At 42.1% G+C, this 60948-nt stretch overlaps 1 protein-coding gene across 2 annotated transcripts; it reads right to left on the reverse strand.

Moving 5' to 3' along the window:
* Nucleotides 1-5417: 5417 nt before the first annotated feature.
* Nucleotides 5418-52455, reverse strand: vtnb (vitronectin b). 2 transcript variants are annotated; one of them, XM_045716820.1, is made up of 10 exons: nt 52235-52454; nt 51688-51806; nt 51553-51557; nt 51120-51385; nt 21160-21299; nt 20465-20621; nt 6799-6954; nt 6449-6689; nt 6035-6141; nt 5418-5793 (listed from the first exon to the last, which is right to left on the reverse strand). In XM_045716820.1, the coding sequence occupies exons 1-10, from the start codon at nt 52290-52292 to the stop codon at nt 5633-5635; spliced, it is 1410 nt and encodes a 469-aa protein (XP_045572776.1). In that variant the 5' UTR covers nt 52293-52454; the 3' UTR covers nt 5418-5632. The 2 variants fall into 2 exon arrangements, with proteins under 2 accessions (XP_045572776.1, XP_014051256.2); XM_014195781.2 differs by lacking the exon at nt 51553-51557 and having other exon boundaries at nt 51120-51389; nt 51690-51806; nt 52235-52455.
* Between the last annotated feature and the right edge of the window lie 8493 nt (nt 52456-60948).

Below are 60948 nucleotides of genomic sequence, written 5' to 3' on the forward strand. Positions count from 1 at the left end.
TGGAGGGAGGTCTGCGCCCGTGTATTGACTATCAATCCCTAAACCAGATCACTGTGAAGTACAGTTACCTCTTATAGCCACAGCGATTGAGTCAATGCACGGGGCGCGCTTCTTCACCAAACTAGATCTCAGGAGTGCTTACAACCTGGTGCGTATCCGGGAGGGAGACGAATGGAAGAAAGCGTTCAGTACTACTTCAGGGCATTATGAGTACCTCGTCATGCCATACGGGTTGATGAATGCTCCATCAGTCTTCCAAGCCGTTGTAGATGAGATTTTCAGGGACCTGCACGGGCAGGTTGTAGTGGTGTATATTGATGACATTCTGATATACTCCGCTGCACGCGCCGAGCATGTGTCCCTGGTGTGCAGGGTGCTTGGTCAACTGTTGGAGCATGACCTGTACGTCATGGCTGAGAAATGCCTGTTCTTCCAGCAGTCCGTCTCCTTCCTAGGGTACCGCATTTCCACCTCAGGGGTGAAGATGGAGATTGACCGCATTTCAGCCGTGCGTAATTGGCCGACTCCCACCACGGTAAAGGAGGTGCAGCGGTTTCTAGGGTTTGCCAATTACTACTGGAGGTTTATCCGGGGTTTTGGTCAGGTAGCGGCTCCCATTACCTCACTGCTGAAGGAGGGTCCGGTACGTTTGCAGTGGTCGGCTGAGGCGGACAGGGCTTTTGGTCACCTGAGGGCTCTGTTTACCTCGGCTCCCGTGCTGGCCCATCCGGATCCCTCTTTGGCGTTCACAGTGGAGGTGGACACGTCCGAGGCTGGGATAGGAGCCGTGCTCTCTCAGCGCTCGGGCATGCCACCGAAGCTCTACCCCTGTGCCTTCATCCCGAGGAAGCTCAGCCCGGCAGAGAGAAACTATGACGTGGGGGACCGGGAGCTGTTGGCTGTTGTCAAGACTTTGAAGGCGTGGAGACATTGGCTTGAGGGGGCTAAACACCCTTTTCTCATCTGGACTGACCACTGCAATCTGGAGTACATCCGGGCAGCAAGGAGACTGAATACTCGCCAGGCAAGGTGGGCCATGTTTTTCACCCGTTTTGTTTTCACCCTTTCTTAAAGACCAGGCTCCCAGAATGTGAGGGCTGACGCACTGTCCCGGCTGTATTGCACAGAGGAGCGGCCCATGGATCCCACTCCCATACTCCCGGCCTCCTGCCTGGTGGCGCCGGTAGTGTGGGAGCTGGATGCGGACATTGAGCAGGCGTTACGTGCAGAGCCCGCTCCCCTCCAGTGTCCCACTGGGCGTCTGTACGTTCCGTCTGCTGTCCATGACCGGCTGATCTATTGGGCCCACACGTCACCTTCCTCTGGTCATCCAGGCATCGGTCGGACAGTGCGCTGTCTGAGTGGGAAGTACTGGTGGCCCACTTTGGCTAAAGACGTGAGGGTTTATATTTCCTCCTGCTCGGTGTGCGCCCAGTGTAAGACTCCTAGGCACCTGCCCAGAGGTAAGCTACACCCCTTACCTGTCGATCGATTTCCTTACCGATCTCCCCCCATCACAGGGAAACACCACGATCCTGGTCGTTGTGGATCGTTTCTCTAAGTCCTGCTGTCTCCTTCCTCTCCCCGGTCTCCCTACAGCCCTACAGACTGCGGAGGCCTTGTTTACGCAATTCTTCCGGCACTACGGGGTGCCTGAGGATATAGTCTCTGATCGGGGTTCCCAGTTCACTTCGAGGGTCTGGAGGGCGTTCATGGAACATCTGGGGGTCTCGATCAGCCTTACCTCGGGTTTTCACCCCGAGAGGGGGACGCCGCCCATGTTCACCTCCAGCGGGCCGTGCTGCGCCAGAAAACCAGCGCAGACCGTCACCGCAGTGAGGCCCCAGTGTTCGCACCGGGGAACCGGGTCTGGCTCTCGACCCGAAACCTGCCCCTCCGCCTGCCCTGCCGGGAGCTGGGTCCACGGTTTGTGGGGCCATTTTAAAGTCCTGAGGAGACTGAACGAGGTGAGTTACAGGTTACAGCTCCCCCTCGATTACCGTATTAACGCCTCGTTCCATGTGTCTCTCCTCAGGCCAGTGGTTGCTGGCCCGCTCCAGGAGTCTGAGGTGCGGGAGGTTCCTCCGCCCCCTCTGGACATCGAGGGGGTCCCGGCGCACTCTGTTCGCTCCATACTGGATTCGAGGCGTCAGGCGAGGGGCCTTCAATACCTCGTGGACTGGGAGGGGTACGGTCCGGAGGAGAGATGCTGGGTCCCGTTGGAGGACGTGTTGGACCCTTCAATGCTGCGGGAGTTCCACCATCTCCAACCGGATTGCCCTGCACCTCGCCCTCCGGGTCGTCCCCGAGGCCGGTGTCGGCGTGCTGCTGGAGCCGCGTGTCAAGGGGGTGTACTGTCATGACTTCCGCTGAAGTCGGTCCCTCTCCTTGTTCGGGCGGTGTTCGGCGGTCGACGTCACTGGTCTTCTAGCCATCGCCAATCCACCTTTCATTTTCCATTTGTTTTGTCTTGTTTTCCTGCACACCTGGTTTACATCTCCTCATAATTACTATGTGTATTTAGCCCTCTGTTCCCTCAATGTCTGTGTGGGGTATTGTTTATTGTCAAGGTTGGCACGCTTCCGGCTGGTTTGCGCCGGGTTTTGTTTTGTACCTGTGCTTTATAGCAGCTGGTACTTTGTACTTGGTTGTTGCACTTTGTGCTGCCTCACTTGTTCTGTGGGCATTTGTTTTTGTGGCGCGGTTGCGTCTGTTCTAGTGATTGCCTCAGTAAAGTGCTTTGTCCACTCATCTCTGCTCTCCTGCGCCTAACTTCCATGCACCAGCTACACCCACCGTTTGACACTACTCATGCATATACACACACTCTCATTCAAATAAACACATACAAGAACACACACATACACGCAATAGTGCCAGACATGCACACAAACATATACAGTTGGCATTGCTGTTATGATTTTAGTTGTCCTTGATGTCCTTTGTTTTAAATGTATTATTATTTAAAAACAAATTGCATTGTTGTTTGCTGTTTTCTTCTGTCTTTTCCTTTTTTCTCTTTAGTTCATTCTCTTGGTTGTTGGTGCATTGGGGGGGGATTCTTGGGGGTGGGGAATTTAATTTATTGTATTTTTTACTTTTTATTTCTCTTCCTGGGGGGGACTGTGGGAGGGGTCTCGAATGGTTGAGGGTCAGCTATTGGGTAGCTGTGGGGGGATCTTGCAGGGTTCGGGTTCATGTTTTTTGGCCTGGTGGTAGATCGGTCTACATGCCCTTGAGCAGGGCATTGACCCTGGATGCTTCTGTGTGTCGCTCTGAATGGGAATCTGTTGGATGACTGGTATGATGTAGTTGTTGAGCGGCTTCACTGCAGTATATAGTATGTTTCGAATATTCAATAAATACATAAAAAAAAAAAATGTAAAAGACAAAAGGAGATGATTGTGGACTACAGGAATAGGAGGACCGAGCACGCCACCATTCTCATCGACAGGACTGTAGTGGAGCAGGTTGAGAGCTTCAAGTTCCTTGGTGTCCACATCACCAAAAAAACTATCATGTCCATGCACACCAAGACAGTTGTGAAGAGGGCACGACAAAACCTTTTCCCCCTCAGGAGACTGAAAAGATTTGGCATGGGTCCTCAGATCCTCAAACAGCTGCACCATTGAGAGCATACTGACTGGTTGCATCACTGCCTGGTATGGCAACTGCTCGGCCTCCGACCACAGAGGATAGTGCGTATGGCCCAGTACATCACTGGGGCCAAGCTTCCTGCCATCCTGACCTCCTATACCAGGCAGTGTCAGAGGAAGGCCTTAAAAATGGTAAAAGACTCCAGCCACGCTAGTCATAGACTGTTCTTTCTGCTACGGCAAGTGGTACCGGATCGCCAAGTCTAGGTCCAAAAGTCTTCTTAATTTTTTTTAATTTAAAGCTTCTACCCCCAAGCCATAAGGCTCCTGAACAGCTAATCAAAGTGCTACCCAGACCGCTTTTTACGCTGCTGCTACTCTGTTTATTATCTATGCATAGTTACTTTAACTCTAGCTACATGTACATATTACCTCAATTACTTAGACTAAACGGAGGCCCCGCACATTGACTCTGTACCGGTACCCCCTGTATATAGCCTCGCTAATGTTTAATTATTTGTTACTTTTATTTTACATTTTTTTACTTATCTATTTTTTTTACTTACCTAACACTTCTTTTTCTAAAATCTTCTAAAAGCACTGTTGGTTAAGGTCTTGTAAGTAATCATTTCACTGTAAGGTCTACACCTGTTGTATTCGGCGCAGGTGATTTGATTTAACAAACTTTCAAAGGAAAGGATACTTCTTGGCATGGAAAAAAATCATTTGAATAGATGTTGGTTTTGACATGTAGCTGTCTTAACCAGCCATAAAATAATGCAATATATGTCACAACAGGTGTAAATATGTGGGTCATGACAGTGTTATGACATGGTGAAGGATGTCAAATAAAGTTTTACTAAAACTGTATTTAATCCATTTTGAATTCAGGCTGTAATGCAACAAAATGTGGAATAAGTGAAGGAGTATGAATACTTTCTGAAGGCACTCTAGTTCTACCTCGCCCTCCCTGAGTGAGAGAGGTGCACACTGTGACAGACGGTCTAACACTGAGTCAGACAGGTTTAGGTACTTTGACAATTTTCCTAAATTTGCCATTGTTCCACTTTAAGGAGACCAGAGTATTTTCCAGGTATCATAGGCATCTTAGTGCACTTTCCCACAACCACCTATTTAAATGTCTTTACAATGCAGAGGCCCAAACAGAAAACAATTGAGATAAAGCAAATCTACAATCTCTCACATGACCTCTATATTAGGTTCCCTCCTATGCTGCTGTCACCAATCAAGCCCATTCACATGATTTAGGAGATGAGGAAATAGGAGGCAAAGGAAGGACGATATTGAAGAGAATTGGAACGTAGCTGAACTGGTTCTGTGCTGCCACTTTGATACTTTGACCAGGGACCTAAAATAAACAAGTCCAATCTCTCTACTTGAGGTAATTTCTTATAGTGTGTCTGAAATAACACCCTATTCCCTACATAGTGCATTACTTTTGAGCAGAGCCCAATGGGCCCTGGTCAAAAGTAGTTCACTATATAGAGAATAGGCTCCTGAGTGGGGCAGCGGTCTAAGGCACTGCAACTCAGTGCTAGAGGCGTCACTACACAAACCTGGAATCAAACCAGGTTCTATCACAACCGGCCGAGATTCGGAGTCCCATAGGGCGGCGCACAATTGGCCCAGGGTCGTTCGGGTTAAGGTTTGGCCGGAGTAGGCCATCGTTGTAAATAAGAATTTGTTCTTAAGTAACTGACTTACCTAGTTAAAGGTTAAAACATATATTTTTTTAAATAGGGTGCCAAAAACTGATTAACCATCTATTAGAAAAAGAGAGGACACAAGGCAACACAAAGATACAAATCATGAATATTTTATTTAATCATGTCAACCTAAATATACAGTGTAGACTGATGTATCAGGTTGACTATCTTTAGTCAATACAAACAATGCAAGAATAACTACTATAGTATGTTTTTCATTGTGCGCTACCATTATGATTAGATCATCTATATTGAACTTATGTAACTTCGTAATGAAAGTCATCATCAGCTTGTATTGTCTATCGCTTTTCATCTCTTCTCTGCCATTGGCTCGTAATGTCTGTCTATCTCTTCTCTGTACGGGCCAGACTCCTGTTTGCAGCCCAGCCAGTACTTGGCAATGGATCGTGGGTAGGGAGGGCTGGCAAAGTCGATGTGTTTGGTCTGGAGATCCACCCTGTAGTATTTATCTGGTGGCAGAAAACAATCAAATAAACTGATGATCTTATTTCAAAATACTTTCACATTTTAGGCTATTTATAGGAAACTATTTGAAAATACTTTCAAATACTTCCAAAAGAGGTAGTTGATTCGTGCCACATACACATGTATTTGAACCCAGGTCTGGTGTGTGAGTGTGTATGTACGTTTGTGTGTGTGAGTTGGATGCCTATGTTTGTCTGTGTGCATGTGAATTGTGTGTACTGTTACCTTTCTTGAAGAAGTAGACGTTCTGTACAGGCATTGTCTTGTCGTGTGTAGTGTGTGTGGGGGTATAGTCACTGTAGTCAGAGTCATAGGTGAAGCCTCCTATCATCCTGCCACACACACACAACCACTGTCGTCAGCTCAAAATCTCCCTTAAGGTCCATATCTTTACCCCTCGCTAACGTGTGAACAACCAAACATCATCAAATCACATATAGATAAATTAAGATAATTGGCCTTACAAAAGCCTTTGTAAAAAGCACTGGGTTGGGCAGGCTTTTATTCCAGCCCAGGTCTAACACACCAGATCAGGTGGACACAGTTGCTGCTGTGTGATACGAGTTAGTACAGTACCAGTCATCAGTGCTGGGATGGCACAAAAGCCTGCACTGCATTAGGCTAAAGTACTATACCTACCAGTCGTGGTCATCTAAAAAGAAATCCTCAAAGTACGCTGAGCGACTCTGTCTGGCCCTGCCTCTCTGACCCCGCCTCCTGTCCTTCCTCCACCTATTGGCTCGTCTCCTGGGGGTGGGGGATGGGGAGGGAGTGGGTTTAGGGCTGATGTAAAGACGGCCCACCATGGCAGCGTCTATGGGGGACTTGATCCCCACCCAGTCTTTATTGATGAACCGTGGGCCCTTTTTGTGGCCCTGCACTGCGAAAAGAGATGGTAGGAGTTACTTTAAGTGAGGCAGAGTTAAAGACACGCACGGAGACACGCACGGAGACACGCACGGAGACACACACACACAGCTGGGTCTTACGGCCTTGGAAAAGCATGGTGAATAGGTTCTCCCAGGTATCGTCACAGTACAGGTTGGTGTAGTGCGTGAAGAGCACAGAGGGGGAAGACTTAGTCAAGCGCACACACTCTTCGTGAGACGGCTGGTGCTTAAACTCATACTGGTAGTACTGGTCCCCTGAATAGGGAGAAAATAACGGTTATATCAATTCAAGTCTATTAAAGCAATTCAATTAATTTAGTTAAATAAAGGTTAAATAATAAATAAATAAAATATATTTTCTTAAATTGCAACCCAGGGAACATTCCCAGTTCTGTAAATATAACATTATACAATGTTTCTTTTACAGTGCCAAAAACATTCACCTGATGTTACAAGAACATTCCAAGAAAATAACTTTTAAAGAATATAAAAAAGTTTAACACATTTATTTAGGTTGTGGTAACATTATGGGTACATGACAAGAGATAGGTTCCCCAAACACAAAATATGCTCAGTTGTGGTGACATTTATACAATGTTTAAAGTAGGTTGCACAGGAAATTCCTTTAATGCCTGGTCTACATTATTTAAAGGTTCACAGAACATCATGACAGAAATATGCAGCATGACGGAAATATGGTGGCAAGTTTTTGAACTACCAGTAGTTTTTTTGAGAAGATATAATTTATAAAGTGTTCTATGCATTTGAACAACAGCATAAATACACCTATTTCTGCTGCATATGCTGCCATTGTTTTGAACAGATTAGATTATACTATTTAGAATGAGCAGCCATCGCACGAACGAAGGAGTGCACCAGGGAGAACTCAACAGGCATGCAGATGCAATAAGTGAAAATCCAATCTAAATGAGATAGCTAATATTCACATTTACATTTTAGTAATTTAGCAGATGCTCTTATCCAGAGCGACTTACAGTAGAATGCATACATCTCAATTCATTTCATACATTCTTTTTTTTTTCTCCCATACTGGCCCCCCGTGGGAATCGAACCCACAACCCTGGCGTTGCAAACACCATTGCAAACACCATGCTCTACCAACTGAGCCACAGGTAAGCTATGGCAAATCATGTTGCGCTAACCAGTTAACTTTCATTATGAAATGTCTTCATATTTCTGAGTTAGTTTAGATAGACTTGAAACTGGCACTGGAACTAACTAGCTAGCAAGCTACCAGGTAGATAACTGGTTAATTTGACCTGAAAAAGTTTCCACATTATTTCTCAATGTTTCTCAAAATAGCTGGCTAATTCATTTGATCATGATTTTTGATATACCTGGTTTTATGCTTTTTTTTATCCTGGTTGGCAGGAAGTGATTTACTGGGCTGTTCGCACTACCCTCTGTAGTGCCTTCTGGTCGGCGGCTGAGCAGTTGCCATACCAGGCAGTGATGCAACCAGTCAGGATGCTCTCGATGGTGCAGCTGTATAACCTTTTGAGGATCTGAGGACCCATGCCAAATCTTTTCAGTCTCCTGAGGGGGAATAGGTGTTGTCGTGCCCTCTTCACAACTGTCTTGGTGTGCTTGGATCATGTTCGTTTGTTGGTGATGTGAACGCCAAGGAACTTGAAGCTCTCAACCTGCTCCACTGCAGCAATGTCGATGAGAATGGGGGCATGATCGGTCCTCTTTTTCCTATAGTCCACAATCATCTCTTTTGTCTTGATCACGTTGAGGGAGAGGTTGTTGTCCTTCCACCACATGGTCAGGTTTTTGACCTCCTCCTTATAGGCTGTCTCGTCGTTGTCAGTGATCAGGCCTACCACTTGTGTCATCGGCAAATTTAATGATGGTGTTGGAGTCGTGCCTGGCAGGACAGGAGTGGACTGAGCACACACCCCTGAGGGACCCCTGTGTTGAGGATCAGCGTGGCAGATGTGTGGTTACCTACCCTTACCACCTGGGGGCGGCCCATGAGGAAGTCCAGGATCCAGTTGCAGATGGAGGTGTTTAGTCCCAGGGTCCTTAGCTTATTGATGAGCTTTGAGGGCACTATGGTGTTGAACGCTGAGCTGTAGTCAGTGAATAGCATTCTCACATAGGTGTTCCTTTTGTCCAGGTGGGAAAGGGCAGTGTGGAGTGCAATAGAGATTGCATCATCTGTGGATCTTTTGGGGTGGTATGCAAATTGGAGTGGGTCTAGGGTGTCTGGGATGATTGTGTTGATGTGAGCCATGACCAGCCTTTCAAAGCACTTCATGGCTACAGACGTACTACGGGTCGGTGGTCATTTAAGCGGGTTCCTTAGTGTTCTTGGGCACAGGGACCATGGTGGTCAACTTAACCTCTTGACGGTCGCCTAGGATAGGGGGCGCCACAGCGCATTTTGAAAAAAATGAGTGCCCATTTTAAACGGCCTGCTACTCAAACTCAGAAGCTAGGATATGCATATAATTAATACTTGTGGATAGAAAACACCCTAAAGTTTCTAAAACTGTTTGAATGGTGTCTGTGAGTATAACAGAACTCATTTGGCAGGCCAAAACCTGAGAAGATTCTGCACAGGAAGTACCCTGTCTGACCATTTCTTGGCCTTCTTGAATATCTCTATCCAAAACGGGATCTCTGCTGTTACGTGACACTTCCTACGGCTCCCATGGGCTCTCAGAAGGCAGCAAAAAGCTGAATCGTGGCTTTGCAGGCTCTGGCTGAAAAACATTAGCGCGTTTGGATAGTGGCCGGTCACAGTACTATGAAACTGAGGCGCGTGCACGAGTCGACTCCATGTTTACTTTCTTTTTCTTTGAACGAAAACCACCACTCCCGGTCGGAATATTATCGCTTTTTTACGAGAAAAATTGTATAAAAATAGATTTTAAACAGCGGTTGACATGCTTCGAAGTACGGTAATGGAATATTTAGAATTTCTTTGTCACGAAACACGTCGGGCGCGTAACCCTTCGTCACCCTTGGATAGTGTCTTGAATGCACTAACAAAACGCCGCTATTTGGATACAACTATGGATTATTTTGAACCAAACCAACATTTGTTATTGAAGTAGCAGTCCTGGGAGTGCATACTGACGAAGAACACCAAAGGTAATCAAACTTTTCTAATAGTAAATCGGAGTTTGGTGAAGGCTAAACTTGCTGGGTGTCTAAATAGCTAGACCTGTGATGCCGGGCTATGTACTCAGAATATTGCAAAATGTGCTTTCACCGAAAAGCTATTTTAAAATCGGACACCTCGATTGCACAAAGGAGTTCTGTATCTATAATTCTTCAAATAATTGTTATGTTTTTTGTGAACGTTTATCGTGAGTAATTTAGTAAATTCACCGCAAGTGTTCGGTGGGAATGCTAGTTCTGAACGTCACATGCTAATGTAAAAAGCTGGTTTTTGATATAAATATGAACTTGATTGAACAAAACATGCATGTATTGTATAACATAATGTCCTAGGCGTGTCATCTGATGAAGATCATCAAAGGTTAGTGCTGCATTTAGCTGTGGTTTTGTTTTTTGTGACATTATATGCTAGCTTGAAAAATGGGTGTCTGATTATTTCTGGCTGGGTACTCTGCTGACATAATCTAATGTTTTGCTTTCGTTGTAAAGCCTTTTTGAAATCGGACAGTGTGGTTAGATTAACGAGAGTCTTGTCTTTAAAATGCTGTAAAATAGTCATATGTTTGAAAAATTGAAGTTTTTGTATTTTTGAGGAATTTGTAATTCGCGCCACGGCTATCATTGGATATTGGAGCTGGTGTTCCGCTAACGGAACGTCTAGATGTAAGAGGTTAATCACACCGTGAGCTATGGTTCATTGAGCACTTCCTATTGCTTCCACTAGATGTCCCCAGTCTTTACAAAGTGGTTTGAGTCTCCTACTGTTAAAACTGAATGAATGAGACGCTGTGGAACGTGGTCACACGGAGAGGGCCATCACCATTATGACGCCGGCGCCCCTGGTTACCCTCCCCTTTCGAAACGTTTTGAAACACAATGCAATCGTCCCCCTCGAATCTTATTGGCTCTCTTGTTGAAAAACGCCCTGAAGATTTATGTTATACAACGTTTGACATGTTTGAACAAACCTAAATGGGAAAAAAATGCATTTTCTCGAAATGGCTGTCCCGCGGCCGACGGAGCATTTGGATCAGCCTTCAGACGCACTAACAAGAACAAGCTCTTGGAACATAAAGGAGTAATTTTTTCGAACGAAAATACATTTGTTGTGGACCTGGGATTTCTGGAAGTGCTTTCTGATGAAGACAACCAAAGGTAAGGGATTATTGACAATAGTATACAAGACTAGATGTGATATGCGATTGTTCCAAGATCGCGCTGACCTGTAACGTTAGCCTATTTTTCAGAGTATCGCATCCCCTTTCATCGCAAAGTATGATTACCCAGTAAAGGTAATTTTAAATCTGGCATTACAGGTGCTTTCAAGAGATATTCATCTATAAATCTTAGAATGACAATATTACATTTTAAAAATGTTTTCGAATAGTAATTTAGTAAATTGTAGCTCTGTTTCATCGGATGCATTTGAGGGAAAATAGTTAGTCAACGTTACGCACCGATGTAAAATGCTGTTTTTATATATAAATATGAACTTTATCGAACAAAGGAATGCATGTATTGTGTAACATGATGTCCTAGGTGTGTCATCTGATGAAGATTGTCAAATGTTAGTGCTGCATTTAGCTGTTTTTTGGTTATTTGTGATGCATGTGGTTGGTCGGAAAATGGCTATGTGGCTACTTTTACGATATACTCCTCTAACATAATCTAATGTTTTGCTTTTGCTGTAAAGCCTTTTTGAAATCGGACAACGTGGTTCGATTCAGGAGAGGTGTATCTATAAAACGATATAATTTGAAAAAAATTTTGAAAAAAAAGAATTACATTTTGTTATGCTAATGGAGATATGATTTTTCGCTGGATGGCCGCACAGGGGTTAAAACGTGTTGGTATTACAGACTTGGACAAGGAGAGAATGAAAATGTCAGTGAATACACTTGCCAGTTGGTCAACGCATGCTCGCAGTACACGTCCTGGTAATCCGTCTGGCCCTGCGGCCTTGTGAATGGTGACATGTTTAAAGGTCTTACTCACATCAGCTGCGGAGAGTGTGCAAGCCCTGCCACATCCAACGAGCATCAGAGCTGGTGTAGTACATTTCGATCTTAGTCCTGTATTGATGCTTTGCCTGTTTGATGGTTTGTCGGAGGGCATAGCGCGATTTCTTATAAGCTTCCGGGTTAGAGTCCCGCTCTTTGAATGCGTCAGCTCTAGCTTTTAGCTCACTGCGGACGCTGCCTTTAAACCATGGCTTCTGGTTGGGGTATGTACGTACGGTCATTGTGGGGACGATGTCGTCGATGCACTTATTGATGAAGTCAATGACTGATGTGGTGTACTCCTCAATACCATCGGAGGAATCCTGGAACATATTCCAGTCTGTGCTAGCAAAACAGTCCTGTAGCGTAGCATCTGCGTCATCTGACCACTTTTATTGATCTTATCACTGGTGCCTCCTGCTTTAATTTTTGCTTGTAAGCAGGAATCAGGAGGATAGCGTTATGGTCAGATTTGCCAAATGGAGTGCGAGGGTGAGCTTTGTATTGGTCTCTGTGTGTGTATAGGTGGTCCATAGTTATTTTTCCCTCTGGTTGCTTATTTAACATGCTGATAGAAATTTGGTAAGACGTATTTAAGTTTCCCTGCATTAAAGCCACTGGCTACTAGGAGCACCACTTCTGGGTGAGCGTTTTCTTTTTTTCTTATGGCGGAATACAGCTCATTCAATGCTGTCTTAGTGCCAACCTCTGACTGTGGTGGTATGTAAACATTGTGGTCTACAGCTTATCAAGAGATACTCTGCCTCAGGCGAGCAATAGCTCGAGACTTCCTTAGATATTGTTCACCAGCTGTTTTTACAAAAATACATGGTCCGCCGCCCCTTGTCTTACCAGACGCCGCTGTATGTTGATATTGTCATCGTTCAGCCACGACTCCGTGAAGCATAAGATGTTACAGTTTGTTGGTAGTTTAATCTGCTGCATAACTCATCGATTTTATTCTCCAAGGATTGCGCATTTGCTAGCAGAATGGAGGGAAGTGGGGGTTTATTCTATCGCCTATCAATTCTCAGAAGGCAGCCCGCCCTTCGGCCCCTCTTTCTCCGCCTCCTCTTCACGCAGATCACAGGGATCAGGACCTGTTCCCGAGAAAGCAGTATATCCTTCGCATCGGGCTCGTCAGAATCTTGAAAGGAAAAAAAGGGTTCTGCTAGTCCGTGGTGAGTAATCGCAATCCTGATGTCTAGAAGTTATTTTCGGTCATAAGAGACGGTAGCGGCAACATTATGTACAAAATAAGTAAAGAAATAAGTTAGAAACAATGCAAATAATTTGTTACGGATACAGGTATCCTGTGTGTATTTGTTTTCTCTCCTTCTGACCTAGTCACAGGTGGCAGTCATCAGTCGCCAATCTGAAGACACACCTGCTCCTTTTCCCAATCACATCCCCTTTCCCTTGGTTTAAAAGAAACCCAAGCAGTTGTCTCTGGCGCTATCTCTTTTGTTTTTGCGCCTACATCTCACATTGTCCGTTATCATGTGAGTATGTATTGCTGTGGTGTATGGCTGTCTGTTTGTTGGTGGGAAAAGGGGATACCAAGCCAAGTCACCCTTGGGCATACATTACCCAAAGGAAAACTTTGTCTAAGTACCCTAGTTAGAACTGGGCGGACCACCCACTGTATTTTATTGGATAGTTAGCTAGCTGTTCTTTACCCAGTAAGACTAGCTTAGGGGTTTTTGGATATTTATTATTTATTTCCTTGGATCCAGCTCAGCCCCTTTTTCCCACACCCCATTACCGTGTGTTTGAAATAAACCTAAAGTGTTTGACGGTAGGTTTAGGTTGTCTGTGGATTTATTTTAGTTCTCACTGTTCCTTTTCACTGTTATGATTTGCATGAGATGTTATGGGTCTCATTTCCATCCCCCCTAGACTGCAGGGCCAAAGGGGTTCGTAACATAATTGAACAAAAAAACAATCGGCTCGGGGCATGTAAAACGTCTGCCTTCTTTTCCGGCGCCATCTTCTTATTCTCCGGCGCCATCTCCTTCTACTCTTGTTGGATGTAGTTTATTGGTTTTTCAGGTCACACGCACCCATGACTGTTATTTATTTATAAGTTAGTTACATTTAGGTTTTTGCTTTAGCGCCATCTGTAACTGATAGGAGTTCCAGTCTCACGTGCGGAAGTAAGCCGTCTGGTGCAAGAGACTCTTTGGGAGGGTGACTAGAGCAGTCCCAGAAGTTCTGACTGAGCACACATTTGAGCGCCTCAGGACGGTCCATTTACTTTGTGCTGTTAAAGTGCATTCAGAAAGTATTCAGACACCTTGACTTTATCACATTTTGTTACGTTACAGCCTTATTCTAAAATGGATTAAATTGTTTTTCTTCCTCATAAATCTGCACAAAATACCCCACAATGACAAAATAAAAACTTTTTTTTTTTAAATGTTCGCAAATGTATTTAAAACATTAAAAAATCACATTTACATAAGGAGTCAGACCCTTTACTCAGTACTTTGTTAAAGCACCTTTGTCAGCAATTACAGCTTTAAGTCTTCTTGGGTATGACGCAACAAGCTTGCCATAGCTTTGGGGAGTTTCTCCCATTCCTCTCTGCAGATCCTCTCAAGCTCTGACAGTTTGGATGGGGAGCGTCGCTGTACAGCTATTTTCAGGTCTCTCCAGAGATGTTTGATCGGGTTCCAAGTCCTGGCTCTGGCTGGTCCACTTAAGGACATTCGGAGACTAGTCCCAAAGCCACTCCTGTGTTGTCTTGGCTGTGTGCTTAGGGTGGTTGTCCTGTTGGAAGTTGAACCTTTGCCCCAGTCTGAGGTCTTGAGTGCTCTGGAGCAGGTTTTCATCAAGGATCTCTCTGTACTTTGCCCGTTCATCTTTGCCACGATCCTGACTAGTCTCCCAGTCCCTGCCGCTGAAAAACATCCCCACAGCATGATGCTGTCACCACCATGCTTCTCCGTAGGGATGGTGCCAGGTTTCCTCCAGACGTGACGCTTGGCATTCAGGTCAAAGAGTTAAATCTTGTTTTCATCTGACCAGAGAATATTGTTTCTCATGGTCTGAGAGTCTGTAGGTGCATTTTGGCAAACTCCTAGTGGGCTGTCATGTACCGAGGAGTGGCTTCCCCCTGGCCACTCTACTATAAAGGCCTGATTGGTGGAGTGCTGCAGAGATGGTTGTCTTTCTGGAAGGTTCTCCCATCTCCACAGAGGACCTCTGGAGCTCTGTCAGAGTGACCATCAACTTCTTGGTCAACTCCCTGACCAAGGCCCTTCTTCCCCGGATTGCTCAGTTTGGCCAGGCAGCCAGCTCTAGGAAGAGTCTTGGTGGTTCCAAACTTCTTCCATTTAAGAATGATGGAGGCCACTATATTCTGGGGGACCTTCAATGCTGCAGACATTTTTTGGAGCCCTTCCCCAGATCTATGCCTCGACACAATCCTGTCTCTGAGTTCTACGGACAATTCCTTCAACCCAATGGCTTGGTTTTTGCTCTGACATGCACTGTCAACTGTGGGACCTTATATAGACAGGTGTGTGCTTTTCCAAATCATGTCCAATCAATTGAATTTACCACAGGTGGACTCCAATGAAGTTGTAGAAACATCTCAAGGATGATCAACAGAAACAGGATGCACCTGAGCTCATTTTCGAGTCTCATAGCAAAGGGTCTGAATATTTATTTAAATACGTTTTTTTATAGATGTGCAACAATTTCTAAAAAACCTGTTTTCACTTTGTCATTATGGGGTATTGCGTGTAAATTGATGAGGAAAAAATTAATTTGATCTATTTTGGAATAAGGCTTGGAATAACTTCCTAACATCAGATAACATTCATATATGTGACTCACCACCTGGATTGTCTTATGTAGCAACATTTCAAAATTGTGTTTTATACATTGGATAACAGTAGAGAGACTCAAAATTGTATATCATACACTGCATTTGAGGAACAACGGGAAAGTAATTCTGCTTTGAAAGTTGATCAGCTTGTAAACTCACTTTTGAGAAAATGGCCTTTGAATGTTTTGGTATCTAGTGAAGAGCTCTTTGTCTACACCCATTCAGTATCGTTCACACTCTCTTAAGCTTTAGCCCCACCCATCTTGTTTCACTCTCCGAATGCACACTTGACACTCTGACCGATAATTTGTTTACCTATGGATAACATGAAAACAGCCTAACCAGCTCTGCTGGCAACAATTTCGTTATGCTTTTTTTGCAGACGTTTACTGACACTGGGCATATTCAACCGGTGTTGTACATGCGTCACATAACATTAGCTAACGAGCCAGCCAGCTAATGTTAGCTAGTTAAATAACAATGAACACAGTGCCAACAATGCCACAGTGCTGGGAGCTAACCAACCAGGTTCAAATGTTAGCTAGCTAACATTAGCCTCTAACTAGAAAAGCAAACGTCTCTGGGATATGAATAATAACGTCAGCTAGGGAGCCAGCCAACTAACATACTGACTCATCTCTAGCCACTTTAATAATGAAAAAGTGATGTAATGTTTCACTAGCCACTTTAAACAATGCCACTTTATATAATGTTACATATCCTACATTACTCATCTCATATGTATATACTGTACTCTTTACCATCTACTGCATCTTGCCTATGCCGTTCGGCCATAGCTTATTCATGTATTTTTTATGTACATATTCTTATTCATTCCTTCACACTTGTGTGTATAAGGTAGTTGTTGTGAAATTGTTAAGTTAGATTACTTTTTAGATATTACTGCATGGTCGGAACGAGAAGCACAAGCATTTCTCTACACTCGCATTAACATCTGCAAACCATGTGTATGTGACAAATAAAATGTGATTAGATTTAGATAACAGTACACTTGAGCTTGAAATGAAACCACTTTCTGTCAAAACTAAAAACGTGTAATATCTGAAAATGTAGCTAGCTATCTTACCTGTATACATTATCATGCATGATGGACGCGTCTCCCTGTCAGGAATGCCATACCACGGTTGCCCTTAGTTTGAAGATGTAATCTAGAGACACATGTTTTCTCCATCTCATTAGCTCTAATTCCACTGATTTCAAAACTTGATCCTCCAGAAAGTGGAGAGCAACACTCATGCAGCTAAACTACACAATACATTTAAAAAAATATGTGTTCAACAGGATTACCAACGCAGACTGACGAGCTCAATTAGAGAGAAGCTTTCTATATGGCAGACCAATCCGAACTCATTTCTCGCCATGTCCAGCCCACTCATTATCTCAGCCAATCATGGCAGGTGGGAAGGTTGCTTACTTTTTCTGTGGTTTAACCAACAAGGCTCGTAATTTAACAATTTTATTTGTATTTATGAAATGGCAGACATGTTTGTTACTAAGGCACATGAAAGTTCATATGTTTGAGAAGGCATTTCTGCCAAAAAACGCATTATGAAAAAAAAATATATCTTATATATTCAAACGGCTCTCCTGTGAAGTCGTGACTTGCAACATACGACTAGTTTCCTGAATCGGGTCACATATTAGCCATTTCGCAGACTCACTTAGATAATTCATTTGATGATACAGCAGTACCAATACAAGGATATAACATCTATAGAAGAGACAGGAATGCTTATGGGGTAGGTGTTGCTGTATACACTATCGTTTAAAAGTTTGTGGTCACTTAGAAATGTCCTTGTATTTGAAAGAAAAGCACATTTTTTTGTCCATTTAAAATAACATCAAATTGATCAGAACTACAGTGTAGACACTGTTAATGTTGTAAATGACTATTGTAGCTGGAAACGGCAGATATTTCATGGAAAATCTACATAGGCGTACAGAGGTCCATTATCAGCAACCATCACTCCATAGATTAGGGCCTAATTAATTTATTTCAATTAACCTGTTAGGGCTAGGGGGCAGTATTGACACGGCTGGATAAAAAACATACCCGATTTAATCTGGTTACCACTCCTACCCAGTAACTAGAATATGCATATACTTATTACATATGGATAGAAAACACCCTAAATTTTCTAAAACTGTTTGAATGGTGTCTGTGAGTATAACAGAACTCAAATGGCAGGTCAAAACCTGAGAGATTCCTTTACAGGAAGTGGCCTGTCTGACCATTTCTTGAACTTCTTTTCCATCTCTATCATTTACTAAGGATCTCTGCTCTAACGTGACACTTCCCACGTCGTCCATAGGCGCTCAGAGCCCGGGAAAAAACAGAATGTCGTCATTCCAGCCCCAGGCTGAAACACATTATCGCCTTTCTCAAGTGGCCGAACAAGGGACACTGGGCTTATGCGCGTGACCCCGACCGCCCCCGCCTTTGGGATTTTTTCCTCTGTTTGCCGAAAAGGAGATTCCCTGTCGGAATATTATCGCTTTTCTACGAGAAATATGTCGTAAAAATTGATTTTAAACAGCGGTTGACATGCTTCGAAGTACGTAATGGAATATTTAGAATTTTATTGTCACGAATTGCGCCATGCGCGCGACACTTCTTTACTATTTCGGATAGTGTCTGGAACGCACGAACAAAACGCCGCTATTCGGATATAACGATGGATTATTTTGGACCAAACCAACATTTGTTATTGAAGTAGCAGTCCTGGGTGTGCATTCTGACGAAGACAACAAAAGGTAATCAAACTTTTATAATAGTAAATATGATTATGGTGAGTGCTAAACTTGCCGGGTGTCTAAATAGCGAGCCCGTGATGCCTGGGCTATGTACTTAGAATATTGCAAAATGTGCTTTCACCAAAAAGCTATTTTAAAATCGGACATATCGAGTGCATAGAGGAGGTCTGTATCTATAATTCTTAAAATAATTGTTATGCTTTTTGTGAACGTTTATCGTGAGTAATTTAGTAAAATGTTAGCGAATTCCCCGGAAGTTTGCGGGGGTATGCTAGTTCTGAACGTCACATGCTAATGTAAAAAGCTGGTTTTTGATATAAATATGAACTTGATTGAACAAAACATGCATGTATTGTATAACATAATGTCCTAGGGTTGTCATCTGATGAAGATCATCAAAGGTGAGTGCTGCATTTAGCTGTCTTCTGGGTTTTGGTGACATTATATGCTGGCTTGAAAAATGGGTGTCTGATTATTTCTGGCTTGGTACTCTGCTGACATAATCTAATGTTTTGCTTTCGTTGTAAAGCCTTTTTGAAATCGGACAGTGTGGTTAGATTAACGAGAGTCTTGTCTTTAAATGGCTGTAAAATAGTCATATGTTTGAGAAATTGAAGTAATAGGATTTTTAAGGTTTTGAAAATCGCGCCACAGGCTGGCAGTGGCTGTTACGTAGGTGGGACGCAAGCGTCCCACCTAGCCCATAGAGGTTAACTGATTCCCTTATATGAACTGTAACTCAGTAAAATCTTAAATTGTTGCATGTTGCATTAATATTTTTGTTCAGTATATAAGGTTGTATTACTCCATTGTTTATAACAGGAACATAAACTATGTATAGCTTCAAAATATATAAAAAAGCTGTCAACAACCTTTTCCATTTTTCATCTGAGTATGCCTATGTATTAGGCTAAGTCACTTGTAGGGTTAAGGAGCAGTTTCACGGATACAGATTACACCTAGGAAGGTTTTGTGCACCCTGATAGAAACCTTATCTGAATGTCAGAACAACTGCACAGTTTGTGTTTTAGTAACCTCTTAGGTAATCTTGTGTCTTACCACACAATGCTTGTTTTGCACCGTAAAATATTTTAGAATCATCTGCACAACTGGATATTTGTGTGTTTTGGGAACATATATTTTGTGATGTGCCCACAATGTTACAAACAGATTGTTCCCACAACCTAATGAAACATTCTGTGAACCTTAAAAGAACAGACTAAATGTGTTATAGGAACATCAGGCAAATGTTTTATATAAACATGTTATAATCATCATCATCACGACAGGACAGTTTGTGGTATGAGAATTTTTATTCATTTATTTTATTTATTCAACCCTTATTTTACCAGGTCAATTTTACCAGGTAAGTTGACTGAGAACACGTTCTCATTCACAGCAACGACCTGGGGAATAGTTACAGGGGAGAGGAGGAGTGATGAATGAGCCAATTTGAAGCAGGGGATGATTAGGTGGCCATGATGGTATGAGGGAATATAGACAGGACACCGGAGCTAACACCCCTACTTTTACGATAAGTGCCATGGGCTCTTTAGTAACCATAGAGAGACAGGACACCCGTTTAAAGTCCCATCCGAAAGACAACACCCTACACAGGGCAATGTCCCCAATCACTGCCCTGTGGCATTTGGATATATATATTACATCATATTACATATTTAATTTATTTTTTGACCAGAGGAAAGAGTGCCTCCTACTGGCCCTCCAAATCCACTTTGCCGCAACCTAACAAAAGTTCTGGGAACTTTCACAGAATCAATTTTGGTTTTCTGGGAAGTCAGTTCAAGTTAAGTGATTAATCCCCTCAAGGGATTCATCACAGTACACTATGTTTCAGGTGTTTCACACATTACCAGTATTCTGCCCACTGGGCCCACACTGGTTGAATCAACATTGTTTCCTCGTCATTTCAATTAAATTAAGCTGAACTAATGTGGACAAGACCTTGAATTGATGTTTGTGCCAAGTGCGTGTATGTTACCTTTGAAGAAGTAGACCTTCTCTTTGCCATGGTGACCGGGTGCTGGTATGGCGAAGGCAGCGTCGACGTCAGTTGGAACCTTCTCAAACCCTACAGAGATGTCCCGAGGGTAATCGGCATCCAGAACATCGTCCTCAAAACGCCAATACTTATTTCCCTGAGAGGAGACAAGTGAAAGCAAAGCAAAGCAATGAGTCTTAATCAAACTAAATAGTCAACGTCAGTTTCATAGGCCATATTTTCCTGTTAATTTCGGATTGATTCCAGCAGACAACAACTCAAGTTTAGACAAATGTTTCCCAAACCTCTTCTTCAGTACGCCCAGCCAGCCCAGTTATTTGTTCTTAATTCCAGAACTAGCATTGCTGATTCAACTAATGTAGGGGTTGATGATAATGTGACCATTTGAATCAGCTGTGCTAGTTCTGGAATACATCAAAGCAGTAGACTGGCTGGGGGTACATGAGGAAAGGTATGGGAAGCACTGCTTAACACTACTTTGAGATGTGAAAACGTCTGACATACTTTGACTTTGGGATGAACTATCCCTTTAACAGGGCACTGTGTCAGTGTTGTGAGTGGTGAGGAAAGGTGGTAGATTAAAGATGCAAGACACTGTATTAGTGTTGTGAGTGGTGGGGAAGATGTAGGATACTATGGCAGTGTTGTGAGTGGTGGGAAAGGTGGTAGCCTACCTTGAAGATGTAGGTCTTGCCCTGGCAGTTGATGCGAGTAAAGGCAGCATCTATAGGTCCTCTGATCCCCCACTTGTCGTAGATCAGTTTGGGGTAACCGGGGACAACCGCCCTCTCATCGAGCTCGAAGAAATAATCACCTGTAGGAGACAGAGCATGTTTGTTCTCACCAGGACAGGGAGACAGAACAAGTCATAGAGAAGAAAGAATGGAGACAGGGAGAGAGAGAAAGAAAGTGAAACAGAGAAGCAGTGAAAATGTAGATATAAAGAAGATAGTGTAGGAGCCATTTTTCATGTTTTGTGTTCTATTAATTTCATCCTCATACCTCCCTGTTCTTAACTGTTGTGCACCTGGCTGCCCCCCCCCCCTTGATTTTGATTTGTCTGCTTTGGTTATACTGTATATGGCTGCCAGGGGATTGTGTGGGTGGGAACTAGTGTACCTGGGAGCACAGAGAATTTTCAACCATGCTCTTTTTGTTTGATTTTGGATTATTGACATGGTTTCTTTCGCATTCTTTGATTCCAATTCTTTTTTAGGGGGAGGTTGTGTGGATTGGAATTATCCTCAGGTCCGTAGTAGTAAGTGTCATTAATAACTTTTGGGGTATTTGCCACTACATTCAAGTTGAACATTTTGAGATGGATTTTGCACGCTACTCTACTACATTTGGTAGACTTGGGATTCATGAATGAATGCCCAAGCACTAATGAATGGACCCAACTGGACGCGGTTACCACAGTGAGTAAAAGAGACAAAGAATGGATGTGCAGAGGTATCTGCCGAAACAATTGCTGTCTAAACCAAATAAGTTGTTGATTGATTGCCTCTCAGAGGGTTCACTGCTGTGTATGTAATTGTGGATTTGTTTGTGATTATCGGCAGTTCTCACCAGAACTGGCACCTGTGCTTGACAACGTTACGTTCCGAAAGATCAGTGGTGTGTATTCATGGATGCCAAGGGAAACCAGGCTTCCACCAAAAGTTGACCAATAAAGAAATCTGTCTTTTATCCTCTTTGGGCTAGGGGGCAGTATTTCCACATTCGGATGAAAAGCATGCTCAGAGTAAACTGCCTGCTACTCAGGCCCAGAAGCTAGAATATGTATATTATTAGTAGATTTGGATAGAAAACACTCTGAAGTTTCTAAAACTGTTTGAATGATGTCTGTGAGTATAACAGAACTCATATGGCAGGCAAAGACCTGAGAAAAATCCAACCAGGAAGTAGGAAATCTGAGGTTTGTACTTTTTCAAGTGATTGCCTATTCAATATATAGTGTAAATGGGGTCATATTGCACTTCCTAAGGCTTCCACTAGATGTCAAGTCTTTAGAACGTTCTTTCAGGCTTCTACTGTAAAGGGGGAGAGAATAAGAGCTGTTTGAATCAGGGGTCTGGCAGAATGCCATGAGCTAAGTCTTGCGCGCGGCCGTCAGCGTGATCTTGCGTTCCCTTTCCTTTCTAAAGACAAAGGAATTGTCCGGTTGGAATATTATTGAAGATTTATGATAAAAACATCCTAAAGATTGATTCTATACATCGTTTGACATGTTTCTACAAACTGTAATGGAACTTTTTTGACTTTTCATCTGGACTTAGTGCCTGCGCCTTGTGCATTTGGATTAGTGAACTAAACGCGTGAACAAAAGGTATTTGGACATAAAGATGAACTTTATCGAACAAAACAAACATTTATTATGGAACTGGGATTGCATTCCGATGAAGATCATCAAAGGTAAGTGAATATTTATAACGCTATTTCTGACTTTTAGTGACTCCACAACATGGCGGGTATCTGTATGGCTTGTTTTGGTAGCTAAGCGCTGTATTCAGATTTTTGCATGGTGTGATTTTGCCGTAAAGCTTTTTTGAAATCTGACACAGCGGTTGCATTAACCTGTTATGGCTAGGGGGCAGTATTTTCACGGCTGGATAAAAAACGTACCCGATTTAATCTGGTTACTACTCCTGCCCAGTAACTAGAATATGCATATAATTATTGGCTTTGGATAGAAAACACCCTAAAGTTTCTAAAACTGTTTGAATGGTGTCTGTGAGTATAACAGAACTCATATGGCAGGCAAAAACCTGAGAAGATTTCATGCAGGAAGTGGCCTGTCTGACAAGGTGTCGTTCTTCTTGTCTCTGTTTATTGAAGAGTGAGGATCTTAGCTGTCCCGTGACACTTCCTACGGCTGCCATAGGCTCTCAGAAGGCGGCAAAACGCTGAATCGTGGCTTTGCAGGCTCTGGCTGAAACAAAGTAGCGCGTTTGGGTAGTGGCTGGTTACAGTACTGTGAGACTCAGGCTCGTGCCCGCGTCGACCGAAAGCTTTGTTTTCTTTCCTCTGTTTAGCTAAATGGACATTCCCGGTCGGAATATTATCGCTTTTTTACGAGAAAAATGGCATAAAAATGGATTTTTTAGATTTTTTTGGTCACGAATTGCGCAATGCATGCGACCCTTCTTTACCATTCGGATAGTGTCTGGGACGCACGAACAAAACGCCGCTATTCGGATATAACGATGGATTATTTTGGACCAAACCAACATTTGTTATTGAAGTAGCAGTCCTGGGAGTGCATTCTGACGAAGACAACAAAAGGTAATCAAACTTTTATAACAGTAAATCTGATATTGGTGAGTGCTAAACTTGCCGGGTGTCTAAATAGCTAGCCTGTGATGGCTGGGCTATGTACTTAGAATATTGCAAAATGTGCTTTCACCAAAAAGCTATTTTAAAATCTGACATATCGAGTGCATAGGAGTTCTGTATCTATAATTCTTAAAATAATTGTTATGCTTTTTGTGAACGTTTATCGTGAGTAATTTAGTAAATTGTTAGCAAATTCCCCGGAAGTTTGCGGGGGGTATGCTAGTTCTGAACGTCACATGCTAATGTAAAAAGCTGTTTTTTGATATAAATATGAACTTGATTGAACAAAACATGCATGTATTGTATAACATAATGTCCTAGGTGTGTCATCTGATGAAGATCATCAAAGGTTAGTGCTGCATTTAGCTGTCTTCTGGGTTTTTGTGACATTATATGCTAGCTTGAAAAATGGGTGTCTGATTATTTCTGGCTTGGTTCTCTGCTGACATAATCTAATGTTTTGCTTTCGCTGTAAAGCCTTTTTGAATTCGGACAGTGTGGTTAGATAAAGGAGAGTCTTGTCTTTAAGGAGAAGTTTATCTTTAACCTGTTAGGGCAAGGGGGCAGTATTGACACGGCCGGATAAAAAAACGTACCCGATTTAATCTGGTTACTACTCCTGCCCAGTAACTAGAATATGCATATAATTATTGGATTTGGATAGAAAACACCCTAAAGTTTCTAAAACTGTTTGAATGCTGTCTGTGAGTATAACAGAACTCATATGGCAGTCAAAACCTTGAGACAAATCCTAACAGGAAATGGAAATCTGATGTGTGGAAATCACTTCAAACATTTGCCATTGAAACACACAGGGGCATATTAATCATTTAGCACTTCCTAAGGCTTCCACTAGATGTCAACAGTCTTTACAAAGTGGTTTGAGTCTTCTATGGTACAAACTGACCCAAAGAGAGGCTGTGGAACTTGGTCACAGGGGGAGGGCCATTTACTACAATGACGCTGCCGCCCATGGCTACCCTCCCCTTTCGAAACGTTTAGTAAGACAATGCAATCGTCCGCCTTGAATATTATTGAAGCTCTGGTTGAAAAAGGCCCTAAAGATTTATGTTATACAACGTTTAACATGTTTGAACTAACTTAAATATATATTTTTTGCACATTCGTGACGACAAGTCCCGCGCACTACGGTACATTTTGAGTAGCCTTCGGAACACGCTAACAAGAAGGAACTATTGGGACATAAATTATTAACTTTTTCGAACAAAACTACATTTGTTGTGGACCTGGGATCCCTGTAAGTGCCTTCTGATGAAGATAATCAAAGGTAAGGGAATATTTACAATAGTATTTTTGATGGTTGATGGTTCCAAGATGGAGCTAACATGAATCGCCTAGCCTATTTTTCTGAGCATATCACGTCGTTTATTGCAAAGTGTGATTTCCCAGTAAAGTTATTTTTAAATCTGGCAAAGCGGTGGCATTCACGAGATGTTAATCTATAATTCTTTGAATGACAATATTACATTTTAACAATGTTTTCGAATATTAATTTTGTAAATTGTAGCGCTGATTCACCGGAAGCATTTGAGGGAAAAGATTTTCTGAACGTCACGCGCCGATGTAAAATGCTGTTTTTATATACACTGCTCAAAAAAATAAAGGGAACACTTAAACAACACAATGTAACTCCAAGTCAATCACACTTCTGTGAAATCAAACTGTCCACTTAGGAAGCAACACTGATTGACAATACATTTCACATGCTGTTGTGCAAATGGAATAGACAACAGGTGGAAATTATAGGCAATTAGCAAGACACCCCCAATAAAGAAGTGGTTCTGTAGGTGGTGACCACAGACCACTTCTCAGTTCCTATGCTTCCTGGCTGATGTTTTGGTCACTTTTGAATGCGGGCGGTTGTTTCACTCTAGTGGTAGCATGAGACGAAGTCTACAACCCACACAAGTGGCTCAGGTAGTGCAGCTCATACAGGATGGCACATCAACGCGAGCTGTGGCAAGAAGGTTTGCTGTGTCTGTCAGCGTAGTGTCCAGAGCATTGAGGCGCTACCTGGAGACAGGCCAGTACATCAGGAGACGTGGAGGAGGCCGTAGGAGGGCAACAACACAGCAGCAGGACTGCTACCTCCGCCTTTGTGCAAGGAGGAGCAGGAGGAGCACTGCCAGAGCCCTGCAAAATGACCTCCAGCAGGCCACAAACGTGCATGTGTCTGCTCAAACGGTCAGAAACAGACTCCATGAGGGTGGTATGAGGGCCCGACGTCCACAGGTGGGGGTTGTGCTTACAGCCCAACACCGTGCAGGACGTTTGGCATTTGCCAGAGAACACCAAGATTGGCAAATTCGCCACTGGCACCCTGTGCTCTTCACAGATGAAAGCAGGTTCACACTGAGCACATGTGACAGACGTGAAAGAGTCTGGAGACGCCGTGGAGAACGTTCTGCTGCCTGCAACATCCTCCAGCATGACAGGTTTGGCGGTAGGTCAGTCATGGTGTGGGGTGGCATTTCTTTGGGGGGCTGCACAGCCCTCCATGTGCTCGCCAGAGGTAGCCTGACTGCAATTAGGTACCGAGATGAGATCCTCAGACCCCTTGTGAGACCATATGCTGGTGCGGTTGGCCCTGGGTTCCTCCTAATGCAAGACAATGCTAGACCTCATGTGGCTGGAGTGTGTCAGCAGTTCCTGCAAGAGGAAGGCATTGATGCTATGGACTGGCCCGCCCGTTCCCCAGACCTGAATCCAATTGAGCACATCTGGGACATCATGTCTCGCTCCATCCACCAACGCCACGTTGCACCACAGACTGTCCAGGAGTCGGCGGATGCATTATTCCAGGTCTGGGAGGAGATCCCTCAGGAGACCATCCGCCACCTCATCAGGAGCATGCCCAGGCATTGTAGGGAGGTCATACAGGCACGTGGAGGCCACACACACTACTGAGCCTCATTTTGACTTGTTTTAAGGACATTACATCAAAGTTGGAGCAGCCTGTAGTGTGGTTTTCCACTTTAATTTTGAGTGTGACTCCAAATCCAGACCTCCATCGGTTGATAAATTGGATTTCCATAGATTATTTTTGTGTGATTTTGTTGTCAGCACATTCAACTATGTGAAGAAAAAAGTATTTACTAAGATTATTTCATTCATTCAGATCTAGGATGTGTTATTTTAGTGTTCCCTTTATTGTTTTGAGCAGTGTATAAATATGAACTTTATCGAACAAAAAATGCATGTATTGTGTAACATGATGTCCTAGGAGTGTCATCTGATGAAGATTGTCAAAGGTTAGTGCTGCATTTAGCTGTGTTCTGGGTATTTGTGATGCATCTAGTTGCTTTGAAAATGTCTATGTGATCATTTCTGGCTGGTTACTCTCCTAACATAATCTAATGTTTTGCTTTTGCTATAAAGCCTTTTTGAAATCGAACAACGTGGTTCGATTCAGGAGAGGTGTATTTATAAAACGGTGTAAAATAGTCATATGTTTGAGAAATAGAAGTTATAGCATTTATGAGGTTTTGTATTTCGCGCGACGCGATTCCACTGGCTGTTGACTAGGGTGGGACGCTTGCCCAGACAGGTTATTAGATTCACATGGAATTGTTGTGCAATTGAAATGTTTGATATTGAAACTGTTTGTTAGAAGATTAAATGTAATTTTAGCTTCCAAATGAGAGAATTGGGTTTTCATAAGGAAAGTGCCCTGCTTAATCAGTGGCCCGCCACTGTGAAGAGACATGGGTTATAAACGATGAAACACACCCTTCTCCCTCTCCAATATATAAGCCTTTGACGAAAAGGTAACCAGCCTGTTCCGGGTACGTGAGGTCTGCAGCCTCTGCGTTAAAAGGACTCACATGTCAAGTACAGAACTAAGCCAACCTCGGCGTGAGCTTTGGTTGCGAATGGTATGAACTTGGAACTCTTATTCACTACAGAAGTGATACTTGCTAGCCGTTGAGTTAGCAGCGGCCGCTGTAAACGTGGGCTAGGAAAAGGACGGACGACGGATCCAGTGTAACACACAACGAAGACACTACAACGTATCCAATTTACCACCAGAGACATTCTTCTGAGGACAGGAAGATCTCTGTTGGCCAACCCGGCCAGCATCTACGACCAACCTACCGAAGCACAGCTCAGAGTAAATATTTATTGCATTTTCCTTTTCCAAATGGGCATTTATTTAGAATGCATAAGATTATGTATTTACGATAGCACAGCTTCTCCCTTTGTTCCTCAGTCTTCCCGCTCTTTCATTCAAGCCCAACCCCCTCTCTTTGTGTAACAAGCCTCATACAGGTTCTGTCCACCAGGGACGTTTTCTGTATGACATTTGTATTCTGTGTATATGTAATTCTGTGTGATTAGTTTAGGTATTTGGTAAATAAATAATGAAACCCAATTTTGTATTGCTGATTCAACTTTTTAGCCAGGGTTCGTGAAGATAACCAAGAATTTACAACTTTCATATGAGACTGAAAATAAGATGAGGATTAATATTGACTGCTATCGATGTAAAATACTACAAAGTCTTTAAGAGTTTATTCGGAAGATAACGGCTCTATAAACACTCTTCCGTGGTGTCCCGACTTTCTAGTTAATTACATTTACATGATTAGCTAATCAGGTGATATTAATTACAGAGAAAGGATTTTATAGGATAGCATGTCATATCACTTAATCCGGCATAGCTAAAGACACGACACTATGCATAACACGTGTATCTTTCATCAAAGTTTATGAGTATTTCTGTAAATTGATGTGGCTCTCTGCAAATTCGCTGGATGTTTTCGAGGCACAACATTACTGAACATAACGCGCTAATGTAAACTAAGTTTTTTGGATATATATATGAACTTTCTCGAACAAAACATACATGTATTGTGTAATATGAAGTCCTATGAGTGCCATCTGATGAAGATCATCAAAGGTTAGTGATTCATTTTATCACTATTTCTGCTTTTTGTGACTCCTCTCTTTGGCTGGAAAATGGCTGTATGTTTTTTTGTGACTAGGCGCTGACCTAACATAATCGTATGGTGTACTTTCACTGTAAAGCCTTTTGAAATCTGACACGATGGCTAGATTAGCAAGAAGTTAAGCTTTAATTTGGTGTATTGCACTTGTGAATGTATGAAAGTTAAATATTTAAAATAATTTTGTTTGAGTTTCGCGCTCTGCCATTTCACCGGATATTGTCGAGGGGTTCAGCTAGTGGAACCCCTAGCCATAACAGGTTTAACTCTGTGTTTCATAATTTTACTGAAATTCACAAGAAGCTGAATGTATCTCACCGGAGAAAGCATCCGAGCGAGTGTTGGCCATCTATCTGATGCTGTCTGATCAAAAAGAGTATGACATTGTTGCCGCCCGCAGCATTGAATGCAATGGAAACCAGAGAGCATTTGGCGTCCCTTGATAAAAAAATTAAAAAAATAATAGCCAATCAGCGTTGGGCTAAACTGAGGGAGATAAACTGTGAATGGTCCTGTTGCACCAAAACAAAAAGTGTCAAGAAAAGCCAGTTTGGATTGGCTTCACACCAATTACAAGCCAAACGTCATTTACAGAAAAAACTTGAATTGTTGCATCTCGTTGTGTCGTTGTCCTCCGGTGGCTAGCTAACAAACTGAAATCATCCCTTTGTAAGTTATTTTGTACATAATGTTTCTGCCACCATGTTTTATAACCGAAAAGAGCTTCTAGATATCAGGACAACAATTACCCACCCCATACGGGAGGAATACTTTTTCTTCAACAAGTCGGACGATAAAGGATTTACTTCACACGCCCGGCAAGGCCCTTATCTCCGTCATTCGTAGGAGACAGAGGTATGATGGACGAAGATCTGGGTGCCTTGTTAGGATCCATCGCCAAGAGGGTAATCTACCTTTACCATTGGTCCTATTAGCCAATGTACAGTCAATCGTTAATAAAATAGACAAACTACGATCACGTATATCCTATCAACTAGACATAAAAAAATGTAAAATCTTATGTTCACTGAGTCGTGGAAGAACGAAAACATGAATAACATACAGCTGGCGGGTTATATGTTTTTCTGGCAGGATAGAACAGCGGCCTCCGGTAAACAACTGCTGGTGCACGAAATCTAAGGAAGTCTCAAGGTTTTGCTCACCTTAGGTAGAGTATCTCATGATAAGCTGTAGACCACACTAATTACCAAGAGAGTTTTCATCTGTATTTTTCGTAGCTGTCTACATACCACAACAAACCGATGCTGGCACTAAGACTGCACTCAATGAACTGTATACGGCCATAAGTAAACAGGAAAATGCTCATCCAGAGACGGCGCTCCTAGTGGCCGGGGACTTTAATGCAGGAAAACTCAACATGTTAAATGTGCAACAAGATGGGGAAAAAAACCTCTAGACCACCTTTACTCCACACACAGAGATGCGTACAAAGCTCTCCCCGTCCTCCATTTGGTAAATCTGACCTTAATTCTATCCTCCTGATTCCTGCTTAAAAACAAAAACTAAAGCAGGAAGCACCAGTGACTCAGTCAATAAGAAAGAGGTCAGATGAAGCAGATGCTAAGCTACAGGACTGTCTTGCTAGCACAGACTGGAATATGTTCCGGGATTCCTCCGATGGCATTGAGGAGTACACAAACATGGATTACAGGCAACATCGCACTGAGCTAATGGGTAGAGCTGCCGCATTCAAGGAGCGGGACTCTAACCCGGAAGCTTATAACATATTCCGCTATGCCCTCTGATGAACCATCAAACAGCTAAAGCGTCAATACAGGACTAAGATCGAATTGTACTACACCGGCTCCGATGCATGTCGCATGTGGTAGGTTTTGCAAATAATTACAGACTACAAAGGGAAGCACAGCCAACGATAGCCCAGTGACACGAGGCTACCAGACGAGCTGGCAAGTAACACTGAAGCATGCATGAGAGCATCAACTGTATCCGGACGACGGTGTGATCACACTCTCCGTAGCTGTTGTGAGTAAGACCTTTCAACAGGTCAACATTCACAAGGCCGCAGGGCCAGACGGATTAACAGGACGTGTACTCCGAGCATGCACTGACCAACTGTCAAGTGTCTTCACTGACATTTTCAACCTCTCCTTGTCCAAGTCTGTAATACCAACATGTTTCAAACAGACCACCATGGTCCATGTGCCCAAGAACACTAAGGTAACCTGCCTAAATGACTACCGACCCGTAGCACTCACGTCTGTAGCCATGAAGTGCGTTGAAAGGCTGGTCATGGCTCACATCAACACCATTATATCAGAAACCACCTGGACAAAAGGAACACCAATGTGAGAATGCTATTTATTGACTACAGCTCAGTGTTCAACACCACAATGCCCTCAAAGCTCATCACTAAGCTAAGGACCCTGGGACTAAGCACCTCCCTCTACAACTGATCCTGGACTTCCTAACAGTTCCGCCCCCAGGTGGTAAGGATAGGTAACAACACATCCACCAAGCTGGGGCCCCTCAGGGGTGCATGCTCAGTCCCCACCTGTACTCCCTGTTCACTCAAGACTACATGGCGAGGCAGGATTCCAACACCATCATTAAGTTTGTCGATGATAAAACAGTGGTAGGCCTGAGCACCAACAACGATGAGAAAGCCTATAGGGAGGAGGTCAGAGACCTGGTCGTATGGTGGTGTCAGCACAACAACCTCTCCCTCAACGTGATCAAGATAAAGGAGATGATTGTGGGCTACAGACAAAGGAAGACTGAGCACGCCCCCATTCTCATCAACGGGGCTGCAGCGGAGCAGGTTGAGAGCTTCAAGTTCCTTGGTGTCCACATCACCAACAAACTATCCAAACAGACTAAGACAGTCGTGAAGAGGGCACAACAAAGCCTATTCCCCATCAGGAGATTGAAATGATTTGGCATGGGTCCTCAGATCCTCAAAAGGTTATACAGCTGCACCATCAAGAGCATCCTGACTGGTTGCATAACTGCCTGGTATGGCAACTGCTCGGCCTCCAACCACAAGGCACAACAGAGGGTAGTGCGTACGGCCCAGTACATCACTGGGGCCAAGCTTCCTGCCATTCAGGACCTCTATACCAGGCGGTATCAGTGGAAGGCCCTAAAAATTGTCAAAGACTCCAGCCACCCTAGTCATAGACTGTTCTCTCTGCTACCACACGGCAAACTGTACCAGAGCGCCAAGTCTAGGTCAAAAAGGCTTCTTAACAGCTTCTACCCTCAAGCCATAAGACTCCTGAACATATAATTAAAGGGCTACCCAGACCTCTCTTTTACGCTGCTGCTACTCTTTTATTATCTATGCATGCTCACTTTACCTCAACTTACATGTACATATTACCTCGCCCCCGCACATTGACTCTGTACTGGTACCTCCGTATATAGCCTCGCTATTGTTATTTTACTGCTGCTGTTTAATTATTTGTTACTTTTTTTTTTACTTAACATGATTTTCTTAACTTCTTAAAGCCTTGTTGGTTAAGGGCTTGCAAGTAAGCAATTCACTGTAAGGTCTACTCCTTTTGTATTTGTCACATGCGCCAAAAACAATTTGATTTCATTTGACTGTGTTCCAGTGTGGAGATGATGGGTCACCCAGAGCTATTATTATTATAGTTATGAAAGACAAACAAGGTTGAGTTGTGCAGAAAGACCAGCTTACACTCTCTCACCCTTCTAGAGTCCAACATTACAGAATTGCTGCACAAGGCTCTGCAAACCGACAAGGAGGGGCAGAAAGATATTGAGCCAGAGGCTGATTAAGATGGGTACCACCAGACCACCATTGAAGCCATTTCATATAGATATCACAGGTATCATATAGATATAACGTATCCCTATTTGTTTCATCAGCCCGAATTTATTTAACCAACAACTGCGGGAAACTAAAAGGTCTAGAGATGCTAAAGTAAGGTTACTTTTCAGTGATGGAAGTTCAGGATTTTTGGCACTGGGCTAGTAGACCACAAATTGTACAAGCCCGGGTGCAAAATCAGGGCCGAAAAGTACAAGCCTCTGGCTAGCAGACTAACTTAATTTTCATCCCTTGTTACTTTACCGTAGAAATAAGCAAACATGTTTGGTGTTCGCCAAAAGGCATGTGGGAGACTCCCCAAACATATGGAAGAAGGTACTCTGGTCAGATGAGACTAAAATTGAGCTTTTTGGCCATCAAGGATAAACGCTATGTCTGGTGCAAATCCAACACCTCTCACCACCCTGAGAACACCATCCCCACGGTGAAGCATGGTGCCATCCCCACGGTGAAGCATGGTGGTGGCAGCATCATGCTGTGGGGATGTTTTTCATCGGCAGGGACTGGGAATGATGATGGATGGTGCTAAATACAGGGATATTCTTGAGGGAAACCTGTTTGTCTTCCAGAGATTTGAGACTGGGACGGAGGTTCACCTTCCAGCAGGACAATGAACCTAAGCATACTGCTAAAGCAACACTCGGGTGGTTTAAGGGGAAACATTTAAATATCTTGGAATGGCCTAGTCAGCCCAGACCTCAATCCAATTGAGAATATGTGGTATTCCTTAAAATTTGCTGTACACCAGCGGAAATCATCCAACTTGATGGAGCCGGAGCAGTTTTGTTTTGAAAAATGGGCAAAAATACCAGTGGCTAGATGTGCCAAGTTTATACCCCAAGAGACTTGCAGCTGTAATTGCTGCAAAGGGTGGCTCTACAAAGTATTGACTTTGGGGGGTGAATAGTTATGCACGCTCAAGTTCAGTTTTTTTTGGTCTTATTTCTTGTTTGTATCATCATGATAAATATTTTGCATCTTCAAAGTGGTAGGCATGTTGTGTAAATCAAATTATACAAACCCCCAAAAATCTATTTTAATTCCAGGTTGTAAGGCAACAAAATAGGAAAAATGCCAAGGGGGGCGAATACTTTCGCAAGCCACTGTATATTCAATGGTCTGATTTGTTATTGTTACCCATCTATCAATCACTACTCTTCTATATGAGGCTTTCGAAAAGCTCCCTGGTCTTTGTAGTTGTGGTTGAATTTCAATACTAGACTGAGGGACCTTACAAATATAATTTTTTTATTTATATATTTTTTTATTTTAACCTTTTATTTAACTAGGCAAGTCAGTTAAGAACAAATTCTTATTTACAATGACGGGCGAACCCGGCCTAACCCGGACGACGCTGAGCCAATTGTATGCCGCCCTATGCGACTCCCAATCACGGCCAGATGTGATACAGCCTGGATTCGAATCAGGGACTGTAGTAACACCTCTTACCCTGAGATGCAGTGCCTTAGACCACTGCGCCAGTCGGGAGCCCTGATACATACATGTTGTATGTACTTCTGAACTAATTTATACTTACCTAAACAAAGGGGTGAATACTTATGCTACTTTTATATTTTAGCTATTACATTTTCATTACTTTGTAAAAATCTGTATAATCTTTATTTCACTTTTGACATTATGGCGTATTTTGTTTAGATCAATGAGAAAAATGTAAATTAAATGTACATTTTAGCATTCACTCTTATCCAGAGGGACTGACAGTAGTGAGTTCATACATTTTCATATTTGTTAATACTGGTCCCCCATGGGAGTCGAACCCACAATCCTGGCATTGCAAGTGCCCTGCTCTACCAACTGAAGGACAATTTGCAACGAAACAAAATGTGGAATAAAGTTACAGGGAATATAAACTTTGTATAGGCATCTTTTTCACTGCTATTTCCACTGATCCTGTTATTGGTGTGTATTGTAATGTATACTGCAGTTACAGTTTGTACGTCCTCTCTCTGTTCTCCTCCAGGCTAAGGGGACTGACCGGCTGTGACTCCTTCACTGCCATAGCCGAGGTGTTGAAAATCAGACTCCAGTGCAATCTGCTGCTGTCACTCTTTATGTTATACCTCCTTGTTGTGCATTTCACTACAACCATATGATCTTTGTATTTGAGCGAAACATTCCCTCAACAACCTAAATGCAGACACATTGAATGCAGCGAAGGTAAGTAGGAAAACTACAGTATTTTTGAGTGGATCATCTATTTAACATAGAAATCACCACCTTGCTGCCAATGTTTAGTGTACCTTGTATAGACCACATGAATGTTACCAATAGTGTATGTTTTCGCGAACTTTGTGTTTTTGTTACTTGTAATCACTAATGTAAGATTTTAGTAGTAGGGCTATACTTTCAACAAAGTATTTTATAATGCTTGAAATATGAGTAACCTGCTATGAATTCCTGTTATTGTGTAACAAATATTTCATCCTAAAAGACGAATCTGTCTTTGAATCTGAATCTGTCTTTTATATAGATATTTTATATAGATAACCAATTATTTGTTTATCACAGTCAAATCTACACTGAGTGAACAAAACATTAAGAACACCTTAATACTGAGTTCCTAATACTAAGGAGGGTCAACCAATAAAACAATCATAAAGAGGGGTATAAACAGTATCAATAAATTGGTCTCAATTCAAGCTGATCTAAAAAGTTTTTTGATACCCACTATTAGACTTGGAAGAATGTGCCAGAGTGTCAGTTGGCTGGGATTGCAACATGTACAGTTAATAACCACATATTGAAAGGGGGAATCTCCTCAGGACTTACTAGTTGACCAGGAGCACCATCCTCTTCAGGGCGACCTTGGGGGCCAAACAAGTCAATACCCACTGACCCAATAATGGCAGGATCTTGGGGTCTAGGAGGGCCAGACAGCCCCTCAGTAAAGTAAATAAGTAGCCTTTCACTAGCCTTGACTTGTGTGAACTGGAAGAGCATCTCCTTAATGCTGAGTGCCATGCAAAGACACATTGGGTCCCATTTTAACAGTCTTCGGTTAACTCAGACAAGGATCAAACTTCCAATCTCAGGGCAGACACTAACCACAATGCCACTAAGTTGGTCACAGTTTGTCAATGCCCCCTACCCCCTCTAAAAAAAACACGGGGACAAATAGATTATTTTATCCTTCATTTTGGCCCATTAGACCCCTTGTCTTTCCACTGCATATTGTCAGTGTGCTGTTGTACCTCAAAACAAACATTTTAGGTTTCCCCCTACTGTGATTTCACCTTCAAACAAGTTGTTTGAGGGCAAGCTCTTAACGAAACTGTCTTAATGCTTTCCGAGTTGTAAACATTAATGGTAGAAAGTTGTGAAGAAAGTACTAAATTGTCATACTTAAGTAAAGATACTTTAATAGAAAATTACTCAGGTAAATGTCTAAAAGTATTTGGTTTTTAATATACTTAAGTAGAGGAAGGTGCTGGCTCAAGAGGCTTAGTGGCAAAGTAGCTCTCGACAGGAAGGGGCTATGGCAAAAACGCTTAGAAAATGGCGGACTGAAAGACAGCGGTGCAGAATGCCTCAAGAATACCTCAAGGTAAAAACGCAATATTCGATATCTGTAACATATACGCCAGGAGTCAGGAAGCAGGTGCAGAATGTGAGTTTAATAATGAAACGAAACAAAATAACAAACATGAGAAGCATGCTGAATGTGAGAGAAAACAATACCACCTAATGACTGATGTCCACTGAGGGCTAAATAAAAGGGGAGTAATCAAAGAGAAAATTATGACTAGGTGTGCGTAATGATGGGGAACAAGTTTGCGTAATATAGTTGCCAGGGCCGGTGGTTAGTAGACCGGCGATGTCGAGCCCCGGAAGGAGGGAGCAGGAGTAGGCGAGAAAATATCTGACAAAATATTAGCACTTCACTCCACATACTCGTGGGCAATAACCTTCAATCTGGATAATAACACAAAACACATTTTAAGGCTAGAGAAATGTTTCGACCAATATCACCAATACAATCAACACCAAAACATGTTGGAGAGTAAGCATGGAGAACCAATCCCGGGAGAAAAAAAATTGACTCCTCGACGGACACAGACGATTTATGCTTTTCACCGCCGAGAATGGTAAGTGTAGAACCCTACTTGCTGAAGTTGATCAATTATAAATTGGACATACTTAAACTAGTCAGTAAAGCTATAAAGGAGATGAAGGCGAACCTCGAGATGAGTGACAAAAAAGCTGCGACAATGGAGAAAGAAACAAACAAGCTAAAAAGGTATAGTCAATACTATTAAAACAAATGTTAAAGAGGAGAACATGTTTTTGCGAGAAGCCTTACTTGGAATACAGATTAGATATATGCGAGAAAATCGGGTACTTAATTGTATTAAAGAAGATGAGGGTGAAGATCCTGAGAGTGTGGTGAAAGAATTCCTTCATAAGAAAGAATTCCTCCAGGCAATACTGTCAAACTCGAATGTGTACACTGTTTCGGACAGAGAGGACAGCGATGCTAGTGCCCTCATTGCCAAATTTGGATTCTTTAAAGATAAAATAATGGTGGGAAAAATACTCGATGGTACAAAAATAGGTATCAATGATCAGTTTCCGAAGGAAATTGTAGAATGGCACAAAGTTCTGTGAATAGACTAAAAGGGAAACGTGTAGCTCTCCTAGTCGGTAAACTGTACATTGATAACCAATTGTTCTGAGACACCAAGACTACTCCATGGCTATTCTAAATAAAATAACTTTCCCATAGAGTCGTCGAATAATGGAACACCCAATCAGGGGCGATTTTAGCATGTAAATCTTGGTGGGTAAAAACAATTGTGGGATGCATGCCAGCAAAGCCACAATATATTAATTGCACTATAACGGTGACAAACAGTGCCCACAAACTGTTAGGGGCTACATAAAGCTGTCCCAACAGCACAGTCCCAACAGCAGTCACAACACCTTACCACTGCTACACCTGGCTATCAGTAAGGGCCTTGTCTGGCAGTTCATTCAGACTCATTTACTGCCTTTAAAAAAAACATAGCTGATATGGCTGACTTGCTTAAACAAATGTGTTTCTACTGACAATTGAGATGTACAAGCTATGGCATAAGGGGACGACAAGCGGATAAGAGGCAATCTGTAATTTTGATTAAGACATTAATGAGCGAGCGACAACGGACGTAGTCAATATAACTATTTGTTCAGCACTTTTGAAATGTGCAGCGACAGAATTCAGAACATGGGCCGTTCTTACAGTGTACTCCCTGTACAAGTCAGAAGCGTAGGATAAATAAAGGGGACATATAAGCAGACAATGAAAGCGCTTACAATATTCGATGATTTAATATCTTTAAAACAGGTTATAGGCTACATGTGCACCACCAAGTTAGAACAGTAGGCGAAATTAAGAGGTGAAAATATACCAAATTATTAGGGTAATCACATTGAACACTGTTTGGGTCTTTGCGTGTCAAAAAAGATACGTCAAATAACACTCTTTGACTAGCTAAATAAGCTTTTAATTTGACACGTCAAATAACAGAATTCTATTATAGAATATTGTGTTTGCTGAATTTACAGGTGCAAGCCAAGCGCCACCACTACTATCAGTAACACTGTCAAAGCGGTACAAAGAAAAGTCTGCAAACAATCACACACCGGCCATGAACGATGTGTTTACAATACAGCGTTGGTTAAAATAGACCAAATTATCAGGGTGAGTCACATGGGCTACTAACAGCTTACTACACAACATACACTTAGTATTACTTTCTTAGCTACAGTATACATATCTCCCTAGCATTTTACATCATTTATGCAGTAGCATACAAGACATTTTAGGACTCACCTTGCTCACTTAAACAGGAAGGTGGTGCGGCGGACCTTTGTGGGCAAATTTTGTCATCAAAGTCTGGCATTCTCTGGATTTATGGTGGGAACTCAGAAAAAAAAACCAGCCACTGGCTAGTTATTGCTTTGCAATGCTCGCAGTTAGCCACTGATTACTTCCAAACCACTCATTGTTGAATTTGCAATTTTCGACTTACATTCTCTTCATTATTTCTCTTCTTATGACAATGATTAAAAATAATTTTCCAGTAGATTGTAGACTTGATTCATAATGAAGACTGCTAGCTAAGATTTTGATAGTAAGGTATTGCATGACCAGTCCAATCAAAGCTACTCTACATATAACGTGACTTGACTTCATTTTATCTGTGGCCAATGACCTTGAGCCTTCTTATAAGTGCCCTTCCAAGAAGGCTCAAGGTCATTGGCCACAGATAAAATGAAGTCAAGTCACGTTATTTGTAGAGTAGCTTTGATTGGACTGGTAACTCTATGGCAGGACCCAAAGGGCTGACATTTTTGATGTCTATGCTTACTCAGGACTTAGACTTGACATGTGACGTAGTGTCCCCATTAGTGACAGAACACTGTGCCAATCAGGCGCAATGCTCCTATTTTCTTCTGGCTTTCCCCACCACCACAGAAAGCACTGAGCTAGGCTGAAACACCTGCATTTTGGAGCTGCCTTACTCAAGAAAACAAAATATTTATATTATTCGTAGCCATCTATTTACCACCACAAACCGATGCTGGCTCTAAGACCGCACTCAATGAGCTGTATAAGGCCATAAGCAAACATGAAAATGCTCATCCAGACGCAGCGCTCCTAGTGGCCGGGGAATTTAATGCAGGAAAACTTACATCCATTTTAACTCATTTCTACCAGCAAAAAACAAACTCTAGACCACCTTTATTCCTCACACAGACGCATAACAAAGCTCTCCCTCACCCTCCATTTGGCAAATCTGACCATAATTATATGCTCCTGATTCCTGCTTACAAGAAAAAAGTAAAGCAGGAAGTACCAGTGACTCGCTCAATACAGAAGTAGTCAGATGATGCGGATGCTACAGGACTGTTTTGCTTGCACAGACTGGAATATGTTCTGGAATTTATCCAATGGCATTGAGGAGTACACCACCTCAGTCACAGGCTTCATCAATAAGTGCATCAATGACGACGTCCCCCCCAGTGACCGTATGTACATATCCTAATCAGAATCCATGGATTACAGGCAACGTCAGTACCGAGCTAAAGGCTAGAGCTGCCGCTTTCAAGCAGCAGGACACTAATCCGGACGCTTACAAGAAATCCCGCTATGCTCTCAGATGAACCATCAAACAGGCAAAGCATCAATATAGGACTAAGATTAAATCCTACTACACAGGCTCTGATGCTCGTCGAATGTGGCAGGGCTTGAAAACTATTACGGACTACAAAGGGAAACCCAGACACGAGCTGTCCAGTGACGCGAGCCTACCAGACAAGCTAAATGCCTTTTATGGTCGCTTCGAGGCAAGCAACACTGAAGCATGCATGGGAACACCAGCTGTTCTGGACAACTGTACAATCACGCTCTCCATAGCTGATGTGAGCAAGACCTAGTGTCAGAGAGAAGACCAGATTGAGGGCAAGTAATGGTACCATGCCCCGCTGACAGCTGTCTGCAGGCATTTATAAGAGAAGTGTCTACATGGTCTGCAGCCACTGATAATAGCACAAGCTGCTATTAAATATGTACAAAAAGATACATATGGTGCATAGGAAGTAACAGGAGAATCGTTGAAGATGCACATGGGGTAAAATTGGAGATTGCTGATTGAGTTTGGGAATAGTACTAAGTGAATGTGGATGTGAGAGTCATGTGAAAGAGGTGCGTGTCTGAATGAATACCCAAACCAGTTCAGTTAGTTGAGTTTTTTTAATCTATAACGTTATCTAGGGATTCCGTCCACCACCGCCCATTGTAGTATGGGACTACTAGCACAAGGTGTTATTATATATTTATAGGAAGAAGCGGCAAGAGAACCGTGGGGTAGCAAGATGCACATGGGGTGGTGTGGATGTGAATACCTATGTTGATATAACATTGTGTAGGGAGTCAATGTATGCAAAGATATGAAAGGAGAGAGTACTATTACCGAATATGCTGTATGAATGTATAATGGTTTACTGGAGATTTGATAAAGTAACATATGAAGTGTATAATGGGTGTCGTGATGTGACTACCATTAATGTGATGACAGCTATTCATTGAATAATTACATATCATGTTCAATTATTACGTGATTAAATGAATCACATAATAATTAATTAAGTAGTAATCGACGGGGCTGTAGTAAACATACAGAGAAAGAGAGATATATCACAGAGATACATCAGAGAGTGCAACAGGACATTGCACTGTCTACACTCAATTTGTTGTTTATATTAAAACATTTTCATTAAATCGATTTTAATCCGAACTAAAGTTTTGTTGCTAAGAATTCCACAATGTGGGTAGCCTTTATGGCTGGGACTGCAAGTTTTTGTTCCTTTTTTTGAGTGGTTTCCGCGAGTGCTAGCTGGCTGTACTGCAGACACCTGTTGTCATCGTGGGAAAGACTCATTGTTATCTTTTCGTAAAACAACTGGTTGCAGTAAAGAGCCAATCTGGATACTAAGGATTTCCTGAGGGAAATCGACGAGCACCAACAGCTTTACGCTATGGAGGATCAACATACTCCATCATGGAAAGATCCGACCACCTCACAAAATAACTTTAACCTAACAAAAAAAGAGAAACAGATTAATCTACAGACACGGACGATTTACTTACCAATAAGGTAGAGGCTAGTGCTCTGGCTGGAATCCATGCAACACTGTAAAAGTTGTGTGAGGAGGTAGCAGGGCTGAGGGGGAGTTTGGAGTTCAGCCAGAGTGAAATTCTCACACTCCAAATAGAAAACAAGACACTCACAGCCAAGGTAAAAATCCACGATTCCAACATGGATTGTCTACTCAGGGAAAACAGGGTGATGAAGGAGTCACTACTAGACATACAAAGTCGTAGCACACGTGAAAAATCACATTTTTTCTGGGATTCCTGAGGAAGTATTCAATAATCCAGAGGGCGCGATCAGAGAATTCATGCAATCCGCCTTGAAACTTCCTATAGAGACTGTAAAAAAGGTGGCCTTCCACCAAGTACACAGACTTGGAGCGACAAGACCAATCATCGCAAAATTTGAACACTACCAACAAAAGGAGCTGATCAAAAGCAGGGGAAGGGAGCTTAAAGGGACCAAATTTGGTCTCAATGACCAATTTCCAAGGGAGATGAACAAACGTCGTAAGAGACTGCATCCGGTTCAAAGACAACAAAGGAAGGATGGTAGGTGTGCGTGTATCATTGTGGACAAACTCTTTATAGATGGACAGCTATTTCCGAGACAGCTCCATAACACCGTGGCTGTACTGAAAATTCTTCAGGGACTTCTTTTTTTTCGTAACCTGAAGGTATGGGAACTGTAAAAATATCTAAACATTATGAATTGGATATGAACACACATACTCAATTACATGCTTACTTACACATACGGACTTATACATACACACACCTGATCTCGCTCTCTTCTCTCACTCGCTCTTCTCTTCTCCCTCTTTCTCTATTGTCAAACTGTTTCATAATTTAATGTGTTTATTGTTTGTCTATCTTTATGTATTTGTCTACAAGTTTATATATGTTTACAACAAGCAAGGGGAAGATATCAGAATAGGGGCATTAGGGAATAATAACATATTGTACGGAATACATTTGTACTGCAATGAAGCCGTCTCTAGAGTAATGCAAGGTCTCTTTCATGATCATGTGAAACGTCAATTGCTATGGAAATGCTGGGATGTGTTTTTTCAATTATGTTAAAGGTAATTATGATGCAACTATGACGGTGATACGATATGGATTACAATCATCATCATGAATATTAAGGTTATACGCACTACATGTTAAACACAGACACTCAACCATGCAAATTGGCAGTTATTATTTATTTGGACATCACACATAGTCTTACTCTCAGACATTGTATACACTCTCACTATATCACATCCAATATCATACACATCAACCTACTCAGATTTGAGACACATATCTTGTCTCAATTTTATAACATCTGTGGCATTGGCTCACAGGCAAAGGAATAAAACAAATATTGCTAGAACCTATTTCTTGAATTCTAAATATCAGACATATGAAAGCTCAAGTTTTGACCTTCACAATACCTCTGATGGCTGTAACTTTACAAGCACTAATTATGGTCAATTTAGACTGAGAACAGTATCTAGTTATGGTAAGGGGTGAAATAAGTATAGCCAATTATAATTGTAACGGTTTAGCAGATTATAAAAAAATAAGATTAGTTTTACGTGGCTAAAAGAAAAGGAATAACATACTGTTTACAGGAAACTCACTCTACATCCTTAGATGAAGTTGCGTGGAAAAAGGAATGGGGTGGTGAAATAATTTTATGTCATGGACAAAGGAACGCAAAGGGTGTGATATTAATTAACAAAAATGCCAATCTGAATGTGCAAATAGTCAGGAATGAGTAGATTACTAAGAAAAGCTCATCCATTGTTTAAAAATGGTCTTTTTGCCTTTGTGCAGATTGCCATGTCTCACTTTCGATTAATTGAAAATTATACTTTTTTTCAAAGTAGCTCTCTTTTTCAAACAAGCATTGCAAAGCTGGCTACAATTTCAAATTCATCCCCCTGAAAAGATAGAACAAATATTACAAAAAATAATTATGGCTGAACTCAAATGTGCTGGTTGATAAAATACCTGTATTTATGGGAAAGTTGTTTGAAAAGGGTATTTTGCTCTTAAATTATATTGTAAATTGGAATGGTAGAGTTATGTTCTTCAGGGAGTTATCAATTGTACGGAAAGGTCTGCTCAATCCAAGAGTACAACCAATTGATTACAGCATTGCCCCAAAAATGGAGGGGGCGGGTGTCCGTTGGAGGAGGTAGGGAACTGGTCCGTCTGCCCAAAATAAAGGATCAAAACTGTCAGAGGAACAAAAAATATTTTAAATAGGAAAGTATCCCAGTTTCATTTGAGGACCAGGATGTTGACAACTGTGCCATACAGATTGCAAAATAGTTGGGAAGTGTCACGTCCTGACCAGTATAAGGGTTATTTGTTATTGTAGGTTGGTCAGGACGTGGCAGAGGGTATTAGTTTTATGTGGTTCGGGGTGGTGGTTTTGTAGAAGGGTATTTGATTTATGTATTCCGGGGTTTTTGGGCACTGTTCTATGTTAATGTTTAGTCTAGTTAGTTGTGTTTCTATGTTTAGGTTAGTGGGGGTTTGGACTCTCAATTGGAGGCAGGTGCTTTCTCATTGCCTCTGATTGAGAGTCCTATATATGGGTATGTGTTTGGTTTAGTGTTTGTGGGAGATTGTTTCTTGTTTTGCGTGTGTAAGCATGACAAGACTGTTGTGTTGATCGTTAGTTCTTCGTTGTTTGTTATTTTGGTGTTTACTTTATTTTAAAATAAATCAAGATGAGCATCCACATTCCTGCTGCGTTTTGGTCCTCCATTCCAGACGACAACCGTGACAGGAAGAGATTTTTGATGTACCGATTCCATGGTATGAGTTGATATATAAAACAACGCAAGATTCAAGACTTCATGCTTTTCAGCTAAAATTATATAGAGTTCTTGCCACCAACAAAATGTTGAATATTTGGGGAATAAAATCATTGAAGCTCTGCAGATTTTGTTGTGAGGATATAGCATCAATAGACCATTTATTTTTGTATTGCCCTCAGGTGGCCTGTTTCTGGTCTCAGGTTCAGGAATGGCTGAAAATGCATAGCATTGATCTAAAATTGACCCTAGAAATAGTACTGTTAGGAGATCTGGAGAGATCGGGTCAGTCAATTAACTAATACTCTTAGTAAAAGTATTTATCTTCAACTCGCAATCTGTGGATTCTATTCGATAGATTGAAATTGTACGTTAAACACCACAGCATAGTTGAAAGATATGTGTTGCGTAGAAACCCGAAGTGGGTGGTAGAGATAGATGGGATGGGCTGAGGGAAGTTGAGGGTTGGTATGTGGAATTTGAGACAAGTGGGAGTGGAGTTGCTGTGTGAGAGATATATTTGACCATCATTCTAAAAGTAAAAAAAAAAATCAAAATAAAACATAAGAAAAATTACATTTCAATGACACTAAGTGGCAGTGTTTAAAAAAGTAAATAAAAATGAAAAAGTAGTAATCTAGGGCACCACGGGAAAAGTTTATTTAACCAGTTACGGTTTCCGGAATGAACTCAAAAATATCAGAATCTCTCGATATACTATCCATCAATCATTTGCTCCTATTTCAGTCTCATTCTGAACATTGTAATATCCTATGAATCTGCATGAACCCTAGTCTCCATGATGAATCAGCGATACACAAATTGGCTTAATTATTTATTTACTAACTAACCACACAGAATTACATAAACACACACACACAGGATAGATTATATGTTGATTACAACCAATGCAATGAAAAGTCCCTAGTGGATTAACCCGATATGACGGCTTGGTACACAATGAAAAGGGGTGGGGGAAAAAGAGCGGGAGAAGGAGACAAAGGAGTTCAACTATCGTACAGACAGTTGAATAATACGCTCATCGGAAATATGGATATTTAGCACCCTAACAACCGCTCATTCGGATTTAGAAACATAATGTACATATTTACGCTTGTATGTCTTTGTTGTCTCTCTCTGGTGAAATCGCCCGATCAGTCTGTGACGAATAGTTCGACAGAAAGTCTCTGGTTGTGTAAGTCTTTTGTTGTCCACCAAAAGTCACCATGTTCTTAGTAGTTGTAATATGTTTCTTTTGTTCTGGGAGTTGTCTGTTAGACTGGAAACATCAGACGTACCAATGGTCATTTGATAGGGAAATGTTATTTTCTCATCTTCGGTCAACTTTATCCTTCAAAAAGGTACACACACGGTTTTCCTCAGTCGAGTTTACTAGACTAAAGTGCAACCTGTTAGGGACAGACGTTCCGCTAGCGGAACGCCTCACCAATATCCAATGGTATAGAGTGGCGCGAAATACAAACACCTCAAAAATGCTATAAATTCAATTTCTCAAACATATGACTATTTTACACCATTTTAAAGACAAGACTCTCCTTTATCTAACCACATTGTCCGATTTCAAAAAGGCTTTACAGCGAAAGCAAAACATTAGATTATGTCAGGAGAGTACCCTCCCAAAAATAATCACACAGCCATTTTCAAAGCAAGCATATATGTCACAAAAACCAAAACCACAGCTAAATGCAGCACTAATCTTTGATGACCTTCATCAGATGACACTCCTAGGACATTATGTTAAACAATACATGCATGTTTTGTTCAATGAAGTTCATATTTATAAAAAAAAACAGCTTTTTACATTAGCATGTGATGTTCAGAACTAGCATACCCACCGCAAACTTCCGGTGAATTTACTAAATTACTCACGATAAACGTTGAAAAAATACATAATTATTTTAAGAATTATAGATACAGAACTCCTTTATGCAATCGCGGTGTCAGATTTTAAAATAGCTTTCGGCGAAAGCACATTTTGCAATGTTCTGAGTACATAGCTCGGCCATCACAGGCTAGCTATTTTGACTCCCACCAAGTTTGGGGTCACCTAAACTCAGAATTACTATTAGAAAAATTAGATTACTTTGGCTGTTCTTTATCAGAATGCACTCCCAGGACTTCTACTTCAACAACAAATGTTGTTTTGGTTCCAAATAATCCATAGTTATATCCAAATACCTCCGTTTTGTTCGTGCGTTCAGGTCACTATACGAAAGGTAACGTGCGAGCGCATTTTGTGACAAAATATTTCAAAATTTTCCATTACCGTACTTAGATTAACCTGTTAGGGCTAGGGGGCAGTATTGACACGGGTGGATAAAAAACATACCCGATTTAATCTGGTTACCACTCCTACCCAGTAACTAGAATATGCATATACTTATTACATATGGATAGAAAACACCCTAAATTTTCTAAAACTGTTTGAATGGTGTCTGTGAGTATAACAGAACTCAAATGGCAGGTCAAAACCTGAGAGATTCCTTTACAGGAAGTGGCCTGTCTGACCATTTCTTGAACTTCTTTTCCATCTCTATCATTTACTAAGGATCTCTGCTCTAACGTGACACTTCCCACGTCGTCCATAGGCGCTCAGAGCCCGGGAAAAAACAGAATGTCGTCATTCCAGCCCCAGGCTGAAACACATTATCGCCTTTCTCAAGTGGCCGATCAAGGGACACTGGGCTTAGGCGCATGACCCGACCGCCCCCGCCTTTGGGATTTTTTTCCTCTGTTTGCCGAAAAGGAGATTCCCTGTCGGAATATTATCGCTTTTCTATGAGAAAAATGTCGTAAAAATTGATTTTAAACAGCGGTTGACATGCTTCGAGTACGGTAATGGAATATTTAGAATTTTATTGTCACGAATTGCGCCATGCGCGCGACACTTCTTTACTATTTCGGATAGTGTCTGGAACGCACGAACAAAACGCCGCTATTCGGATATAACGATGGATTATTTTGGACCAAACCAACATTTGTTATTGAAGTAGCAGTCCTGGGTGTGCATTCTGACGAAGACAACAAAAGGTAATCAAACTTTTATAATAGTAAATATGATTATGGTGAGTGCTAAACTTGCCGGGTGTCTAAATAGCGAGCCCGTGATGCCTGGGCTATGTACTTAGAATATTGCAAAATGTGCTTTCACCAAAAAGCTATTTTAAAATCGGACATATCGAGTGCATAGAGGAGGTCTGTATCTATAATTCTTAAAATAATTGTTATGCTTTTTGTGAACGTTTATCGTGAGTAATTTAGTAAAATGTTAGCGAATTCCCGGAAGTTTGCGGGGGTATGCTAGTTCTGAACGTCACATGCTAATGTAAAAAGCTGGTTTTTGATATAAATATGAACTTGATTGAACAAAACATGCATGTATTGTATAACATAATGTCCTAGGGTTGTCATCTGATGAAGATCATCAAAGGTGAGTGCTGCATTTAGCTGTCTTCTGGGTTTTGGTGACATTATATGCTGGCTTGAAAAATGGGTGTCTGATTATTTCTGGCTTGGTACTCTGCTGACATAATCTAATGTTTTGCTTTCGTTGTAAAGCCTTTTTGAAATCGGACAGTGTGGTTAGATTAACGAGAGTCTTGTCTTTAAATAGCTGTAAAATAGTCATATGTTTGAGAAATTGAAGTAATAGGATTTTTAACGTTTTGAAAATCGCGCCACAGGCTGCCAGTGGCTGTTACGTAGGTGGGACGCAAGCGTCCCACCTAGCCCATAGAGGTTAATGTCAAACGCTGTTTAAAATCAACCGGGCAACGTTGTATTCATTCAAAGAGAGAAAGAGAAACATGGCGAGTTCTCGTGACCGTGCATCTCCAGTCTCACTGTCCCCAGGCTGACCACCTACAAACTCTGCTCCTATACTTTGCCCAGAGACAGCAGACACCCCATTCCACTTTCTGGCAGCTTTAGAGAGCCAATGGAAGCCTTAGAAAGTGTCACGTTACAGCACAGATGCTGTAATGTTCATAGAGGTGCAACAGAAGGACAACAAATTGTCAGACAGGGCACTTCCTGCATGGAATCTTCTCAGGTTTTGGCCTGCCATATGAGTTCTGTTATACTCACAGACACCATTCAAACAGTTTTAGAAACGTTAGGGTGTTTTCTATCCAAATCTACTAACTATATGCATATTCTAGTTTCTGGGCAGGAGTAGTAAGCAGATTAAATCGGGTACATTTTTTTTATCCGGCCGTGAAAATACTGCCCCCATCCCAAAGAAGTTAATATTTATAGTAATTTAATTTGATTTTGGCGCTCTGCAATTTTACCGGAAATTGTTGCTAGCGTCCCACTAATCTGCAAGAAGTTAACCTGTTTGGGATAGGGGGCAGTATTTTCACGGCCGGATAAAAAACAGATCTTAGTGCTGCTTCACCACATTCTTTTGGAGAGATTGGAAACCCAAATTGGTCTACACAGACAATTTCTGGCCTGGTTTAGATCTTTTCTGTCAGAAAGATATCAGTTTGTCTCTGTGAATGGTTTGTCCTCTGACAAATCAACTGTAAATTTCGGTGTTCCTCAAGGTTCCATTTTAGGACCACTATAGTTTTCACTATATATTTTACCTCTTGGGGATGTCATTCGAAAACATAATGTTAACTTTCACTGCTATGTGGATGACACACAGCTGTACATTTCAATGAAACATGTTGAAGCCCCAAAATTGCCCTAGCTAGAAGTCTGTGTTTCACACATAAGGAAGTGGATGGCTGCAAACTTTCTACTTTTAAACTCGGACAGAACAGAGATGCTTGTTCTAGGTCCCAAGAAACAAAGAGATCTTCTGTTGAATCTGACAATTAATCTTGATGGTTGTACAGTCATCTCAAATAAAACTATTAAGGACCTTGGCGTTACTCTGGACCCTGATCTCTCTTTTGACGAACATATCAAGACTGTTTCAAGACAGCTTTTTTCCATCTACGTAACATTGTAAAAATATGAAACTTTCTGTCCAAAAATGATGCAGAAAAATGTATCCATGCTTTTGTCACTACTAGGTTAGACTACTGCAATGCTCAACTTTCCGGCAACCCGATAAAGCACTAAATAAACTTCAGTTAGTGCTAAATACGGCTGCTAGAATCCTGACTAGAACCAAAAAATTTGATCATATTACTCCAGTGCTAGCCTCCCTACACTGGCTTCCTGTTAAGGCAAGGGCTGATTTCAAGGTTTTACTGCTAACCTTCAAAGCATTACATGGGCTTGCTCCTACCTATATTTCCGATTTGGTCCTGCCGTATATACCTACACGTACGCTACGGTCACAAGACGCAGACCTCCTAATTGTCCCTAGAATTTCTAAGCAAACAGCTGGAGGCAGAGCTTTCTACTATAGAGCTCCATTTTTATGGAATGGTCTGCCTACCCATGTGAGAGACGCAGACTCTGTCTCAACCTTTAATGTTTACTGAAGAATCATCTCTTCAGTAGGTCAGATGATTGAGTGTAGTCTGGCCCAGGAGTGTGAAGGTGATCAGAAAGGCACTGGAGCAACGAACCGCCTTTGCTGTCTCTGCCTGGCCGGTTCCCCTCTCTCCACTGGGATTCTCTGCCTCTAACCCTATTACCGGGGCTGAGTCACTGGCTTACTGGTGCTCTTCCATGACGTCCCTAGGAGGGGTGCGTCACTTGAGTGGGTTGAGTCACTGACGTGGTCTTCCTGTCTGGGTTTGCGCCCCCCCTTGGGTTGTGCCGTGGCGGAGATCTTTGTGGGCTATACTCAGCATGTCTCAGGATGGTAAGTTGGTGGTTGAAGGTATTCCTCTAGTGGTGTGGGGGCTGTGCTTTGGCAAAGTGGGTGGGGTTATATCCTGCCTGTTTGGCCCTGTCCGGGGTGTCATCGGATGGGGCCACAGTGTCTCCTGACCCCTCCTGTCTCAGCCTCCAGTATTTATGCTGCAGTAGTTTGTGTCGGGGGGCTAGGATCAGCCTATTATATCTGGAGTATTTCTCCGGTCTTATCCGGTGTGAATTTAAGTATTTTCTCTCTCGCTCTCGCTCTCTGGACCTGTGCCCTAGGACCATGCCTCAGGACTACCTGGCATGATGAATCCTTGCTCTCCCCAATCCACCTGGCCGTGCTGCTGCTCCAGTTTCAACTGTTCTGCCTGCGGCTATGGAACCCTGACCTGTTCACCGGATGTGCTACCTGTCCCAGACCTGCTGTTTTCAACTCTCTTGAGACAGCAGGAGCGGTAGAGATACTCTCAATGATCGGCTATGAAAAGCCAACTGACATTTACTCTTGAGGTGCTGACTTGTTGCACTCTCGACAACTACTGTGATTATTATTATTTGACCATGCTGGTCATTTATGAACATTTGAACATCTTGGCCATGTTCTGTTATAATCTCCACCCGGCACAGCAAGAAGAGGACTGGCCACCCCTCATAGCCTGCTTCCTCTCTAGGTTTCTTCCTAGGTTTTGGCCTTTCTAGGGATTTTTTCCTAGCCACTGTGCTTCTACACCTGCATTGCTTGCTGTTTGGGGTTTTAGGCTGGGTTTCTGTACAGCACTTTGAGATATCAGCTGATGTAAGAAGAGCTATATAAATACATTTGATTTGATGTAAACAATGTGTAAGATCATACACTTAACATTTGCTAACAAGCCAGCCAGCTAACGTTAGCTAGTTAAACAACAATGAACAGTACCAAATCATGTCGTTACTACCCTGCATGAATCTGCTGGATGCTAACCAACCAGGTTCAATGTTAGGTGGCTATGCTTTATTTAGGCTCCCTTGACATTTATGAAAATGTAATTGTTTTGCGACTTGCAGCTACAATGTAGGAGCCATTTTGAATGTTATGTGTTCTATTCATATCATACCTATACCTAATTAGGAGCACAGACAATTTTCAACCGTGCTCTTTTTGGATTGTAGGCTTTGGAATTATCCCCAGGTCACTAGTCCATAGCATCAATAACTTTTCTGGTATTTGCCCTTACACATTCCTCCTCACCTCTGAAGGCATAGATGGATCCGTTCTTGAGCTGGAGAAAGGCGTCGAAGGGCTTCCCGCTGCAGGGCACTGCCTCGGGGTCAGGGGGGGGGGTGGGGGTGTGGATGGTGGTGGTCGGGGCCAGGGTGGTGGTGGGGACAGCAGTTGTGTTCATAACTGGGGGAATGTTTGTGGTCTCTGGGTCAACCATGGTCCCAGGGTTGGTGTTAACTGCTGTAATGGGGGTGTTCACTACATCGTCCTCTGGGGCATCAAATGTGTCACCGTCCTCTGAGGAGAGAATGCCACAGATTTATATTAGAAACTTTATATGGACAGTGGTTTGATTCTATGTGGCATTTTTTTACTTTATCAAACTTCCTTAAACTAACCCTGGTCCTGGTTATGTCCAAAATGGCACCCTTTACCCTTTATTGTCCACTACTTTTGACTGCGGGCCCGAAGTCAAAAGTAGTGCTCTATAAAATAAATAGGGTGCCATTTCAGACACATCCCTTAAAAATATGATATACATAAGATCATAATTTCCAGGGAGCCATAATATCATGAGAAGCAGAGCATCTCTCTTACTCTTCCTAGGGCAGGCACTGTTGAAGTCCATGCAGCAGCTGCTGTAGTAGCGACACATGGAGTCACACTGGCACTTGGACATGGGGTTGAAGCTGTGACAGCGACCCACACACGACTCTGCACAGGAGGGAAGACCCCAAAACAGTGGTTACCTTAGAGAAACATTCTGATACAGCAATGTAGGCTAGTGATTGAAGGGACATTGACAGATGCCCTTATATTAATGCCCAAGGTAGTGGTCATCATACACAGTAGCTACATATGTTGTTTTTATATAAAAGGTATTCAACTGTAGTTACTGAGGCCTTTAACTTAGTGTGACCACAAATATTATTTGAACAGACGAAGCTGGGCTTGAAGTATGGTTACTGAGCAAGCACACTAAGGAACTGAACACTAATTACGCACATCCAAACATGACAGAGGAGCTATAAGACAACATAGAAATGAAAAGCAGTAGACTACCAATAGCTGAATTACGTAAACATTTGGCAGCACACAGGTAGAGTAATGGACATTAATTAATTTAAAAAATTGTATCTTACCCTCAGCAGCAAACGCAGAGGCCAGCGTGAGTGCCAGCAGAACAACTGCCAACTTCATTCTGTCTCACTCAGCAGGAGACCACACAAACCGGAGAGCAGTAGAAACTGGTGCTCCTCTGTCAAGTGAAACTGTGAAAATACACGAAAAACAAGGATTGCAAATCCAGAGTCAGTAGGTACGTAACTCTAGTCTACGGTTTCCTGTTGTACTTTGCTTGGTAAACAAACCCAAGTCAAGTTCACATGATGGGATGGCCCACTTTGGAACCACTGCATTGTGGGCAACACAGCTGATCGATCAGGGGCTCCAAAAGTCGTTCAGCCTAGTTGTTTGTTTTGTGAGCGGATGGTCAGTCAGCCGTTGGTTGTTATAATCATTAAATATGATTCCAATAGTAACAGCAGTGGTTGTCTGTGAAACATCGGGTCGTGAACTCACGCACGCGCTTTATGCACAGATTGCCACTTTTCAACAGTGCCCGTTGGAATGAATTAATATACTTTACTACAGTAACGTGTGCATGGAGGGCATATGATCAGTGTAAGTCCCTGTGTGAATCTAACCTCTGTGTAACGACCTATTGATTTGTGGAGTGGAACAACAACCCTAGGCAAATATGGGAGCCAGAGCTTTCCAACACCGTGTTAGCCCCGATGACCCAGCCGGCTCAATTCTCTATAATTTTTCCAATGACGATGTTAGAGGAACAGACAAAATAATTGAGCCCACCAACCTACAGCATTAGACATGATCATATACCGAAATTCTGAATGAATTAGCCAATCACTGACTCCAAGTAGGCTACAGGCTATTATTTCCCCAACGTTTGGTTATTCTAACTAGCCTCATATTATTGTATATAAAAGTTGTTTAATCCATGATGGTATATTGTGGTCACAACAAAACAAAAGCGTCATCATGATAAATATTCCTATCGCGCCATTTGGGTGAGCAATAGAGATGCTCCAGGACACCATGCCCAAACGTCCACGTGCGCCATCATGAGCAAATTGATTTTGTCCCCCCACACCCAACGCATTCACGACACACAGGTTGAAATATCAAAACAAACTCTGAACCAATTATATTAATTTGGGAACAAGTCGAAAAGCATTAAACATTTATGGCAATTTACCTAGCTAGCTTGCAGTTGCTAGCTAATTTGACCTATTTAGCTAGCTTTCTGTTGCTAGTTAATTTGTCCTGGGATATAAACGTTGAGTTGTTATTTTACCTGAAATGCACAAGGTCCTCTACTCCGACAACTAATCCACACACAAAAAAGGTCAACCGAATTGTTTCAAGTCATCTCTCCTCTTTCCAGGCTTTTTTCTTTGGTCTTTATATGGCGATTGGCATCTAGCTTTCATAATAATGGTTTATAGAAGAATATACCCACGTGCCATCTCCTCATTGTGGGTGATTGAAAGATGAACTGAGGTCAGTCGGTCAGTTATGGTAATACACCTTATTATGAACAGTTATTACAAACTGTGCACGCGTGAACGAGCAATATAACGCTGCCTGAAAAATGTTCATCTTTTATGGTGTCAATAACACCCTTTGTAACGCGGGTCGTTTAAAGGGGACTAAGGCGCAGCGTGTATAGTGCTCATATTTACTTTTTAATGAATACACTTTAACAAAACGACCGACAACAGTTCCGTCAGGTGACATACAGAAAACATACAGAAAACTACCCACAAAAACCCAGGAAGAAAAACCCCTACTTAAATATGATCTCCAATCAGAGGCAACGAGGATCAGCTGCCTCCAATTGGAGATCAACCCAAACAACCCCAACATAGAAATACAAAAACTAGAACTAAAACATAGAAATAGAAAACATAGAAAAACCCAAAACACCCCCCCTGTCACGCCCTGACCTACTCTACTATAGAAAATGACATCTTACTAGGGTCAGGGCGTGACACCCTTATTTGCTGTATAGTTTTGAAGTATTGGAATTAGGCCAAGACCGTATCTAAAGGAAATAGCAATGCATGGCGAACTTGATCAAAAGTCTTAGGAGGTGTTGGCACAATGTTTTCTTTTGTATTAACATTTGCTGTATCTCAACGTTTCTGTTGTGGAGCTGTAAAGAGATTGTTTGAATGCAATAATGTTTTGCATTCACGGTTTCCCAAACCTGCGTTGCCTGCGAATTCTGAAACATTGTATACTCAAACAAAAAAATGGAAATTACAGTAGACCTACTTAGTGGTAGCATACACATTTCAATCTAAAGATCAAATGTCTGTTCACCTGTCAATGGAAACTACAGTAGGCCTACTTACAGTGGTAGTCTACACATTTCAATGAAAACATCAACCGTCTGTTCACCTATTAATGGAAACTACAGTAGGCCTAATTACAGTAGTAGTCTACACACTTCAATGTAAAGATCAACTGTCTGTTCACCTGGAATTGGAAACTACAGTAGTCCTACTTACATTGGCAGAATACACACTTCAATGTAAAGATCAACTAACGGTTCACCTGTTAACGGAAAATACCGTAGGCCTACTTACAGTGTTATTCTACACACTTCCATGTAAAGATCAAATGTCTGTAAACCTGTTAATGGAAACTACAGTAGGTCTACTTAAATGTGTTAGACTACAAAATTCAATGTACAGATAGACTGTCTGTTCACCTCTTAATGGAAACTACAGTAGGCCACCTTACAGAGGTAGCCTACATACCTCAATGTAAAGATCAGCTGTCTGTTCACCTGTTAATGGAAACTACAGTTGGTCTACTTACAATGGTAGACTACACACTACAATGTACAGATCAGTTGTCTGTTCACCTGTTCACAAAAACTACAGCAGACCTACTTAGAGTTAGCCTTACACACTTCAATGTAAATATCAAATGTATATACATCTGTTAATGGAAACTACAGTAGGTCTACTTATTGTGGTAGCCTACATACCTCAATGTAAAGATCAGCTGTCTGGTCACCTGTTAATGGAAACTACAGTAGGTCTACTTACAGTTTTAGCCTACACACTTCAAAGTAAATATCAACTGTCTGTTCACCTGTTAATAGAAACTACAAAAGGTCTACTTACTTTGGTGGTCTACACACTACAATGTAAACACCAACTAACTCTTAAACATTAATGGAAACTACAGTAGGCGTACTTACAATGGTAGAATATTCACTTTAATGTAAAGATCAACTGTCTGTTCACCGTTCATGGAAAATTCAGTAGGTCTACTTACAGTGGTAGCCTACACACTACAATGTAAATATCAACTGTATGTTCACCTGTTAATGGAAACTACAGTAGGTCCACTTAAACTTAGACTACAAAATTCAATGTAAAGATCAGCTGTCTGTTCCCTTGTTAATGGAAACTACAGTAGTCCTAATTACATTGGTAGAATACACACTCAAATTTAAAGATAAACTAACTGTTCACCTGTTAGTGGAAACTACAGTAGGTATTGTTGCATTGGTAACCTACACAGTTCAACGTAAACACCAACTAACTGTTCAACGTTAATGGAAACTACAGTAGGTCTACTTAAATTTGGCAGCCTACACAATTCAATGTACAGATCAACTGTCTGTTCACCTGTTACAAGAAACTACACTAGACCTAGTTACATTGTTAGCCTACACACTTCAATGTAAAGATCAACTGTCTGTTCAGCTTTTAATGGTAACTACAGTAGGTCTACTTACAGTGGTAGGCCACACACTTCATTGTCAAGATCAACTGTATGTTCACCTCTTAATGGCAACGGCAGTAGGCCAACTTACAGTGGTTGCTTACAGACCTCAATGTAAATACCAACTAACTTTTCAACATTAATGGAAACTACAGTAGGCGTACTTACATTGGTAGAATCCAAACTTAAATCTAAAGATCAGCTTTTCACCTGTTAATGGAAAATTCAGTAGGTCTACTTACAATGGCAGCCTACACACCCTAGCTCCACAATGAGATAGGGTGCAGTCCAGGCAGCAGGCTGGTAGCCAGCCTGCCAGCTTAGTGGAGTCTGCCACTAGCACGGTCAGTGTGGTCAGCTCAGCTATCCCCATTGAGACCGGGACTGTGCCTCGACCTAGGTTGGGCAAAACTAAATATGGCGGTGATCGCCTTAGCAATCTCTCTGGAATAAAGACCTCCATTCCTGCCATTATTGAAAGAGATTGTGATACCTCACATCTAAAAATAGGGCTACTTAATGTTAGATCCCTCACTTCCAAGGCAGTTACAGTCAATGAACTAATCACTGATCATAATCTTGATGTGATTGGCCTGACTGAAACATGGCTTAAGCCTGATGAATTTACTGTGTTAAATGAGGCCTCACCTCCTGTTTACAATAGTGACCATATCCCCCACGCATCCCGCAAAGATGGAGGTGTTGCTAACATTTTTTATAGCAAATTTCAAATTATAAAAAAAATAATTGTTTGTCTTTTGAGCTTCTAGTCATGAACTCTTATGCAGCCTACTCAATCACTTTTTATAGCTACTGTTTACAGGCCTCCTGGGCCATATACAGCGTTCCTCACGGAGTTCCCTGAATTCCTATCAGACCTTGTAGTAATATTCACATTTTTGATGACTTTAATATTCACATGGAAATGTCCACAGAACCACTCCAAAATGCTTTTGGAGCCATCATCGAATCAGTGGGTTTTGTCCAACATGTCTCCGGACCTACTCACTGCCATAGTCATACTCTGGACCTAGTTTTGTCCCATGGAATAAATGTTGTGGATCTTAATGTTTTTCCTCATAATCCTGGATTATCGGACCACCATTTGATTACGTTTGCAATCGCAACAAATTATCTGCTCAGACCCCAACCAAGGATCATCAAAAGTTGTGCTATAAATTCTCAGACAACCCAAAGATTCCTAGATGCCCTTCCAGACTCCCTCCGCCTACCCAAGGACATCAGAGTACAATAATCGGTTAACCTCCCAACTGAGGAACTCAATTTAAACTTGCGCAATACCCTAGATGCAGTCGCACCCCTAAAAACTAAAAACATTTGTCATAAGAAACTAGCTCCCTGGTATACAGAAGTTACCCGAGCTCTGAAGCAAGCTTCCAGAAAATTGGAACGGAAATGGCGCCACACCAAACTTGAAGTCTTCCGACTAGCTTGGAAAGACAGTACCGTGCAGTATCGAAGAGCCCTCAATGCTGCTTGATCATCCTATTTTTCCAAGTTAATTGAGGAAAATAAGAACAAACAAAAATTATTTTTTGATACTGTCACAAAGCTAACTAAAAAGCAACATTCCCCAAGAGAGGATGGCTTTCACTTCAGCAGTGATAAATTCATGAGCTTCTTTGACAAAAAGATTATCATTAGAAAGCAAATTACGGACCCCTCTTTAAATCTGCGTATTCCTCCAAAGCTCAGTTGTCCTGAGTCTGCACAACTCTGCCAGGACCTAGAATCAAGGGAGACACTAAAGTGTTTTAGTACTATATCTCTTGACACATTGATGAAAATAATCATGGCCTCTAAAACTTCAAGCTGCATACTGGACTCTATTCCAACTAAACTACTGAAAGAGCTGCTTCCTGTGCTTGGCCCTCCTATGTTGAACATAATAAACTGCTCTCTATCCACCGGATGTGTACCAAACTCATTAAAAGTGGCAGTAATAAAGCCTCTTGAAAAAGCCAAACCTTGACCCAGAAAATATAAAAAACTAAATCGGCCTATATTGAATCTCCCATTTCTCTCAAAAATGGTAGAAAAAGCTGTTGGATTTTTCTCAGGTTTTTGCCTAGCATATGAGTTCTGTTATACTCACAGACATCATTCAAACAGTTCTAGAAATTTCAGTGTTTTCTATCCACATCTACTAATAACATGCATATCCTACCTTCTGAGCCTGAGTAGCAGGCAGTTTAATTTGGGCACGCCTTTCATCTGGATGTCAAAATACTGCCCCCTACCCTAGAGAAGTTCACCAGTGACGCCACTCCTCAAGAGCCAGCTTAATGGCCAGGAGTTCCCGGTTACCTATACCTCAATTACTCTCTGCAGGTGAGAGCTTGTGGGACAAGAAGGCACAAGGATGGAGCTTCTGAGCCGAGGGAGATCGTTGAGACAGGACTGCACCTACCCTGGTGTGGGAAGCGTCCACATCGAGGATGAACTGGAGTTCTGGGTCTGGCTGGTAAGGATTGGAGCAGAAGTGAAGCAGTGCAGGAGTTCCCTGAATGCTGGCTCTGCCTCAGGGGAATTGAGTGGAGGTGAGAGGAGCTGCCAAACAACTGTAGTCATTGATGAAGCGTCTATAAAAATTGGCAAACCCCAGGAAACGCTGTAACTGCTTCAGATTCGCGGGCACAGGCCACTCTGTGACTGCCCTAACCTTGGCAGGGTCCATTCGTATCGGTCTTTGAGCAATAATGTAACCCAAGAAGGACAGAGGAATCATGAAACTCACATTTCTCTGACTTAACAAATAGCTTATTATCCAACAGCCTTTGGAGAACGTGTTGCTTGTGAGCCTCAAGGTCCTTTGAAAAAATAAGGTAATCCACAGACAAAAACAAATAGCCCAATGACATCATTAACCAGGCTCTGAAAAACAGCAGGGGCGTTAGTGAGACCAAAAGGCATGACCAAATACTCAAAATGTCCAAGTGGTGTGTTGAATGCCGTTTTCCACTCGTCCCCTTCTCTGATACAGACAAGGTGGTAGGCATTCCGATGGTCAAGTTTAGTAAACACTGTGGCACCATGGAGGGGGGCAAACACTGTGGCACCATGGAGGGGGGCAAAAGCAGCTTGAGTGGCAAGGGGTACTGTTCCTGACAGTGATACTATTCAACAAACGGAAGTCTATGCATGGCCTCAGTGACCCATCCTTTTCTTGACAAAGAAAAAGCCAGCTCCCATCAGAGAGGAAGAAGGCCTGATATGTCCTGGATATATTCTTCCATGGCCTCTTGCTCGGGGCGAGAGAGGTTATGCAACCTGCTACTAGGGAGAGGAGCTCCAGGCTGAAGCTCCATAGTACAGTCGTACGGCCGATGAGGCGGCAGAGATGGGGTCTGGTGCTTACTGAATACAGGAGCTAGACCGTGATATTCTGGAGGAACAGAAGACAGGTCTGAGGGTTCTGGAATGGACTGGGGGGCAGACAAGGCAGGCGGAAGGGCAGCATGTAGACAATTGGAGTAACAAAATGTACTCCAAGTAGTTAACCTTCCATTGGACCAGTCAATCTGTAGATTGTGTAGCATTAACCATCGATGACCCAGAACCAGAGGTGAGTGAAAATAGTCGATTACGTGGAAACAGATCTTTCCCTGGTGATTTCCAGAGACGCAGGGTAACAGGAACAGTTCTATCCAAAACACGGAAGAGTAGCTTTCCATTGAGAGCGTTGGCATCCGTGTCTGTGGGGTGACGTTGCACTTCCTAAGGCTTCCATTGGCTGCCAACAGCCTTCAGAAAGTGGTTTGAGCATTCTCCTGTCACTGGGCAGATAATAGGAGCTCAGTTTCTGAGTGGACTGCCTGGCAACAAAGGGATTGGATATGCGCAGTCACACCGTTCCTTCTTTTTCTTCTTGAATGAATATGCTATTGTCCAGTTGGAATATTATCGCAGTTTTACGTTAAAAATACCATAAAGATTGATTTTAAACAGCGTTTGACATGCTTCTAAGTACGGTAATGGAACATTTTGACTTTTCGTCTCTGGTTCCGCACTTGCGCGTTATGCCTTTGGATAAGTGATCTGTACGCACGAACAAAACGGAGGTATTTGTACATAAATATGGATTATTTCAAACAAAAACAACATTTCTTGTGGAAGTAGCAGTCATGGGAGTGCATTCTGATGAAGATCAGCAAAGGTAAGAGAATATTTCTAATACTAATTCTGAGCTCACCGTGATGGCTGAGCTATGTACTCAGAATATTGAAAAATGACGCTTGTGTCCCACCTACTCAACAGCCAGTGTAACCCCGTGGCGCGTTATTCAAATTCCTCAAAAATGCAAAAACTTCAATTTTTCAAACATATTACTATTTTACACCATTTTAAAGATAAGACTCTGGTTAATCTAACCACACTGTCCGATTTCAAAAAGGCTTTACAACGAAAGCAAAACATTAGATTATGTCAGCAGAGTACCCAGCCAGAAATAATCAGACACCCATTTTTTAAGCTAGCATATAATGTCACATAAACCCAAACCACAGCTAAATGCAGCACTAACCTTTGATGATCTTCATCAGATGACAACCCTAGGACATTATGTCATACAATACATGCATGTTTTGTTCAATCAAGTTCATATTTATATCAAAAAACAGCTTTTTACATTAGCATGTAACTAGCATGTGACTAGCATTCCCACCGAACACTGCCGGTGAATTTACTAAATTACTCACGATAAACGTTCACAAAAACCTAACAATTATTTTAAGAATTATAGATACAGAACTCTATGCACTCGATATGTCCGATTTTAAAATAGCTTTTCGGTGAAAGCACATTTTGCAATATTCTCAGTAGATAGCCCGGCATCACAGGGCTAGCTATTTAGACACCCAGCAAGTTTAGCACTCATCAAAGTCAGATTTACTATAAGAAAAATGTTATTACCTTTGCTGTCTTCGTCAGAATGCACTCCCAGGACTTCTACTTCAATAACAAATGTTGGTTTGGTTCAAAATAATCCATAGTTATATCCAAACAGCGG

Source organism: Salmo salar, chromosome ssa04 (assembly GCF_905237065.1).
Source record: "Salmo salar chromosome ssa04, Ssal_v3.1, whole genome shotgun sequence".
Taxonomy (NCBI): domain Eukaryota; kingdom Metazoa; phylum Chordata; class Actinopteri; order Salmoniformes; family Salmonidae; genus Salmo; species Salmo salar.

Excerpts from the sequence above, each read along its gene's own strand:
- vtnb (XM_045716820.1), bottom strand. The coding sequence starts at position 52,292 with ATGAAGTTGGCAGTTGTTCTGCTGGCACTCACGCTGGCCTCTGCGTTT. Across the intron at positions 6,955-20,464 it reads GAAGGTCTACTTCTTCAAAG|GGGACCAGTACTACCAGTAT; the intron begins GTAACATACACG and ends CTCCCTATTCAG. Across the intron at positions 5,794-6,034 it reads CGTCTACTTCTTCAAGAAAG|ATAAATACTACAGGGTGGAT; the intron begins GTAACAGTACAC and ends TTCTGCCACCAG.